Here is a 65,063-nt window from a genome sequence, read left to right as displayed (position 1 = left end):
CTAACAAGTACTGTAAACCACACAAGTATCCTTACACGCACCCTAACATGTATCCTCAATGTTCCCTAACACATAGCCTAATATGTGCTATAGTCTTAACATGTACCTTCACCCTAATGAATCCCCTGTGAAGTATGCTAACTCTAATACATACCATAATATGTGCCCTAACACACACTCTAACATGTACCGTAACCCTAACAAATCCCCTATCAAGTACCCTAACTCTAACACATACCCTAACATGGACTCAAACACATACCCCAATATGTGCTATTACTTTAACATGTATGTTAAACCTAACAGATTCCCAATATACTGTAATACACTAAACATGCTCTGGACATGAACCCATATGGTAACAAGTACCATTCGCATACTCTATAAACCATACATATACGCTGAATGTCCCTAACAAACTACAACTTAACATGTACCCTAAACGTAGCACATACCCTAATAAATACTCTAAATTCTAATACATTGTCCAAACCATACAAAGAACCTTATGTGTACCCCAAATGTGTAACCTGACACAGGCCCTAGTCCTGACACATACATGTACCCTAAAATGTTCCCTAACATATACCCCATCACACACCTTAACTCTTGCCCATACTCACACCCTAACATGTACCCTGACTGAAATCCATACCCCAGCATGTACCCTAACTCTTAACACCCTATGTACCTCAACCCTAAAATTTTTGGTAAACATTAACATGTACCCTAACAAGTACCCTAACGTGTACTCTAAGTGAGCCTTACATGCACCTTAACATGTACCCAAAATGCTCCAGTGCTCTGCTCTTCCACAAGCCCTGCCCCTGGGCTGCGCACTTCCCTGCTCCAGGCAGAAGGACATTGGGTGCAATAAGGGCTGCTTCCCACCAGAGGGCGCTCTAGGTATGCACACTGTCCTCCTCACCACCAGGGGGTGCAGTGACCACTGCTTCCCACCAGAGGGCACTCTAGCTGTGTGCACCGTCCTCCTCAGGACCCTTGGGCCTCCCACAAGCTCTGCCCCTGGCCTGCTCACTTCTCCTTTGCCACACCCTCCTGTGCTCTGCCTCCCCACAAGCCCAGCCTCTGGACTCGTTCTTGCCCCACCCCTATCACTCTCTGCCCCTCCACAAGCCCCACCCCTGGACAGCTCACGTCCATGCTCTGCTCCTCCCACCAAACTAGAGGGTGCAGTGAGCACTGATTCCCACCAGAGGGCGCTCTAGGCTTGCACACTGCCCTTCTCCTCTCAAGACCTGGAGTACATTAAGGGATAATTCCCACCAGAGGGTGCACTAGGCTGGTGAGCTTCTTGTTGCTCTTCTCAGGACCCAGGATGCGGTGAGAGCTGATTTCCCCCAGAGGGTGATCTAGGCAGGTTCATCGTTCTCTTCTCCTCAAGACTGGGGGTGAGGGGGGTGGGGTGCAGTGAGGCTGCTTCCCACCAGAGGGCGCTCTGGGTGTGTGCACTGTCCCTCTCAGGACCAGAGAGTGCAGTGAACACTGATTCCCACCAGAGGGCGCTCTAGGTGTGCACTGTCCTTCTCAGGACCAGAGGGTGCAGTGAACACTGATTCCCACCAGAGGGCGCTCTGGGTGTGTGCACCGTCCTTCTCAGGTCCAGAGGGTGCAGTGAACACTGATTCCCACCAGAGGGCGCTCTGGGTGTGTGCACTGTCCTCCTCTTCTCAGGTCCAGGGGGTGCAGTGACCACTGATTCTCACCACATGGTGCTCTAGGTGTGCACACCATCCTCCTAGGACCCCAGGGCCTCCCACTAGCTCCTCCCCTAGACCCCTCACTTCTGCTCCCTTGCCACACCCCTCCTGTGCTCTGCTCTTCCACAAGCCCCACCCTTGGACCGCTCACTTCCAAGCTCTTGCCCCTCCCTTCTCGTGCTCTGTCCCTCCACAAGCCCCCATTGATCTGCTCTTTTGCACGCTTGCCCCATCCCTCTCAAGCTTTGACCCTCCACAAGCTCTGCCTCACTTCCAGGCTCTTGCCCCTCCCTTCTAGTGCTCTGCCAGTCCACAAGCCCCGCCCCTGGCTGCTCACTTCGGGACTCTTGCCCACCTCTCTCGTGCTCTGCTCCGCCCACAAAACCTGAGGGTGCAGTGAGCACTGATTCTGACCAGAGGGCGCTCTAGGTGTGCACACTGTGTTCCACTTCTCCGGGCCAGTGATCACTAATTCCCACCGGATGGTGCTCTAGGTGTGCATACTGTCCTCCTCAGGACTCCAGGTCCTCCCACAAGCTCACCCCTGCACTGCTCAATTCCTCGCTCTTGCTCCACTCTCGTGTGCTCTGCTCTTCCACAAGCCCCACCCCGGCACTTCTCACTTCTTGCTCTGCTCCGCCCACAAAACCAGAGGATGCAGTGAGCACTGATTCCCGCCAGAGGGTGCTCTAGGCTTGGGCATTGTCCTCCTCTCCTCAGGACCTGGGGTAGAGTGATGGCTGATTCCCACAGGAGGGCGCGCTAGACAGGTGAGCACATTGCTGCTCTTCTCAGGACCAGGGGTGCAATGAGGGCTGCTTCCCACCAGAGGGTGCTCTAGGCATGCTCACCGTCCTCCTTTCCTCAAGACCAAGGGGTGCAGTGAGGCTGATTCCCACCAGATGGTGCTCTAGGTGTGTGCACTGTGTTCTGCTCAGGTCCAGGGGTTGCAGTAACCACTGATTGCCACCAGATGGTGCTCTAGCTTTGTGAACGATCCTCCTCGTCTCAGGACCAAAGGGGTACAGTGACCACTCATTCCCACCAGATGGTGCTCTAGGTGTGCACTGTCCTCCTCAGGACCCTGGGTCCTCCTACAAGCTCTACCCCTGGACCACTTACTTCTACTCCCTTGCCACACCCCTCCTGTGCTCTGCTCTTCCACAAGTCCTGCCCCTGTACCTCTCACTTCCTGCTCCTGCCCCACCCCTGCAGGGCTCCATTCCTCCTCCTAGCCTGTAGCTGCAACTACTTCTACCCAGGACACCAGAAAACTTGAAGCCCTGAGGAAGTGTCCCAAAGCCCCAGTGCCTCTGGTCCTGCTCCAAACTTCAGTACCCTGGAACCCCAGAGCAATCTCATCCCAGTGTTATGGGGTAAAGAGTCCACCACTCAGCCTCACATAAAAAGATGACTTTACTGGAGAAGTGGAGAGCTAACCAGCCAGGGATGCAACACAGACTCAGGAGCTGAAACTGTGACCCCGAACAACCCACAAGCTAGGGTTTTTAAAGGCAACATTCACGTGGCCCAGCCTGGCCATGCGCAGGTGGCCAACAGGATTGTAACACAGACATAAGGATTGCATGTTTATGTCCATGGCCAATGGGTAACAGTCTGTCTCCTAGGAACTGTTTGAACTAACCTATCCTTTTGGCTTACATTGGCATACAAATTTGGGGTCCTCACATAAAGCAGGCAGATATTCTTACTCTTGGGGTTTGTATATTCCAGGAACATAATGTCATATACCCCTGCATCCTTGAAGCTGGGGGTTGTTACAAAGACAGCTACAGGAGATTTATTACAAAGATAGCTACAGGAGGATACACAATGTGCACAGTGAGGCATCGGCTCCCTTGAAGCAGGAGGCAATCGATCACCGGGTGGGATGCACAACGTTGCATGGCAGGCACCGTTATAATTGGACAGAGTATGAGATAGGGCGTAAGTCTGTGTGAAATATGTTTTAAGGTCTCCCTTCATGGCCTCTCTTTGTTTTTAGTAAAGGGTCAACTTCTCGGCTTAGTTTTCCTCACACAGTCTGGGACCTTCACAGTCTAGAAGACCCTTCCCCCTACACCAGCTCTCACTGAATTCTCACAGTGTCAGCTCAGGCCCAGCAGTCACGGCCAGCAGTGATCTGCTGGGTGCAGGAAGGAGATGGGGCCCCAGAGGAGCCACGAGGTCCATAGGGAGGTAGAGGCTGCTGGCAGAGGCAGGAACATTGTAATGGATTGTGATCCCAAAGTTCATACATGGACGCTCTCATCACCCGGTACCTGTGAATGTGACCTTACATGGAAGTGGGCTCTGGGAAGATCAACTCCAGTTCCTGTTGTTACTGTGCCCCTAAAAGGGGTAAATGGGGTCCCAGAAATGCACCCAGGGATGATACTCTGTAGAGATGTCACTCTGCTCTCACAGGTTTAGAAGCTGAGAGAAGACCTAGAACTCACTGCCTTGTACCTCCTGAGGGAATGCGGCCCAGAAGACACTGATTCCATGCTGCCGGACTTCAGAGCTGTGAACACAGATCTCTAAACCACCCAGTCTCCAGTGGTGTGTCCGAGCCACACTAGGGAAATAACACACAAGTGTTCCACTCTTTCCACACGCTCTCCAGACCACAGTGCCTCCCCCAAGTTCACACAAAGGGTTTTATGGAAAGCAGGGCCCTTCACAGGACATAGCCATGGCCAGATGGTCACTTGCGTCTGTCGGATCCCTGACCTCAGCTCTCTACCTCCTGGGACCAGTGGGGAAATTAGGACACGAAACAGAGGTATGGCATTCTGAAGCTGGTGAGCCTCTACGCTGCTGATGCTGGATCGCAGGATCCCAGCGCTTGGGTCACCTGTGCTTGGAACAGCCAAGACGTCCCTTGTGAACTCAGTGGGGAAAGTGACTCAGGAAGGTTCCTGAAGAGGCTGTTCCAGCTGGTCATGGTGTTTCACCTGTGTCCACCGAGCCCAGGCTGGCCCTTTACAGGGGCAGGGTGGAACAGGCTGTGTATCCACATCCTGCTTCTCAGAGAGGCCTGGGGCGAAACCACAAGGAGAGAAGAGAAGAAAAAGCCGGGTGTCAGGATGCTAAGGTTAGGAACTCCTCCCCACAGGAGTGAGGACTGACCAGGGGTCTCCTGCGCCATCCACATGAGGGCCTCTGACCAGTGTGGGGTGACCCTTCTCAGGAGGCCCAGGCCCAGCAACAGCCAGGAACGGGCTTTCATCCACTTTTCTCAATGTGCACATGAAGCAGTTGGCCAAGTCAGCATTCTAGAACTTTCAAAACAGCTTGCTGTTTGCCCAGAATGGGGGAGAGCCAAATGCCCTGAGAGTGCTCAGTCCTCTGACTGTGGCCAGCTTCCTCACAAGCAGCCCTCTGCAGGGTGTCTGGGCTCTGCTGGGCACAGACCTGGAAGGAGCTGAGGTTCTGCGTGTTTCTGGGGACAGAGGGGGACGGCACCCCACAGCCGCCTAAAGCACACAGTCACTGCTGCCTCCCTCTATCTCTGGAGGAGCAGCCTGGCGGGAGAAAGGGATCCAGCCCTCCTGGGGCAAGCAGACAGAGAACTGTCCACCCTGACGCCTGCCTCAACATGTCCTCAGCTCAGGAACCCCAGGAGCCAGGCCCAGTGCCTTCCTCCTCATGTAGGCCTGAGGACTGTCGGGTGCACTGTCCACAGCTGAGCAGTGTGACGTCCTCCCAGGTCCCTGAAGACTGTCAGGTGCACTGACCACAGGTGAGCAGTGTGACGTCCTCCCAGGTCCCTGAAGACTGTCAGGTGCACTGACCACAGGTGAGCAGTGTGACGTCCTCCCAGGTCCCTGAGGACTGTCAGGTGCACTGTCCACAGCTGAGCAGTGTGACGTCCTCCCAGGTCCCTGAGGACTGTCAGGTGCACTGGGCACAGGTGGGCAGTGAGATGTCTTCCCAGGTTCCTGAGGACTGTCAGGTGCACTGGGCACAGGTGGGCAGTGAGATGTCTCCCCTGACGGAGGTTGCCCACAGCCCTCCAGCAGCAGCAGCAGCAGCAGCAAGTGGATAACTGTTGCACTATGCACAGGGCACAGGAAACCAAGTCGGGGGCCTCCTGTGGGGCGTTTGGCCCCACTACTCCCTGGGGGAGAGTAGTGCCTGCAACAAACATCATTCACACACCACCCCTCGGTGTTCACACACCACCCCTCGGTGTTCACACACCACCCCTCGGTGTTCACACACCACCCATCGGTGATCGCACACCACCCCTCGGTGTTCACACACCACCCCTCGGTGCTGTTCACACACCACCCCTCGGTGCTGTTCACACACCACCCCTCAGTGTTGGCACACCACACCACCCCTCGGTGTTCACACACCACCCCTCGGTGTTCGCACACCACCCCTCGGTGTTCGCACACCACCCCTCGGTGCTGTTCACACACCACCCCTCGGTGCTGTTCACACACCACCCCTCGGTGTTCACACACCACCCCTCGGTGCTGTTCACACACCACCCCTCGGTGTTCACACACCACCCCTTGGTGCTGTTCACACACCACCCCTCGGTGCTGTTCACACACCACCCCTCGATGTTCACACACCACCCCTCGGTGTTCACACACCACCCCTCGGTGTTCACACACCACCCCTCGGTGCTGGCACACCACCCCTCGGTGTTCACACACCACCCCTCGGTGTTCCGCACACCACCCCTCGGTGTTCACACACCACCCCTCGGTGTTCCGTACACCACCCCTCGGTGTTCACACACCACCCCTCGGTGTTCCGCACACCACCCCTCGGTGTTGGCACACCACCCCTCGGTGTTCCGCACACCACCCCTCGGTGATCACACACCACCCCTCGGTGATCACACACCACCCCTCGGTGATCACACACCACCCCTCGGAGTTCACACACCACCCCTCGGTGTTGTTCGCACACCACCCCTCGGTGTGGTTCGCACACCACCCCTCGGTGTTCACACACCACCCCTCGGTGTTCGCACACCACCCCTCGGTGTTCACACACCACCCATCGGTGCTGTTCACACACCACCCCTCGGTGATCACACACCACCCCTCGGTGTTCACACACCACCCTTCGGTGTTCACACACCACCCCTCGGTGTGGTTCGCACACCACCCCTCGGTGTGGTTCGCACACCACCCCTCGGTGTTCACACACCACCCCTCGGTGTTCGCACACCACCCCTCGGTGTTCACACACCACCCATCGGTGCTGTTCACACACCACCCCTCGGTGATCACACACCACCCCTCGGTGTTCACACACCACCCCTCGGTGTTCACACACCACCCCTCGGTGTGGTTCGCACACCACCCCTCGGTGTGGTTCGCACACCACCCCTCGGTGTTCACACACCACCCCTCGGTGTTCACACACCACCCCTCGGTGTTCCGTACACCACCCCTCAGGGTTCGCACACCACCCCTTGGTGTTGTTCGCACACCACCCCTCGGTGTTCCGTACACCACCCCTCGGTGTTCGCACACCACCCCTCAGTGTTCACACACCACCCCTCGGTGTTCACACACCACCCCTCAGTGTTCACACACCACCCCTCGGTGTTCCGCACACCACCCCTCGGTCATGCGCGGCTCTTGAGGACTGAGCCACACAGAAACAGACCATTAAGGTTCGGGGCACCCCAGCAGGTTCCGTGCTCCTGCAGGAGAGGACGGGCCCTTTAAATAGGAGGATCCCATCCATGGCAATCACAGTACCACCCGGCTTCATCCTCACCTACCTAGCTTCTTCACAGGCGCTTCTGCTGCCTTGAGAGTAGTGATGGATGTTGTCCAAATATAGCACCCTTGCCTTAAGCTTTAAACTGCTTAGACAACAGTCTTCAATACGCTCTTTAAGCTGGGTGCCGGTGGCTCACGCCTGTCATCCTAGCTACTGGGGAGATTGAGATCAGAGGATCCCGGTTCAAAGCCAGTCTGGGCAGTAAAGTCCGTGAGATTCTTTTTTTTTTTTTTTTTTTTTTTTTTGTCGGTCGTGGGGCTTGAACTCTGGGCCTGGGCGCTGTCCCTCAGCTCTTCAGCTCAAGGCGAGTGCTCTACCACTTGAGCCACAGAGCCACTTCCGGTTTTCTGGTGGTTTATTGGAGATAGGAGTCTCATGGTCTTTCTTGCCCGGGCTGGCTTTGAACCGCGATCCTCAGATCTCAGCCTCCTGAGTAGCTAGGATTACAGGCGTGAGCCACCAGCGCCCGGCTGTCCGTGAGATTCTTATCTTCAATTAACCGCCAGAAAACCGGAAGTGGTGCTGTGGCTCAGGTGGTAGAGCGCTCACCTTGAGCAAAAGAAGCCTAAGAACAGTGCCCAGGCCCTGAGTTCAAGACCCAGGACCCAGAAAACAACAAACAAGGCTTTCTAGTGAGAGAAATGGACTTTTCTGAATAAGTTTCAGACAGAGTATGAGGAGAACATCCCTGCCCATAGGGGGAAGACAAACCCTGGGACACCAGAAAGGAGAGTGTGGGAAAGAGCAGGACTAGAGAACCAAAACCCTATATGACCACTCACAAACCCTAAGTCCTACCCCATACCAAAACACATGCCCTAACACCAAGCAAAAGCACCCCCTAACCATAACACATCGTCACCAGAGCTCATACCGCAACCCGATCCCATGCCCTAACATGGACCTCTATTATGCACCCTCACCTGTTCTGTGACCTGTTTCACAAACCACTCCCATAACCCTCACCCATCCCACAAGGTCCTCCCTCATTTGTTCTCTAGCCTTCAACGTTTCCTAAACTCTTACCTTAAAACCTTTCCTAACAGAATCTCCAACCTCACACTGTCTACCACAACCCCTAGCCCACTCCCTGGGCCTGACCCATTCTATAACCCTAATCCTCCCCATTCCCTTACCAGATTTCACTGTCTTTCCACAACACTGACCTTAATCCTCACTTATCCCTTAACACGAACAAGCTCTGTGAAGCTAATGGGAAACCCAACACCTGCTCCAACCTGTTTCTGAACCATACATAAACACTTAATTCTAAGCCGGGCACCGATGGCTTATGCCTGTCATCCTAGCTACTCAGGAGGCTGAGATCTTAGGATCGAGGTTCAAAGCCAGCCCAATCTCCTGGACATTCTTGTCCATGAGATTGTTATCTGCAATAAACCACCAGAAAACCAGAAGTGGCACTTTGGCTCAAGTGGTACAGTGCTTGCTCACCTTGAGCTGAAGAGCTGAGGGACAGCACCCAGGCTAAGTCAAAGCCCCATGACCCACAAAAACAATAGAGAGAGAGAGAGAGAAAGAGAGAGAGAGAGAGAGAGGGAATGAGGGAGGGAATGAGGGAGGGAGTGAGGGAGGAAGGAAGGCAGGCAGGCAGGCAGGCAGGCAGGCAGGCAGACAGACAGACTAGTGTGGAGGGCAATCAGTCACAATTGTAAGGTTTTAGGTGAGGAAAGAACACACAGGAGGAGGTAAAGGTGAAGAAAGAAAAGTCTATTAGGGTACGCTAATGGGTGAAGTCCCTGGTCTGGACCAGAGAGGTCCCATAGAGTCTGGTTGTGGCAGGGTTTATATGGCCGGGGTCACTCGGCTGCCTGGGATCTGCAGCGGCCTGTCAACCATCACTCCATTTTGCCTCTGAGTGGGAATGGCCAAGTACCTATGAAACCCTGTTTGGGAATACTGCCATTGAAGTTTCTCGGTTACAGCATGATCCTTGTGTCATTTTCTCTGCGGTGCTGAGTGAGCCTGAGGGCCTCGACCGGCCACTGAACCACACCCAGGCCTGGATGCGTTCAAGACCTTGTCTTTTAGTGGGATTTGTCTGTTTGTGCGCCTTGGGGCGGGAAGGGTGGTGGGCGTTTTTCTGAGATGACCTTTTCTCTCCCCACGTGAAGGGACACCCTAACTCTCCCGCTGCCCAGCTGGGGGGGCGGTCTCTCTTCAGGGGCTCCTCTGCCTTTGTCCTTGTGTGCCTCTGCAGAGCACCGGCCGCTGGCACATCCCCAGGCTCCGCGTCCCCTCCGCGCAGCCCTGAGCCGGCTGGGCATCAAGCTGACCACCTACCTACGTCTCCTGAGCCTCAGTTTATCTGTCTCTGAGAAAAGTTGAGACCAGCTCCTACTCAGACATCAAATGTCCAAATCAAAAGATCCCTCCTGAGCTGGGAAGGTGGCTCAGTGGTAGAGTGCATGAAGCCCTGGGTTCGATTCCTCAGTGCCACACGCACAGAAAGAGCAGAGAGTGGCTCAAGTGGTAGCCAAGGGGCTGGAGAGGGATGGGCGGGGCGTGGGCGGGGCTGGATGTGGGCGTGGTCGCTGCCTGGAGATGGGTGGGCGTGGCTGGATGTGGGCGTGGCCACGGGGCTGGAGAGGGGTGAGCGGGGCGAGGGCGGGGCTGAGTGTGGGCGTGGCCACGGGCTGGAGAGGGATGGGGAGGTGGGGTGAGGGCGGCGGCTGGGCGTGGCGGCGGGGACTGGAGACGCGCGAGGGCGGGACGGCGCGTGCGCAGTAGGTTGCGGCGGGAAGCCGAAAATGCGCAGGCGGCCGCGCAGCGGGGACATGGACGCCGCGACCCGCCTGGCTCTGCGGCTGCGGGCGGCGCTGCGGGAGGAGGAGCCAAGGTGAGGGCGGGGACGGGGGCGGGGACGGGGCGCGGGCGGGGGTCGGGTCCCCGCTGACCCCTCTCCGCAGGGCCGTGGAGGACCTGCTGCGCCGCGGCGCGAACCCCAACTTGGTGCTGGCGGACGGCGTGGCGGCCGTGCACCTGGCGGCGGGCGCCCGGCGCGCGCGCGGCCTGCGCTGCCTTGGGGCGCTGCTGCGCGGCGGCGGAGACCCCGACACTCGGTGAGGAGCCCGGAGCGCCCGCGGGCGAGGCCCGGGAGCGGCGGGGGAACCGGGCTGGAAGCTCGGGGGTCCGGGCGCACGGCAGAGGGCCCGGGAGGCCGGGGCTGGGCCGCAACAGCGCGGGTGGAGGAGTCTGCTGACTAGATCCGCCCCGCCCGGCCCCGGGGCCTTCCCTGCGACCCCGACCCGACCCACCCCGGGGCCTCCCCTCCGACCCCTATCCGACCCGAACCGGGGCCTCCCCTCCGACCCCGATCCACCCCGGCGCCTCGCCTCCCACCCCGCCCCGCCCCGGGGCCTCCCCTCCGACCCCGACCCGACCCCACCCGGGGCCTCCCCTCCGACCCCGATCCACCCCGGGGCCTCCCCTCCCGCCCCGATCCGACCCCACCCGGGGCCTCCCCTCCCGCCCCGATCCGACCCCACCCGGGGCCTCCCCTCCCGCCCCGATCCGACCCCACCCGGGGCCTCCCCTCCCGCCCCAGATCCGCGGAGGCGCTGACCCCGGTGCACGTGGCCGCGGCCTGGGGCTGCCGCGGGGCCCTGGAGCTCCTGCTGAGCCGAGGCGCCGACCCCGAGCTGCGCGACCAGGTCCGACCCGGGGCCGGGGTGGGCGCGCGGGCTGAGGGCGGGCGGAGCGCGGGCCCCGCCGACCGGCCCCGACCCGACCCGGCCCTCCCCTCGCAGGACGGACTCCGCGCCCTGGACCTGGCGGAGCGGCTGGGGCAGGCGGACTGCGCGCGCATCTTGCGGGAGCGAGGCCTGCGGGAGCCGGAGCCGGAGCCTGAGCGTGAGTGGACCCTGAGCTCGGGGAGCGCGGGACTGCCCCTCCTGTCTCCAGCCGGCCTCCCGGCTTCTGTGACCCGGATCCTGGGCCCTGTGTTTCCCCGCTCCTTCCCCCTCCTCCCCCTGCCCCGCTCCACCCCGCACCGCCCCTCAGGCCCGCGTCTCTCAGGCCCTGCAGCGCTGGTCTCCGCAGCTCTCCGGACCCCCCTGGGCCAGGCGCGCAGCCCGGACACCTCGCCCGTGGGCTGGGACTGCAGCTCCGATGCCTCTTTTGTCACCGCAGTGGAGGACCCAGACCAAGACAGAACTGCCCGTGGGGCCGGGTCACTGACCCAGACCTCGCAGGGGGCGCCGGGTGTGCCTCCTCCTCAGGGGGACACAGACTCTGCAGGTCGCCCACTGTGGTCGGCCAGACAGGAGACAGAGCTGGGTGCCCATCTCCAGGCTCTGACCCTCACCTCCCCAGAGGATGCGACCGGCCAGCCTCCCCTCTGCTCTCCAGCCCTGTCTGATGGGAGCCCAGTACACAGCCCCCCTCAAGGACCACTGCCTGGCTCCCCCCACTTCCAGACATCCTTTGATAATGACGTGGCGGCCCTGTGGCTGACAGAAGATGAGGAGGGGGCCTCTGGGGCCGGGGATTCTGTCCTCTCGTTCCAGTCTCAGCCAGTCTCTGCCATGTCAGACCTGGAGCTGCTGCGGGCACTCCGAGCCCTGGGCACCAGTCCTGGCCCCATCACACCCTTCACCCGGACACACTATCTCCGCCGTCTGGAAGAAGCCTACGCTGCTTCTGGTTCGTTCCTTTTGGGTATCCTGGGAACCCCCAGGATCCCCAGACACACACATGTATACACACACACATACATGCACACACCCTCCAGGATTCCCAGATACACACACACACACAGACACACACACACACTTGCATGCACACGCACACACGCCCTCTAGCCCTCAGTCCGCCTTTCTCGTGCATCACAGTTGACTGTCTCCCTCCCAGGCCCAGATTTCTCAGGACACAGCCCAGAGCTGGCTGAGGCCCTACGAACAGGCTGTGTCCCAGACTCCCAGGCAGATGAAGACTGCCTTGCCCAGCAATTTGCACGGCCTAATCCCACAAAGAGGTGGCGGGAGGGGACTGCGAAGTCCAGCTTCATATATCTGCTGCTGGACCCCAGGTATTGGGAGCAAGGGGTGATAAAGTAAGAGGTAGAAAATTTGGAGCTTGGGGTGTGCCTAAGGTCCTGAAATTCACCTGCAGTACCACAGGAAAAACTGGACCCAGCTCAAAAGACTGAGTATTCTTGCGGAGAACCTCCATTCTGTGGTTACAAAATAGGGTCATGGAGCCAGGCACCTGTGGCTCACACCTGTCATCCTAGCTACTCAGGAGGCTGAGATCTGAGGACCAAAGTTCAAAGCCAGCCAGGGCAGAAAAGTCTGTGAGACTCTTATCTCCAAAAAAACACCAGAAAATCAGAAGTGGTGCTGTGGCTCAAGTGGTAAAGTGTTCGCCTTGAGCTGAAGAGCTGAGGGACATTGCCCAGGCCCCAAGTTCAAGCTCCATGACGGACAAAAAAAAAAAAAAATAGGGTGATGGCATGTGTGGATTTGGGTTGCTGACTTAGGGGACCCGTCACTTTCTGCTCTCTGACTTGCCCCTTTGTTCCCAAGGGAAACACAAGACCTACCAGCTCGAGCCTTCTCACTGACCCCGGCTGAGCGCCTTCAGACTTTTGTCCGAGCCATTTTCTATGTGGGCAAGGGGACACGCACCCGGCCAGATGTTCACCTCTGGGAGGCCCTTGGATATCGAGGGCGGCCAAGAAAACAAGTGAGGAGAAGGATGAGGGTCTTGCTCAGGCAGCCAGGCTTGGGCAGGCTTTAGGCAACCAACCTGTGACCCTGCCCCGGCCCCTAGGCTTGCCCCAAGGTGAGGCAGATCCTGGACATCTGGGAGGGTGGCCGCGGTGTCGTCTCCCTGCACTGCTTCCAGCACGTGGTGGCTGTGGAGGCATACACGAGAGAGGCCTGTCTCCTGGATGCCCTAGGTGGGTGCCTGGCCTGTGGGGTGGAGCTCACAGGAAGAGCATTTCGTGTGCCCTTCCCTCACCCCTTCCCCTGTCAGGGCTGTGAGTTGCTCATCTACACAGTCAGTAAAGCAGTCACTGAGCACCAGCAATGTGCCTGCGCCTCCACGTAAGCCGCTCCCTGTTTATCTTCACTTAAAGGCATCCACAGTATGTTTCCTGTCACATTTTTTTGCTGGTAGAGACCCCCAGGTGACCCCTGTGACCCCACTCCCCATGTCTCCAGGAATCCAGAGGCTGACCAACCAGAAACAAGGGCACTACTATGGAGTGGTGGCAAGCTGGCCACTTTCTCGGCGCCGGCGCCTGGGGGTTCACCTGCTGCATCGTGCCCTCCTGGTCTTCCTTGCTGAAGGGGAGCGAGAGCTGCGGCCTCCAGACATCCAGGCCTACGGCTAACCCTACACCCTTGGCAGTCCAGAGGAGAGTGGGCGTGCAGACGTCTGGGGCCAAGGACATCCCACCCCACCACACACAGGCCAACACGTGGTCCTGAGTTCCCCGTCGTGGGAGGAACTGGAAGGAGCACTCACTGCGTGTCTTCCTGGATGGCCTGCTGTCACCTCCCAGGCACAGGCGGAGGTCACTCAGGTCCTGTTTGGGACTGAGCCAGTGTGGGCTGTGTGTGGGCCCCAGCAGGGGTCCTTCAGGGGACTCAATAAAGACATGGTGAAGTGATCAGCTGGTGATGCAGGCGGAAGGGGAGCTGGTGGGCTCTGGAGGGTCTGAGTGGTAGGACAGTGTGAAATGCAGTGACCAGGCCCTATCACCTGCCCTGACCCTCACCCTCCAGAGAGTATAGCACAGCAGACCTGACCTTCTGAACAGGTATCACAGCATCATGAAGACTGCAAAAGGAGGCCAAGCATAGAGTGCATTTGCTGCAACCAAATGCTGGTTAAAATGCAGAGCTGAATGGAAGTACAGCTAAGGCCAGCACTGGTGGCTCATGCCTGTTATCCTAGCTACTCCGGAGACTCACTGTTCATAGCCACTCAGTCTGAGATACGGACTCGTGTCCAGTCAACCAGCAGGGAGCTAAAAGTAGCAGCAAGGTTCAAGTGATAGAGCACCAGATGAGTGAAAAAGACAAGGGACAGCAAGAGGCCCTGAGTTCAAGCGCTAGCACCTGGACACACCCACCAAGGACTGTTGTGACCTGATGGGGGTGTGGCCCCTGTGGCATGGATACTGAAACTTGTACTTGTTCCTGAAAGGGTTAGTGGTTGACAGGGTTGATTCTCCACACTCCAAGATCCTGCCAGGACCAAAGGAAATGGCAGATGAAATCTTTCCATTCCAAACATTACATGCGTGCTTCACACCTCTACACGTCCTGTCCATCTCAGCCCAGGCATTGGGCCGGAATTTCCAGAGGTTCCTGCAGAGAACATGCACAAGACAGGCCAGCAATGAAGCAAAAAAAAAAAAAAAAAACATCAAAATCAATGTTCCTTGGCCCAAGACTGATAGAAACATTGCATTCCTGGGTGGCCTGAGTAGATCTTTACAAAGCAACTTCAACCACACTCCGGGGCGCCTTCCTGAGCCTTCATGGTCCCATCTAACTTAGCTGCACTTCTTCCAAAACAACATCTTGCCATTTGCGGAGGAAGGACTCACTATAAGCTAGATAGAGATGTCTAGACGTAGCTTAGGGGTGAACCCTGGCACTGCCCAGTATTCCAATATCTCACATTCTCTCACTAATAGTTGCACTTAAAACTAGCAATAAAAGCACCATTGGAAACAGCTCTTCCAGGAGTAAGATGCCCAGTGGAAATCTTGCTGTGTGGTGCATTCACCATCAAGGTTCAGACACCATGGTACTCCCAAATACAAAGCACCCAGTGGTGTTGGTGATTCACTCATCTTCATCTTCAAACACTCAAGTGGTGCCAGGGCCAGTGTCTCATGCCTGTCATCCTAGCTACTCAGGAGGCTGAGATCTGAGGATCACAGTTCAAAGCCAGCCCAGGCAGGAAAGTCCATGAGACTTTTTTTTTTTGGGGGGGGGGTGTCCAGTAGTGGGCCTGAACTATGGGCCTGGACGCTGTCTCTCAGCTCTTCAGCTCAAGGCTAGCGCTCTACCACCTGAGCCACAGCACCACTTCCAGCTTTTTCCTTTTTGCTTATGTGGTGCTGGGGAATTGAATCCAGGGCCTCATGCATGCAAGGCATGCATGCAAGCCACCTTCCCAGCCCTCAGTGAGACTCTTATCTCCAATAAACCACCAGAAAACCAGAAGTGGCGCTGTAGCTCAAGCGGTAGAGCGCTAACCTTAAGCTGAAGAGCTGAGGGACAGTGCTCAGGCCCAGAGTTTAAGCCCCATGACCGACAAAAAAAAAAAAAAAAAAAACAGAAGTGGAGCTGTGACTCAAATGGTCAAGTGCTAGTCTTGGACACAAAGAGGCTCAGGGATAATGCCCTGGCCCTGAGTTCCAGGACTAGCCAAAAAGTAAAACTCTGTTTACAGACATCTCCATTGTTGATATGTTGAAAGCTTACTGATTCTTACATCTTGCTGAGAAACATGGAAACCCAAGTGGATTTGTAAGACTGGGGAAAAGAGTAAAAAAGACTGGGGAGGGTGGGCAGAGAGATGGCATGGACACTGGGAGGGGTGGGAGGAGGGTTGCAGGAGCAGGGATAGAGAGTGAAACTCCAGAAACCAGAAGGGAAGAGAAACAGGGAGATACAAGTAGAGAGCATGAAGAGGGGGAAGGAGCTGGGCAAGTTGCTTGTTTTGTTTGGGGACTTGGGTGAGCCTGCCTCAAGCGGTGTTCCTCCTTCCTCCTCACCCTCTTCAGATCTCAGGGAACCAGAGGTGGGCTGTGCCCAGGTAGCATGTGGAGAGAGTGGCTGGTCTGGTGATCAGGGTGCAGGTAGGATGTGGAGAGTGGTGGTCTGGTGATCAGGATGCAGGTAGGATGTGGAGAGTGGTGGCCTGGTGATCAGGGGTGCAGACTCTGGACTGGGCCTGGGCTGGCTGCCGGTCTTGCTGAGCCTCCAGGGCCTGGTGTGTGCAACAGGACAAAGCTCCTCATCTCTGGTGCATCCCCTGAGCAAGGGCCGGGAAGCACACCCTGGACACAGGAACCCTGCCCAGGCCAGGCCAGCTGAGGGGAGGGAGCAGACAGCCCAGGCTGCAGAAGGGAAGAGAATGCTGGAGGCGGGGGGGGGGGGGGGGGGGGGGGGGGGGGGTGAAGACCCTTTCCTGAGGTCACCCAGCACAGGCCTAGAGGCTCCGATTGTCACTTCTTTTTATTGAGTTACAACTTGAGATGTGCAGGTTCGGTGGTGCCAGACCCTTCCCCAGGGCCCCCCAGGATAACAACAGTTCCCAGCGCCAAGGAATCGGGGGCGAGTGGGGTCGCAGGCAATGGGAGGAGACCCCAAGGGTGACACCAAAGACAGCGTGGGGTGGGCCGTGGGGAGGGGGTGCGGGGGGGTTCTGTACAAGGCTGTCCTTCCCAGAGGTCTTGGCTGACCCCAGCTCCCAGAGGCCCCACCCTGCCGGGCTGGGGGCGTGGCCGGGCTGGCTCCGCCTACCTGCGGGTTTGCCCCTGGCGTGGCCACACCCATGGGGGTGTGGTCTGATCTGTGGGCCTGTCCCCAGCCACTGAGGGGAATGTCTGCCTGGGGCGTGTCCCTGCCTGGCCCCGCCCACCCGGGTGCCGGCCGGCCCGCGCTGCGGCTGCAGACCCGGCTCGGCCGGCCGGGGTCCGCCGGGTCCGCCGGGTCCGCCGGGTCCGCCGGGCCAGGCTCTGCTCACCGAGATGCCCCGCTGGCCCCGGGCTACTTCTCCTGGGCGGGCTCGGGCGGCGGCTCGGCCAGCGCCCTGGGCGAGGGCTCCGGCTCCCACAGCAGGAACTCGTGCAGCAGCGTGTTGACCGTGTCCGGGCACTCCAGCATCACCATGTGGCTGCCTTCGTCGATCAGCTTCAGGAAGGCCAGGAGCAGGATCTGCGCAGGCGCAGGCAGGGCTCAGGGTGGCGGGTCCGCCCGCCGGCAGCTGAGGCCGCCCCCAGGAGGGGGAGAAGGCGGGGGAGGAAGGGAGGGGAAGGGGGGAGGAAGGGAGGGGAGGAGGAGGAGGGGAGGGGGAGGAGGAAGGGAAGGGGAGGGGAGGGGGAGGTAGGGGGAAGAGGGAGGAAGAGGATGGAGGGGGAGGAGGGAGGAGGAGGAGGACGATGGGAGGAGGAGGAGGGAGGGGAGGAGGGGGGCTAGAGAGGAGGAAGGGAAGAGGAGGGGGGAGGCCCCACACCGTGCAGAAGCCCACAGGTACACCTGCACTCTGCCTTTGCCCACAGGAGGATTTCTCCGACTCAGCCTGTCTCAACTTCTGGGTGGGATCTGTCCTGTGCACTGCAGGAGGGTTCACAGCACCCTGGCCTTGGCCCACTAGATGTCAGTAGCTAATCAACCCCCCCCCCCAAAAAAAAAACACATTGCCACGTGTCCCAGAGAGCAAAGTCACCCACTGGTGGGAAGCTCAGACTGACAGACAAGCTTGTCATGCTGAGGACACAGAAACTTGGGGATGGGTCGCTGAGGCGGGGCATCCTGGGCGTTGTGAGGTGCAGAGACACCAGGAAATGTCTCCTGGCTAGCAGAACCACTTACAAGCAGACATCTGGGATGCTAAGAATCCCTGAAGCTCTTGTGGCCCGCCTCTCTCAGAGCTAGAGGTGTTACTTAGTCCTTTCTATAAATGCTCAGCTGTGAAATCTGCTCCCCTGAGCTGGGACAGTGTACAGCTATTCACATCTGACCAGGGAAGCACCGCTTTCTTGATTGTACCTTTGACTCTGGATCTTACGCCTCCCAAGACTACAGAGTTCAAACTATAGCCATACAGATGGACCTAGCCCACCCAGAAACAGTCTAGAGATCAACCCCAGCCATAAACCACAGAACTTCCGGGCCACCCCCACGCTGAAGCCCTCTGGGTACAGGAACCACACATATCTGGAGGCCAAGCCCTAGGGCCTGAGAGGGGAGGCCCAGTGGCTCCTCCTACCTCAGCCATGCGCTGGTCTTCCTCCACCGGCACGAACTTGTCATGCATGCCGTGGACTAGCAGGACGGGGACTGTGAGCTCAGCATGGTAGACTTCATCACCCTCAGGCCAGTACTGGCCACTCATCATGGCCCGCAGGACAAAGGATGAAACGTTGAATGCATTTCCCTCTTTCAGTAGCTGCTTCTCTTTGGCCCCTTGGCGGGCAAAACCAGCCCTGGCGATGGAAAGATACTGCTGAAGCCGCTTATGCCAGGCAGGCCACCCCAAGATGTCCCCCTACACTACCACCAGCCGCAGTGCCACCAACCACAACACCCCCCCCCACACACACACACCGACACGCACAGAGCTCGGGGGACTGCTCAGTCCTGAACTCAGTCCTTGGACGGCAGTGGAGTACTCACTTGAGGAAGCTCCAAGCCAGGCAGGGTGACAGGCAGTGCAGCACGCAGCTGGGCATGTTGAAGATGGAGCAGATGCTGGGCTCCAGGGCCGTGGGGCCCCCGCCATTGATCATGATCACTTTGTGTACCAGATCTGGGTACTCATGAGCCAGGAATGTGCAGAAAGAGACGCTGCCCAGGGACACAAGGTCAGGGTGAGGGGGGAAAGGAGGCGGTCAGACACTCACAGGTGATGCTGGACCAATGCATTCCCCTCCCCTCCAACAGGCCCTTGGAGCTAAAAACTCCTCCCTCTGGGTCGCAAGCATCTGATGGGCTGAGGGTGGGGTGTCTTCTGACTGCCCACAACTGTGGTCTTACAGGTTGGGTTTCATTGTGAGACAGGGTCTTCCTTATTTTGTATGGGTACTAGGGCTTGAATTCAGGGCCTTAAGCTCCCGTCTGGGTTTTTCCTAACTAGCTCTTCACCACTTGACCCACACCTCCAGTCAGGGTTTGCTGGTGAATTAGAGGCAAGAGACCTTTTGACTTTTCTGTCAGGCTGGCTTCAAATCTTGGCCCTCAGATCTCAATCCCCTGTAACAGGACCACAGGCCAGAGCCATCAACACCTGGCTGACACAAGATCTGCCGACGTGGCCCAGGCTGTCTTTGAACAAGCCTGCGGCCTCAGCCTTCCAGAACTGGGGTGAAAGTCAAGCATCATCCAGCCAGCTCCCAGCCCAGACTCCTAACGTTACCATATGTTGGGTGGCCCAACACACTCCCTGCCCCTTCTCTCACAAAGGGTAAGAATTTTTTTATTATCACAGGTTTGGAGAACAACTTGGTTAGACAAACATGCTGGGGCTGAGATGGTGCTCAGTGGTGAAGCCATTGCCCAGCAAATGCAAAGACCTGAGTTCTGTGCCCAGCAGAATGGCAGAGGGAAGGGAAGGAGGGCAGGGAGTGAGGGGAGGGGTGGGGGATAGCTGACCCTTATGGTAAAGGCAGACACGGGCAAAACCCAGCTAACATGATTGTGTCTCGGACTTGCTGTGAGCCCTCATACAGTTGCTGAACCTCTGAACTTGTCTCCTCATCCAGGATGTGTAACTGTACTCACTTCAAGGTCTTCAACGCTCCCTGGGCCATACTCACAAAAAAAAAAGGCTGAGATCTGGGGATTGAAGTTCTGAGCCAGCTGGACAGAAAAGTTTGTGACATTCTTTTTTTTCTTTTTGGTTGGTCGTGGGGCTTGAACTCTGAGCTAGGGTGCTGCTCTGCACTCTTCAGCTCCAGGAGAGTGCTATAACACTTGAACCACAGCACCACTTCCGGTTTTCTAGTGGTTTATTGGAGATGAGTCTCACGGACTTTCCTGCCTGGGCTGGCTTTGAACCAAGATCCTCAGATCTCAGCCTCCTGAGTAGCTAGGAGGCATGAGCCACCAGCACCTGGCGTCTGTGACATTCTTTTTTTTGGGGGGGGGTCTGGTTATGAGGCCTGAACTCTGGGCCTGGGCGCTGTCCCTCAGCTCTTCAGCTCAAGGCTAGCGCTCTACCACTTGAGCCACAGCACCACTTCCGGCTTTTTTCTTTTTGCTGATGTGGTGCTGAGGAATCGAACCCAGGGCCTCATGCATGCAAGGCAAGTGCTCTACCGCTGAGCCACCTTCCCAGCCCGGTCTGTGACATTCTTATCTCTAATGAACCATCAAAAAGCCAGAAGAGGAGCTGTGGCTCAAGTAGTAGCATGACAGCCTTGAGTGCAAACGCTCAGGGAAAGACTCTTGAGTTCAAGCCCTAGTACCCAGGCCAAAAGGAAGTGAGTTAGATCATAGTGAATGCTGCCGTGAATTCTCTACAGAACAGAATGGTGGGGTGACAGTAAGTCACAACTATGCAGCTGTGTGTGCACATAAGTACATACTTTGGTTTTTAAAGAGACAAGCTTTTACTGTGCTGCTCAGGCTGGCCAAGAATCTATCCCACACTGGCCATCTGAGAAACTGGGACTACAAGAAGAACTGGAAGGGGTGAAATGTTTATGACCCCGACTTAATCAGGACCCACTATACACATGCATCGAACTATCACCCTGCACCCCAAAATACGTTGAAGGGTATAGTGACAGTCTGGGCCACACAGCAAAAAATAATTATAAATAATATTACTAACTGGGGCAATAGTCACTATTGCAGGATTCCTTGTCTGCTTGTAGATTTCAATTGGAAAAGTAATTTTTATTTATTTATTTATTTATTTTTGGCTAGGTTGTAGCTTGGGTAGCAGAGCCTTTCTAGAAAGCACAAAGCCTTGGGACTAGCAGACAGAAAAAGAAAGAGAACCCTTTTCAGGGCTGGACACACGGTACTCCGCCGCTGAATCACGGCAGGCCACCGGCCCAATGAAGGTTTTCAGGAATATCACAGGCAGTCAGTCTCAGCCCCCGCCCACTGGGGTCCTGGGCCCGGGTCTTACCCGTAGGAATGCCCGATGAGCACGTTCCGCTTCTTGGCATAGCGCTTGAAGATCGCGCGCATGTCCTCGGCCAGGGCGTAGAACGTGTAGGCCGCGGCCACCTGGGGCGCAGAGCTGGCTCCGTGGCCAGCCAGGTCAGGTGCCACCACCTCGTAGCCCAGGCGCACAAAAAAGTCCAGCTGTTCCTTCCAGATGGCCAGGGAGCCACCGACACCATGAATGAAGAACAGCACCACGTCGGCTTGTGTGCCCTTGCAGCTGGTGATGCGCTTCTCGCAGTCAATGTGGATGGTCCTCTTGGGGCGCCTCGCCCGCCGCCGCCGCCCGCCGCTGCCCGTGCTGCCAGGGTTGGAGCGGCCATCGCTGCCGGCCGGGTCGGCCAGCTCTACCTCCAGGGCAGCCGGCGGCTCCCCGGAGCCGTTCTGCCCGTGAAGGAGGTCAGCCCTGGGTGCCCGGCCCAGGTTCTCCACAACCAGCCGCCCGTTGCGGTACACGGTGATGCGGCGCTGGCAGCGGACCAAGCCGGACCTGTCCCCATGGGCCCCCTCCAGGGCTGCTGGTGGTGGTGTGGGGGCCTGCGCGGGCCCAGCATGCTTCACCCGCAGCACACGACCAGGCTTGACCTCCACAAAGGTGTAGCCATCGCTGGACTCCACGCTGTCCAGCGGCCCCACGGCATTGGTGGGCGCGCCCAGCAGGCAGCAGAAGAAACCATCGGTCACCCCCGTCAGCATGTTGTGTCCTGTGAGCAGGGGCAGAGACCAGCTCGAGGGAGTGGACATGTCAGTTCTCCACCTGCAGCACCCGCTCCCTCAACCTGGGTCCAATAAGGGGATGTTCCTTCCAGGCCACAGGCAGCCAGCTGAGGCACTGGGGACCGTCTATCTGGGCAGTACCTGCTGGTGGTGGGCCGATCACAGGGAGTATGTGAAGATGGCGTGAGGCAGGGAGGCTTCGGTGCCAGATGTGGCCGGGCCCTGGAGACAGCTACACGGCTGGGCTGGGCCTCCTAACCCCTTCTTCCATGCACACACAGCCCAGGGCCTCCAGGGCATTTTAATGGGGACAAGTCCTGTCAGCCCCTGCTCCCGGCATCTGTCACCCTGACTGCTGAGGCTGAGGCTCTGGAAAGAGGGCTGAGGACAGGGCTGCAGAAGGCCTAACCCACCTGCCTGGCCGGCGTCCCTCACCCAGGGGCTGAACGAGGCCCAGAACCTCCCTGAGGACGCTACCTTCCGCACCACCACCCCTTAGCGGCCTCGGTTATGAGCGGCTGGGGGGGAGATGGAGGCAGGCCTTGGCTGTCCTGGGGGAGGGGGAGCATCCATTCCCTGACCTCCCCCACCGTGTCCATAGCAACCCCAGGCGGTTACATAACTCAGGGGGGATAGGTAGCACACCCCCATTGTCTCAGACCTGGGGATTATGCCCGTCTCATTCTCCCTCCCGCCATGGATTGTGCCCGCTAAAGCCCCGGCTGTTGCAGGGGCCGAGGGCGCCCGGGTGGAGGCCCGGCGGGCCGGGGAGGAGGCCCGCTGCGGAGGAGGCGGCCGGGCCCCACCTGGTGTCTCCCCAGTGCCCGGGCCGACCCCGGCCTCCGAACGCCTGAGAGCCCGCGATGAGGATGGGCACTGGGGCTCCGTGGCTTCCTAGGAGTCCGACGCGGGCTTTGTGGGCTGACCCGGCCTGAGGCTGGGGCCCGGGAGCCCCGACGTTCCGGTTCCCCGGCCCGCTCCCGCTCACCTACCTCATGGAGGGGCCCGGGCCCGGGGCAGGGCGCAGGGGACCCGCGCGGAGAGGCGTCGGCCGGCGGGCACCGCTTACATGGTGGCGGGGGTCGGACGGGGCGAGCGCGGACACCGAGCCGTCAGCGCGGCGCCATCCCGCAGCGTCGGAGCCAGCAGCCCTTTAAGTCCCTCCCGAGGGGCGGGGCCGCGGCCTGACAGACGGACATTTCAGCCTATCACAGCTGAGAACTGGCTTGCCCTAGATAGCTGTCCAGCCAGAATCCGAGCTCGGGGACGAGGGCGGGCTCTGCGGGCCCCAGCCCCGCCCTCTCGGAGGCTGAGGGAGATGGGGGTGGGGACCGGCCTGGGCTGCGCCGCGGCCTCCAGCCCGCCCTGTCCCCTCAGATGGAGCCTTGCACCCCTTTCCACTGTAAGAAACACAGGCCAGACCTTTGCGAGTTCAGGTAGGAAAACTGAAGCTCACCGCGATGAGGCAAGGTGAGGACTTGAGCCCAAAGCGGCCGAGTCCAGGGGATTGTTATTCAAATAGAAAGTCCTGGAAATGCGGTGATACGAACCGCCATTCACAAGCGGACTCCCTCCACCCTCCAGGGAGAGCAGAGCCGGCTCTGCCCAGACCTCGGCCAAACCTCTTCCCAAAACGGCCCTGGGAGTCGCCGCGCACTGTCCCGCTCAGGGCACGCGTGGAGTCGCCGCACTGTCCCGCTCAGGGCACGCGTGGAGTCGCCGCACTGTCCCGCTCAGGGCACGCGCGGAGTCGCCGCACTGTGTCACGCACTGTCCCGCTCAGGGCACGCGCGGAGTCGCCACACTGTCCCGCTCAGGGCACGCGCGGAGTCGCAGCACTGTCCCGCTCAGGGCACGCGCGGAGTCGCAGCACTGTCCCGCTCAGGGCACGCGCGGAGTCGCCGCACTGTGTCACGCACTGTCCCGCCCAGGGCACGCGTGGAGTCGCCGCACTGTCCCGCTCAGGGCACGCGTGGAGTCGCCGCACTGTGTCACGCACTGTCCCGCTCAGGGCACGCGCGGAGTCGCCGCACTGTGTCACGCACTGTCCCGCTCAGGGCACGCGCGGAGTCGCTGTGTTGGTGGCTGACTGCTCAGTGGGCATCAATGGACAAGAGAAGAATAGCTCTTGCTGCCTGCCTATTCTCATTGCCTGACCTTTGCTGCTAAAGCTGGATTCCATCCAAGCAGCCACCATTTGCTGAATCTGTAGCCTCCTGGGGCACCGAGTGGGCCAGAGGGTGGCGGGTTGTACTCAGGGTGCTCCGCACACTCGGCGAGTGTTCCCAGGGCTCCTAGGCCAGCCCCACACTAAGATGTGACAGGGACGCCCAGCTCCCAGCCTGGTCTTTGCCCCCCATCTGGAATTGCCCCGCCCCAAGCTGTCTGGAAGTCTGAAGGGAGGCCCACACTGCGGTCAGCCCAGGGAGGAGCAGGGTTGGGAGGGGGTTCTAAAGGGCGGTGGAGACTGGGTGGTGAGGAGAGGGTGGCTGACATTTAGAACACTTAGTTCTGCGTACTTGCGGAGGAACTCTGAAAAACTCCTCTAGGGCTCGACTGGGAGACAAAATAGCCCAGAGCAAGCTGCATCTGTAAGTTTTACAGACTTACAAATGAACACCTGTAATCCTGGCGACTCCGGAGACTGGGCTCGGGGGATCCTGGTTCAGAGTTCGCCTGGGCAGGAAAGCCCATGAGACAAAGGGACACTGAAAGCCGTTAGTGGAGGTGTGGCGCGGGGATCGGGGACAGCACCCAGGCCTTGATTTCCAGCCCCAGCAAAGGAAGAAGAAAAAAGAAGGAAAAGAAGGGAGGAGGACGAGGGGGGAGGGGGGAGGGAGGGAGAGGAAAGGAGGGGAGGAAGGGGAGGGGGAAAGAGAGGGGTAGGAGGGGGAGGGGGAGGGAAGGAGGAGGGGAGGAGGAAGGAAGAGAAAAGGGGGAAAGGACTTGGACTCCCTCAAGGACACCCCACCAGCTCCAACCTCCGGCCTCCTGGTGGCCGGCCAAGAGGAGGAGACCTGGCCGTGTCTGCAGCCCGGCCGCCCGGCAGCCGCGAGCCAGCTGCCCGGCTGCGGCTGGCTGGCGTGAAGCCACTTCCGGTGACTGCCGCCAGCCGCGCCGCCGCCACCCTGAGCCTCCCACGGCGGTCGACCGAAGGGACTACAACTCCCAGCCGCCGCGGGACACGTCGCTGCCCACGCACGCGCAGGCTGCGGCGAATAGGCGCCACTCACCCGCCGCCCCCTGCTGGTCGCCAGGAGAACTGCAGTCCATGGAGGGCACTACGCGCGAGCTGTGACGGAGGGAATGGGCAGCTGTGGAACTTCAGCTCCCAGATTGCCCGGCGGCAATCCTGGAAGGTGAAACTACATCTCCCAGAAGGCTTTGTCCCGGAACTGTGCCGGCCTCGGGCCCTGAGGGGCCCGCGTGACCCGCCGTTTGCCATGGCTCTCTGGAGTGGATCCATTCTGGGCTCCTTCCGTAGGTCTGCGGCGCTGCTGGGGGGCAGGTAAGGCCCACGCGGAAGGCCCGGCCGTTCCTGCGCCCTTTGCCAGGCGGGCGGGGGGGGGCGGAGGCCGCGGCGCGGGCGGCGGACCCCAGCCCGCCCCGGCCGCGAGCCCCCGCGCCCCGGTGACCGCCTCGCGTTCCTCTGCGTCCGCAGATGGCTGCAGCCAGCCCGGGGCAAGGCGCGCGGGAACGAGTACCAGCCGAGCAACACCAAACGCAAGCACAAGCACGGCTGGGCGCGGCGCCTGCGCACCGCGGCCGGCGTCCAGGTCATCCTTCGCCGCATGCTCAAGGGCCGCAAGTCCCTGAGCCACTGAGGACGCCCGGCCCTTCCCCGCGCGGACCGCAGAGAGACGCCGCCTGACTCCGCCCAACGGTGGGGTGGACTGTGGAGACCGGAGGTGCGAGCACGCTGTCGGGCCCTCCAAATCCCCACCTCGCTTTTGAGGAGTTTTGAATGTAGACACTAGGCCTCCGGGTAGCATAACGACCTTGTCCCCCAGGGACTTGCCATCTTGACCACTCGAAACTCCTACCTCCTACTCCCCCAACGGTAACAGTAACTTCAGAATATCACTAAACGGCTAATAATCAGACTTCCACTCGTGCTGTTTTGGAAAATTAAGGCTTTCAGGTTGTCCACATGCAAGACCTTGGGCAAGGCCTTGGCCCTTGGGTCCTATAAAAAAGTGATTGTGTGCTTCTCCTTTGCTGTTATTGAATGATAGTAATGGTGCCCATTAGCCATTTGCTGAGCAGCTGATCTGCAGAAGCCCTTGGGGAAGAGAGTGGAGTCCACACCTGGACTTAAACAGGGGGCGGAGGCACTCGACGTGGCGCTGACTGGAGCGCCTTCACTCCAGTGGAGGCAGCGTCAGTGTCTGGGAGGAAGGATTGAATAGGGACCAATGTGGTGGAGACTGGAGGGCCAAGGTAAGCTTGGGAGCTAAAGTTTGTATTACCTGTGCAAAGGTAATTCAGTCAGTTTTTTCAGGAGCCATCTAGATATGCTGAAAACAACGGTTGAGACTGTTACATTGGAAAAGAAAAAGCACATGGGTGCAGCAGTGGCACACACACATAACCCTAACTACTAAGGAAGTCGAGATCCAAGGATCCCAGCCAGGAAAGTCTAAGACTCTTACCTCCAATTATACAACCAAAAAGCCGGGGGGGGGGGGGGGGTGGGGGGGGCAGCACAGGGATCATGCCCAAGACCTGAGTTCAAGTCCTAGGACTGACACAGACACATGAAAGATAAGATATGGTTCAATGTCAGGGCAGGTTTTTTGTTTGTTTACTAAGTCTTTTATTGTGAAGATACTGTACAGAGGGGTTACAATTACATGGGCAAGGTAATGAGTAAATTTTTTTCTTTTTGGTCGGTTGTGGGGCCTGGGCGCTGTCCCTCAGCTCTTCAGCTCAAGGTGAGTGCTCTACCACTTGAGCCACAGCGCCGCTTCCAGCTTTTTTGCTTATGTGGCGCTGAGAAATCGAACCCAGGGCCTCATGCATGCATGCAAGGCAAGCGCTCTACCACTGAGCCACCTTCCCAGCCCAGTGAGTACATTTCTTATCAAGTATTGGTGCTTCCTCTTGTTTTTCCCCTACCATCCCTTCCCTCCCATCTCCACAACTACACTCCACCCTCCCACCCCCGCCCAGGTTTTATTTGGGAGAGAAAACCCACGAAGGAGGTCTTCTGCAGAAGCTAGAGCCCACGACTTACACCTTTGTGGATGTGCCTGTATGCGCATGCGCACATGCAGGTAGTACAACAGCTTGAACTCGACTCACTCTCTGGGCTTGAACTCTAGGCCCGGGCGCTGTCCCTCAGCTCTTCAGATCAAGGCGAGCGCTCTACCACTTGAGCCACAGCGCCACTTCCGGCTTTTTTCTTTTTGCTTATGTGGTGCTGAGGAATCGAACCCAGGGCCTCATGCATGCAAGGCAAGCGCTCTACCACTGAGCCACCTTCCCAGCCCTCTCTGGGCTTTTTTACTCAAGGCTGGCACTTTGATCACTCTACCCACAACTCCACCTCAACACGGGAGGTTTTTAGGTGGATCAACGACACGTTCTGGAAAGGCTGCTTGGGCCGGGAAGATGTCTCTCGGGTTGCTTCAGAGAGGCTGCTAGGGGCTGTTGAATCTCTCTGGGCCAGGCCAGGTCGCAGGAAGCAGATAGGGGCCGTGCCGGTTAAAGGAGGAAAAGTTCAGAGTGGTGGCTTTGAGTCCCCCGTCTTCCAGGATTACCGGGAGAACTTGGCTGGACACTATGGGAAGAGGCTCGCGAAGCCTTCAGGCAGGCGTGGTGAACTACAGTTCCCAAGTGTCTTCGCGGTCCAAGCCTCCGTCCACTTCCGGATCTCATTCCCAGCGCTTCCAAATCTCGGGCGGGGTTTTGCTCCTTCAACCGAGCTTGGCTATGAAGGAGGAGGCGCGGCGGCCAATAGCCGCGCAAGTTTGCCGGCTCTGTCCAATGAAGTCAGGCAGGAGCTCCGCACCGCGAGGGTGGGGCCAGCGCGTGGGCCAATGACGGAGGGGCGGCGGCGCCATCAGCGTGAGCTGCGCGGTGGCTGGAAGTTGCTGTGCGGCGGCAGCTGAGGCGCCTGTGGCGGCGGCGGCGGCGGCGGCGGCGGCGGTGGCTGCTGCAGCCGAGGCGACGGCGGCGGACACAGAAGATGGTAAGGGCGGCCGCCGGACCCGACTCCCCTTCCGCTTAGCGAAATGGGCCGCGCCCGTCTCGGACCCCGCGCGGCTCCCCGCCGCCCTTCCCGGCCCCCAGCCCTCGCCCCGCCCCTCACGCTACCGGGGACTCTCGGTCCCCGCCAGCGGTGCGCTTCCTGCTGACCCCGCCCCCTCCTCGACCCCTGACCCCTGTGGGCCCCAGGCCCTGACAACTCATTGATTTCCGGGTCGCGATTCTCCTTCCCGCCCCCTCCCCGGAAATTTCCGTAGACCCCCGCCAGCTCCGCCGGGTGCGGTGGGTGGGTGGGCCTGAGCCTGTCGAGTTCTGGAAGATTCGGGAGGCCGGGCGGGGGAGGGGGCCGGACCCCGCGCCGTGCGGGGCTTTGTCGCGGGAGGAAGTGCGACATCACAGGCTGCCGCGATTCCTCGGGAGTCGCCCACCCCCGGGGCCTCCCCGGGAGGAAAGCGGCGTGCGGGGCCCCCGGGACGGCGGGGCCGGGGCCACCCCCGCCGCCGGGCTCGCCCCCACCCCCTGACTGTGCACCGACCGGAGGCCGAGTCAGGCCAGGGCCCACCGTCCCCAGCCCCGTCCGGGGCACGCCGTGGGCGTGGAAGGGGGCTTGGCCTCTCCGGGAGGAAGATGTCGCGATGCGCGCCTGGTGTGTGGGTCCCTGAGCCTACGTGCCATCCTTGGCTGGCCACTGCCACCTCCCTCCCCGAGCTGTCTCCACAGCCCTGGCCAGGCGTCGCCCCCTCCCGGGCAGGTGGGCCCCAAGCTGCTCTCCTGGACCCCACCCCTCTGGTGAACCTCCTCCATCCAAGCCAGGAGTTTTTAAAGATGTGAATCAGATGGTAGTGCTTTCCAGCTGTCAAACCACAGCTGCCAGGGTGACCCAGCTCCTGGCCTCCACCCAAGACCCTGACCCCCCTCTGTGACCTCATCTAAACACACCCTCTTCAAGCCCCAGCCACTGGCCTTGTACCTCCTCACACCCACGGTCCTGCTTCCTCGGGACCATTGTACTCAGCAGTCCTCCGCTGTGATGTTCTTTCTTCCTCCTGTGAGCATGGCTTCCTCAGCATGTTGTTGTTCATATCTTGCTTAGTGGGGTCACTGGTGGGTCACCCCTACAGGCATGGGAACACAGGAGTTCTGGAGTGTTTGCTGAGGCAGTGGATGGCTTAGGTAAGATTTTTCTCCCCTTTGAGTGGGGGGTCAGGACCTCTGCTGACCACTGCTTCCAGCAAGTCTCTTCCCTCACATCCCTTAGCCAGCAGGGCTGGGTAAGGACTGGGTCCAGGAGTCCGGGGCTCTGCACTTCTTGGTGTTTGGCCACTCAGGTCCCTGTAAGCCATGCAAGGGGCTCAGGGTTGAGTCTTCCCACCCTACCCGCACCCTCTTGGAGATGCCAGTCTGGCAAGTGAGGGAACATGGACAAAGACAGATGACCTTACAGGGGCATGAGCAGCTGGGGGGCAGATGAGGAGTGGGAATGGTTTAAACCAGGGGGGTGGGGGTTGGTGGATTTGTTCCAGGCAGAGACATGGATGACTGTGTGTAGCAGGAAGCCACAGGGTGCTTGCTATCCTAGGCCAGGGCTGTGCAAGGACTTGCAGAACAGGGCCCTGAGCCCCTTCTCCATCACGGCCTCTGGGCGTCCAGCCCCAGGCTCCCAAACTCCCAAAGGCCTCTGTCCTTCATGTCCTAGGACTCGGAGGTACCCTCCAGAAACCATGACTTCATAACTGCTTCCCATGCATTGTGCAGGTCTCCTGGAACCACCTGTGGACCAGGCTGGGGCTTAGCCCAGGGAGCTGCTGCATGGTCGGGCCAAGGGCAGCCCTGCCAAGCAGGGGGGTGGGGGGGTAGGCCTTATGAGCTGGCTGGGCTAAGGCGGGCTCCTGGGGGGAGGGGACTGGCTCCCAAGTAGTAAATCACAGGCACAGCAGAGCTGTCTCCTGGAGGGGAAGTGGAGGCCTACTGGCCAAGCCCTAGGGGAGCTGAGACACAGTTCTCCCCCACTTGAGAGTGGGGAGGAAGTTGTTTGGACCGCAGTTCCCCAGAAGCTCTGGGCCTCAGGGATAGACGACTGCCCAAGAGTTGTGGCTTCTTGCAGCCCACGGGGCTCTGAGCTTTTGGCTTTCAGGGATGTCACACAACAGCAAGGACTTGGCCTCCGGGTTGGGCAAGTCTGGGACTAGGTGACTGCAGATGAGTCACAGATGGCCTCTCCCTCGGTATCCTGTGTTTATGATGGGGACACATGATGACATCTTTCTTAGGAACCCTCTGGCCCACAGCAGCACTTGTGGGGAGCCCATGCAGACCCAGCCTTTGTCCACTATCCCACCCCTCCCACCCCAGGCCTGACCAGCAGGACTAGATTGAACTGGACTTTTGAGGACCTCTTGGGTTATATTGCTGGACCCCTGGAACCACAGGGGCTGTGAACACTGCTGGCCAAGCACTGGCCGGTATGAGGCAGAGGGGCAGCAAGGCCAGCACCTGCTCTGGACCATCCCTGCCCTGATGATAACATGTTCAAACTGGGGTTGGATTTCTGGTCATTCTTGACCGTGAGGAGTTTTGACACACCCAGTTGGCTGGGTTCCTTCTCCATAAGCCCTGTTTCCTCTCCTGGTCCATGTAGCTTCTCAGATGTTTCTGTGTCCTCAGAGGGGGGTTTCCGGGAACAGCCAGAGGCCCTGTACCCAAACCGAGCATAAGCACCCCTTGGCCTGGGCTGCTCGGGGGCCGGCGGGCGGCGCTTCTCCCTGCTGCATACTTGATGTAGTAGAAAGTTAGACCAATGGTCTATTCTCTCTGTGCCTCCACATGGCTGTTAATGGGTGCTTGTGGCAGGGACGCAATTACAGGTACCTTCTAGAAAGCTTGTGTGGCGAAGAGACCGGAGAGCATGGCCCAATGCTGCCTTGCAGCTAAGTACTACTTTCTCACACCCTGTCTCCCTGTCTTCCAGGCAGATTTCTTAAAAGGATTGCCTGTGTACAACAAAAGCAATTTTAGCCGATTTCATGCCGACTCCGTGTGCAAAGCTTCGGTAAGTATGTGTTCTGGGGCAGGACATCGTCAGTGAGCTGTGAGGCCTGGGGCTGGCCTCCGAGATCATGGCAGGGACTGAGACCCCTCCTTTTCCACACCTTCCACAGAACCGGCGCCCCTCAGTCTACCTACCCACTCGGGAGTACCCATCTGAGCAGAGTAAGTACCGTCTGATGGTTCCCCAGCCCAGGGGCCAAGCTCACCTTTCTGGTTTAGTTTCCTTTCCCGGGCCTGATGGGGAGGCACCCAAAGAGGTGGAATCTGAAGATGGTGGTTAACACCAAAAAGCTGGTGGAGCTATGACTGAAGTGGCAGAGCACTATCCTGGAGCAAAAAAGCTCAGGGACAGCACCCAGGCCCAAAGTTTAAGCCCTAGGACCAACACACACACAGAAAAAGGCCCATCAGTGCAAAGGAGGGGAGGGGTAAGTGATTCCCTCCCAGGAGTCTGAGCTGGAGGTCAGGCTACCTGCACCTCTTCTGCCACTTTCTCTGTCTTTTCTCTGTAGTCATTGTAACAGAAAAGACAAACATCCTCCTGCGCTACCTGCATCAGCAATGGGACAAAAAGGTAAGGCACGCAGAAAGCCATAGCTGCTGGCAGCTGCAGGCTCTGAGTGGAGGAGGCAGGACAGGTTGGGAGGTGGGGTGTTAGAGCGTGGGGCCTTGAAGAGGGTTCAATAAGAAGCTGTAGCTGGTGGCTCAGGCCTGTCATCCCAGCTACTCAGGAGACTGAGGTCTGAGGATCATGGTTCAAAGCCATTTGGATCAGGAAAGTCCATGTGGCTCGTTTCTCCAGTTAACTATGAGAACACCAGAAATGGAGCTGAGGCCCGAATGTTGTAGAGTGCTATCCTTGAGCAAAACATCTTGGGGACAGCGCCCAGGCCCTGAGTTCAAGCCCCACGGGGATTTTTTTAAAAAGGAAATAAAGACGCAAGCAGTTTGGGAGGGGATGAACGCCTCGGTGCGGGGAGGACTTGCTCTGGGCACAGGGCCCCAGGGCCCCAGGGCTCGGGAGCTCAGAGGACCGATCCCAGGACCGAACAACAGAATCCAGCCCTGCACCCAACTGAGATCTGAGGACATGGCAGGGCTGTCCCCAGGGGCCCCAAGTGCTCCTTCACTCTGGCCAGATGTTGGCTCCTCGGTTTTGGGGCAAAAGACCATGTGTTGGTCGTGGAAGCTATGTTAGTTCTGCTTACAGCGCCTGGTCACCTGACGCAGGTCCAAGGTGACACTGGACAGGGCTTGATGGGGGAGGCCCTGAGCCAGCGCGGCCTTGGGTCCCAGTGCTCTGCTCCAGGACCAGCGCTAAGATACTGCCACAGGAGCCTGGCTGGGACCTATACCTGGGATCTCAGCCCAGTGGAGGCTCACAGCCCTATCCTTCCCCGCCCCAGAACGCTGCCAAGAAGAGAGACCAGGAGCAGGTGGAAGGGGAGGGGGAGAGCTCGGCGCCCCCTCGCAAGGTGGCTCGGACCGACAGCCCGGACATGCACGAGGACACCTAGGACCCCCGCTCCCCCGGGGGTCCTCCCAGGCCAGCTCCTGCCACCTGCCCACCCACCCCCCGCCCGTAAGCCTCCTGCCCGCCTTCCGGGGCCCCCACACCTCGCCGTCCACAGCGTGTTCAACCTCATAGGAGCCGACGTATTTATTTTCCTTAGTTTTTATTTATGCTGTGACATGTGTCAAGCGGTGGTTAAAGGGGACCTTAGAAGTGTGATGTCATTAGACGCTTTGTCAACATACATTGGTCTACACACATACACACACACACACCTGCCCAGGTCCCCCATCCCGAGAGCAGGAGTGTGTCCTCGAGCGCCCAGGGCCAGGGATCCTGCTACAGCCAGGTGGCAGGGGTGGGGCCAGGCCTCGTGGTCTGGTCTCCCTGGACAGCTGAGCGGCCTTTTCCCTCACACCGGACCGGTCCAGCCTCAGACTCCGCCTAGTCTTGAGGTCCTCCAAGATCTATTCCGTACCCAGGCCTCACTGAGAGGCAGGGGAGAAGCTGGCCCTTCTGGATATTCCTCTTAAGTCATTTATCATGGACTAGTGCGTGCTCCATGTCTACCCCAATAAAGGATCTTTCCTACTCAACCTCGAGTCTTTGCTCCGCACATCTCAGCCCTGGAGGACAGTCCCTGAAAATCATCAGCGTCACTGAGAGGAGTGGAAAGGTCCCTTCCCACTGGGGCCCTGGGACCAGCTGGATTCTCTCCCGAACTTGCTGTGGCCATCATGCTCAAGGCCAAGACCTGCTAAGACTAGCCCTCTGCCCCCCCCCCCCCCGTGCAGGTGTGCGTGAGGACCAGGTCACCCCGAGACAGTCTGGTGCCAAGTGTGCAACTGGGGTCATCTAGGATACTACCAAGTGGGGCTGGGTTGCTGTCAGATACCGAACGTGGCGCAGCTACGCCCAGAGGCCCAAGGCTTTTGGTGACAGCAGAGCTAACTGGCAGATGTGGCCAGCACTGGTGGGCTATCCCTGCACAAGCCCAGCTCATCTAAGAGCCAGACCAACTGGTGGCCTGTGATTCAGCATGGGTGTTGGGAGATGGCTGGGGAGGGGCGCCTCCTCCTCCACCTTGGGCCTGCTCCTGCTCACTTTGCCTCCCAGGTGCCCTCAGTCTGCACAGTAAGGTGGGCTCCCCAAGTCGCAGACGTGGACCTTGCTTGTGCAGCACGGATTGAGATGGGTTGGCTGAGCTCCCTGGGGCCCCAGAGCTGGGCTGGTCCTGGGCGGGCTCACGGTGTTGCTGCATTGATGGATGGTGGGACCCCAAAGGCCGGGGTGGGGTGAGGGGGCACAGGTAGCACCCAGGGCTGGCCCAGAGTGTCCACTTCCCTGTGGGGGTGCGCTCCTGTCTCCTCCCTCAGCGGGCAGTCCCCGCCTGAGTCTCTCCCCAGCATCTGTGTCTCCTGTGCCATCACCCCGGGCACCCAGTACCCCACGCTTGCTCTGCTAGCTACCTGGTGTCCCCAAACCGTCTTTCCCGTCGCCGGCCCTGTGCATACTGCTGCTGGCCTCCGGCCTCCCCAGCAACCTGCAGCTGGCCCCACACCGGAGGACAAACACGAGGCCTGGCGGGCCCTGCTCCTGCCCCCCGCGGGGCGCCGCAGCCTCCCCGGCCTCCCGGAGCGGAGGGAGGGCCGGCCTGCGCGGGCGGGCCTCGTTCACCCCGGCGGGAGCTCCCCCCACCACCACTCCGGCCTCTGACCCTTGAAATATACTTTTTATTGCATTTCTGCCGTTTTACAAAAATATGACAAAATAAATTAAAAACAAATAAATAGTCGCCTATCCGTGTTTCTATCGGCTCGGGGTTTGCGCCCCACCCCGGCGGGAAGGGAAACGGCAGATGGGTAGGGAAGGCGGGCCGCGGGGCCGCGGGGCCGGGCGGGCGAAGCGCGCGTTCCGCCGGGCTGGGCCGGCGGGGCCGAGGCGCTAGTGCCAGGCGCCGGGCCAGCACGCGGCCTGCGGGCTGGGGCTGGGGCTGGGGGCCGGGCCGGGGCCGGGGCCCGGCGGGGGCGCGGGCGGGCCGGGCGCCGCCGCGGGCGGGAGGCTGTAGAAGCTGGCGTCGGCGGGCAGGGGCTGCGGGGCGGGCGCGGGCCCGGCCAGGGCGCAGGGCGGACACTCGGTGGCCGGCGGGGCCGGGCGCGGACCGGCGCCCTCGGCCCCGCAGCCCCACGGCGCGTCCCACTGCCAGCAGCCGGGGGGCGGCGTCGGGGGCCGCGGCGGCGGCGGCGCGGGGCTCCGGCTGCGGCGGGTGCTGGCGGCCGCTGGGGCCCGCGCCGTCCCTGCGAAGGCGAGAGGGGCCGTTCCGGGGGCCGCGCTGCCCCGCGGGCCCCGCGCCGGACCCCCGCGCCCTCCCGGCCTCCGGGCACGCCGAGGGCCTTATTGCTTCTCCCTGGGGCGTCTAGGGGCGCCCTGCCTCTGGGAACGGCCCCTCCCCAGCGGGGGAAGGACCTCTGACCCATGACCCCTGAACTGCAGCTGCGGCCTCTGGCGCCCCCCGGGAAGGGGCGCCCCGGGAAGGGGCGGGGCGGCGGCCCCCAAGGCCTCCCTGAAAGGATTGCATAGCGGCCCGGGGGCGCGGCCCCGCGAGGCGGGCAGGTGGCAGAGGGCTCCCTCACCTGTCCTGGCACCTTAGTGGGTGGGCGCCCCAAGGGCGCCGGTCCCTCCCCGGGGGGCTGGGGAGGGTCAGGCACAGGGCCGGGGGGGGGGCGGAGACCGAGCCCCGGCGCCGCCGGGCCCCCGCTTCCCCAGGCCCGGCCCGCGGCGCCCCCGCCCCCGAGTTAAAGCCTGTGACCTGGGCCTTCCTCGTCGGCCCGGGGGGCGTCGGGCTCCTCCGCCGAGGCCTCGTCCGGGGCGCCGCTCCTCGGGACCCGGCCGCCGCCGCCGCCGGGGGCCGCGTCCGGCCGCGCCGGGCCGCCCGCCCCGTTGGGCTCGGCGGCGCGGGGCGCGAACGGGAAGAGCTTGGCGGCGTGGAAGGCCTTGGGCGGGGAGTGGCTGCGCTCCTCGCGCCGCGCCTCGGGGGCCTTGAGGAAGCGGAAGCTGAGGAAGCCGGGCAGGCGCGTGTCGCCGCCGCCGCCCGGGGGCGACTGCGCGGGGGGCGGCCTGGCGCCGGGCCCCGGCCCCGGCCCCGCGCCCGCCAGCGCCGCGGGCCCCGCCGACAGGAACCGGCCCTGCAGCGGGATGATCTGCTTCAGCTTCAGGACGTTGTTGGGCGCCAGCAGCGACCCCGGGCGCTTGGGCCGCTCGGACCCCGCGCCGCCCGCGCCGCCGCCCTTGGCCTTGGCCGCACCCCGGTCCGCGGCCGCCTCGGGCCCCGTGCCCTCAGCCCGCGCCTCCTCGCGGCCCCCGGCCTCGCGCTCCCGCCGGGCGTGGTGCTCCGCGTGCCGCTGGCGCTCCTCCTCCTCCCGCCGCCGCCGCTGCTGCTGCTGGAAATGGTGCTGGGCCTGGCGCTCGTGCCGCTGTGGGGAGGGGGGCGTCAGGGGCGGGGCCGCGGCCGCGGGAGGGGGCGGGGCGGGGCCGAGGAGGGGCGGGGCCGCGGGAGGGTGGCGGGGCGGGGCCACGGGGGGCGTGGCCGCGGAGGGGCGTCAGGGGCGTGGCCGAGGAGGGGCGGGGCCGCGGGAGGGTGGCGGGGCGGGGCCGCGGAGGGGCGTCAGGGGCGGGGCCGCGGCCGCGGAAGGGTGGCGGGGCAGGGCCGAGGAGGGGCGGGGCCGCGGGAGGGTGGCGGGGCGTGGCCGCGGAAGGGTGGCGGGGCGTGGCCGCGGAAGGGCGGGGCCGCGGAGGGAGCGGGGCCGCGCGGGGCGGGTGTCAGGGCGGGGTGGGGCTTGGAGGGGCGGGGCCTCGGAGGGGGTGTCAGGGCGGGGTTGGGGAAGGGTGTTGGGGCAGGGCAATGTGAGGGGGCGGGGCGAGGCCTGGGAGGGGACAGGGGAGGGGCCAAGTGGGGCGGAGCGTATGGGGCGGGGCCTTGTGTTTGGGCAGGAGAGGGGACTGAGTGGGAAGGGGGCGGTGTGAGGGGAGGGGCGGGGGCGGGGTTCAGGTGTGGGCTATGGGAGTGGGGGTCCCTAGGCAGGGGATGGGGTGGGGCTCCCCTGCGGAGGTGGGGCCGCCATACACGGGGTTGGGGGCTCTGCACCCTGTGGCTGGGGCCAGCCTGAGCCCCACAGCTGAGCCTGGGACTCTCCTGCACAACAAGGGGTTGGGGGGACCCTGGGCGATCCCCAGAAGGTTAGAATCTGTATAGACTCTCTGGACCCAAGGCACTGCTCTCTGGGAACTGAGAGCAAACAAATACTCAGGGGCCATACCTCTGTCCCAGGTGGCAGAGATGGGGTCCCAGGCGCTGGGAGACAGGAGCCCCCACCCCACCCTAAGGGCTGGGCAGCAGGTTCTACCACCCCAACCCCCAGACAGGTGGCCTAGTCAGGGTAATTCATTCGTATTTTCCCTGTCTGTCAGTCAGTCAGTCAGTCTGTCTGTCTGTCTCTTTCTCTCTCTCCACCCCTTCTTTCTACCTACCTTTTTTCTTGTTTGTGCTTGCCTTGTTTTACACTTATTTCGTATTTATTTTTTGAGATAGTGTCTGGTCCCATAGCCAGGCAGGCCGGGGCCTCCTGAGTGCTAACCTAGCCTGTCCCTCCACACCACCTTCACCATACCACGCCTGAGAACATAAATGTAAATCCATTAAAATTAGGATTTGGGTTGGAGGGGGTGGTGAAGGCAAAGGATAGCCCTGAGCTCAAACACCAAAGCCCCCACAAAAAATGGAAACACACTGGGGGGCTGGAGGTGCAGCTCAGTCCAGAGTGCTTACCAGCATGAGGACACAGGTTCACCCTCAGCACCAAAAAAAGGAAAAAGATTTTTTAAAAAAGCAAGTTTCAGTCACACCAGCTCCATTTCTTTTTCATCTTTTTTTTTTCTTTTTGCCGGTCGTGGGGCCTGAACTCGGCCTGGGTGCTGTCCCTCAGCTCTTCAGCTTAAGGCCAGCGCTCTACCACTTTGAGCCACAGCCCCACTTCCAGCCTTTTCTGCTTATGTGGTGGTGCTGAGGAATCAAACCCAGGGCCTCAAGCAAGCAAGGCAAGCACTCTACCACTGAGCCACCTTCCCAGCCCGACCAGCTCCGTTTCAAAGTGCTGATTTGCCAGTTAGGGACTCCATGGACAGCGTACACACACACACACACGGAACATTCCAGAATGTTCCACCCTACAGGGAGCTCCATGGCTGCTCATGTGATTCTGGAAGGGATGTGGATTGAGTCTCTCCTGGGAAGCATCACTGTGCCCCAATCAGGCAGAATGCCAAAACACAAATGTTCTGGGCCCTTCTATAAGATGATGTGGTGCCTGCAAAGACTTTCCAGACATCACTACAGGACTGAGATTATGTGAACACAATGGAAGCACAAGGCTATTACACTGTATTGCCTATAGAAAAAAGGACAACATCCTCCTGGGCACTGTGGCACATGCCTCTAGTCCCAGCTACTTGGGAGGCTGAAAGAGGAGGATTATTTGGAACCAGCATGGGCAACATAACGAGGCTTCCATCACCCCAAAAAGAAGAGAAGCTGGGCCGGGAGCCAGAGGCTCACGCCTGTCATCCTAACTACTCAGGAGGATAAGATCTGAGGATCGAGGTTCAAAGCCAGCCCAGACAGGAAAAGTCTGTGAGACTCTAATCTCCAATAAACCAACAGAAAACCGGAAGTGGCGCTGTGGCTCAAGCCACAGAGTGCTTGCCTTGAGCTGAAGAGCTGAGGGACAGCGCCCAGGCCCAGAGTTCAAGCTCCATGACCAACAGAAAGAAAAAAAAAAGAAAGAAAGAAAAGAAAAGCTGGGTGCGGTGTTTTGTGACTGCAATCTTAGTTACTTAGGAGGCGAAAATCTGAAGGATTGTGGTTTGAAGCCAGCCCCAAACAAAAAAAGCCCATGAGTCTCCATCTCCAAAATAACCAGCAAAAAGTCAGAGTGTAGGCATGGCTCAAATGGTATGATGCTAGCTGAGAAGCACAGGCTCTCAGCTCAAACCCTGGTGTGATGCCACACATTTCTAAGCCCAGCTACTCCGGAGGTGGAAGCAGGGGAGCACAAGTTCAAAGCCCACCTGGGCAGCGTTAGGAAGACTCTATCTCAGAAACAAAATACAAAGACATAAAGGGCTGGCGTGTGGCTCGAGCAATGGCTTTCTTACCCCGTTGGAGACCCTGAGCTCCCTCCCTAGCAGCAGGAATGAATAAGTAAATTTTGTGCATGCTCAGAACAGACCCGGTTTGTTTTGAATGCATTCAGTCTGCGGTTACTTGATCTCTTGGATACTGAGCCCATGGTTGCCATGCTCAGTGCTGCCCATGGTTCCCCTCCCACCAGGGATTCTATCACCCGTGTCTGAGACCAGGCCCCGCTAGCCAAGTGAGAGCTCACTAGTCGGCCGGCTCCGTACCTTGAAGGCCTCCCGCCGCTGGTATTCGAGCTTGGCCATCTCTTCAGCCACCCAGCCTGGGATGTCAGGGATAGCCACGTGGATGAGGTACTTGAGGAGCAGAGCGAAGTGCTACAGAGGGCAGAGAGGAGGCTGTGGGCTTCTGGACAACGCCCCCCCCCCGTCCTCTCCCCCACCCCCACCCCACCCCACCCCCCGTCCTGTGCTCAGTTCCCGCCACCGGCTGCCATTCCCACCTCGAGCACCACCACGGACACAATGGCCGCCTCCGGGCTCAGCCAGGGGAAGAGGCGCTGCAGCTGACCACACTGGCCGATGAGGTAGCAGTTCACCACGATGGCCAGCACGCCCATGGCCTCCATCACCTTCTGCAGGGGGGCAGGGGGCTTAGAAGGCCTCTGGCCCTGTGGGCCTCAGCTCCCAGCTCCCTCTGGGCTTCAGCCTCCTGCTGCTGCCCCCACCTGCCACTGGCCGATGCTCTCCACCCGCTGGCCGAAGGGCCGCTGCAGGCCTGTGCAGAGCTTGAAGGCATCGCTTCGGATCTCAATGAGGTTGTTAACCAGGGCGCACAGCGCAGCCAGCGGGAAGGCTGAGGAGAAGAGCACGACGTAGCCGAACTGCACAAACATCTCCTGGTAGTCCTGAAATGTGTCCTGCGGGCAGGTGGCTGGCCGTCAGACCGACACACCTCCCTCAGACCGCCTTCCTCCTCCCACCACACTGGGCTCCCTGGGATCTGACTCAGCAATGCAGAGGCCTCTGGTCCCACCTCGGGCCTCCACCCTCGCTCGGGCTGGGTGCCTGCCTCACCTCGTACTTCCTCATGCAGCTCTCCAGCTCGGCCTGGGTGAGCTGGGGTGAGTGCTCTTCTTCGGGAGGGTCAATCCATGAAGACCGGTTCTGCTTCCTGGGCCTCCCGGCAGAGTCCCCAGAGCCAGGCTCCAGGTCTGGGCCCCCGTCTGGCCCCTGATCCCGGCCCTCGCCCCCAGCCCGGCGAAGCAGGATGGTCGGGGGATCTCGGTCAGGGCTGCCAGGAGGCCCCTCAGTCTCGTCATCTTCCTCTGCCAGTGTAAACACCCCTGGCTCCAGCCCCTTCTCCACCATGGTGGGGCTCCCCTCCTCCAGGGCTTCTGGGCTTGGGCCAGGCCGATGGCGGCCAGCCCCACGCTCAGCAAAGCTGACCTTCTTCAGCCGGAGTCCGCAGTCTAGGAGGCCCCCCTCCTCACCCTCGTCTTCATCCTCCTCCTCCTCCTCTTCCTCTTCGTCGTCCTCCTCCTCCTCTTCCTTGCCACCTCCAGGCCCATCCCTGGCCTCCCCACCTTCTCCCACTGGCCTCCGCTCTATGACCGCCTCTTCCTCCTCCTCCGGCGCCCCGCAGCCCCCACTGAGACACCTGCGGCCCCCGCCACCGCCCTCTTCGGCTTGGGGCTCTAGGCGGTGGTGTGCTGGGCGCCGGAGGCTCAGGAGGCCAAGCACAGCTCGGAGGAGCTCCCAGACAGCCCTGAGTCCCAGCTCGCCACAGCCCAGCCGGCGGTAGAGGTGCGGCTGCAGGACCTCACGCACGTTCTGGAGGAACTGGCGGGTGATCAGCAGTGTGGCCAGCATCTGAGCAGGAAGGGTGTGGAGAGCCTCCGTGGGCACCAGGGCAGATCACCCACTCTCTGAGGACAGCACCCAATGCTAGCACCGCCCCCCCTTCGGATGCCCTAGTATGCAGCCTGGCACCCACAGCACAGGAAGACAGTCTCTTGGCTGACCAGAAGCCAGGGCTCAAAACCTCATGGACCCCTTCTGCCTGCGTGGGTTCTGGGCCCAGCCCCTCCACGCATGCGCCATCAGCTCCATGTGCCCACCCCAAGCGCAGCCACTGCCCACCCGTACTTGGGCCCGGGCGGTGAGCAGGAGAACCCGGAGGGACAGGAGGAGCAGGTGTAACCTCAGGGCCACGAGCGGGACCAGCACAGCCCGCAGCTGCCGCTCAAGGCTCTGGGACAGGGACAGGACGAGCAGGAGCTGTGGATGGACCGACGGACAGGTGGACGGACAGATGGGGGGGCAACAGGCAGAGAGAGGACGCACGGACGGACAGAGAGGAGAGAAGGATGGAGGAGGGGGGGAGGGGCTGCAGAGCCCTAGACCCCTTGCACGGCCGGGCCCTCGGCGCCAGGCGGGCACTGGGGCGGGGCAGGCGGGAGTCTCACCTCTTTCAGGCGCTCCATGTCCTTGAGGTAGAAGCCGATGTAGAAGAGGCTCAGGTAGGAGTTGACAAACTGGAACTGCAGGAGGCAGTCTCCCATGGTCTCCCTGGTGGTGGCGGCCACCCCTGCCTCCCTGCCGCCCCTGCCCTGTGGCGGCCACTCACCAGGACAACCTTGATGATGAGATGCTTCTCGTAGGCACTCTCTAGCCGGTAATTCTCTGGGGGCAGAGGAGGCACGTGAAGGGGGTCACCCTGGTCCCCAGCCCTAGCAGGCGCCCCCCAGGGTAGGAAGTCAGGCCCTGCAGGAAGGGCGTACCCATGTCGTTGAGCCAGATGGCCAGCTTCTTGTAACCCTCGGCACTCACACTGACCAGCAGGGCCAACACGACCTTGGGCAGGAATCGGGCAAGGCGGGGCAGCCCCTTCATGCTCAGCACCAGCTCCTACAGGGCAAGGTGTGCAGCCTCAGCTGGGGGGGGGGGGGCTGAGGCGTCGGGCCAAGGCCAGGGCTGGGGACACGGGGTCACCTGCAGCTGGAAGCATCCGAGCATGAGCAGGAAGACGCAGGCCAGGCAGGCCAGGCACAAGGGGAGGCTCACGAGCAGCTGGAAGAGCAGCCGCTTCCAGGGTGGGTAGTAGAACTCCTCTGCCCGCGTCACGGGGCTGATGCGGCGCACACCCTGGCAGAAAGCAGGGGCCAGGCCGGCCTGAGGCCAGGGACCTGCCACTGCCTGGGCGTCCTCCCAACCCTCCTGTCTGCGTCCCTCTGCCAGACCTCTGCTCTTGGGGGGCCTCCACCTTCCCCCAGAACTCCTCTGCAGCCTTATTCCACACCTACCCGGCCTCACCCCACTCGGCACAGCCTCTCTTAGCCTGGACCCAGCCCCACACTGACCCTGAACTGGGGACGAGGCTCCTCCACAGCTTCTCCAGGCGAGTCTAGCGTCCCCCACTTGTAGGCCAGCTCCGCTCCCCTCCGTTTCCACTCCTCCAAGAACAGTGTTGACCAGATCACGTTGAAGAGAGCAAAGACCACACAGGACACATCCCGGCTTGTCTGCGAGTGGCAGAGAGCAGGGCCATTAGGCGAGCTGGCCCAGGGAGGAGGAGGCCCCCAACCTGTGCCCAGTCCCCCCCAGGTACCTGGTCGGCCTCTGTAAACGTGTACAAGACAGAGCCAAAGACCGCCGGGTACACCATTGCTGAAGTGTAGAAGCCCAGCCACGCAAAATACATGGCAATCTTCACACCAAAGTAATCACAGATATCATCTGCCAGGAATGGGGGGGGGGGGGTAACCAGTCACTTTTACCTGCCTCCTGGGACCACTGCCCCTCCCCCAACCCACCTACTAGCTTGAGGCCACACCTAAAGGCTGGTTTTCACACACAGCCTGCACCCATGACTTCATGAGGCGGTTCAGGATGCGCTGCTCATGGACAGGGAAGACCTGCTGGATGATCCCACGGGCAGCCAGCTCCGGGACTGTGGGGACAGGCACACAGTGAGCCCCTGGCCCTCTCCCAGGCTGCTGTCCTGGCCAATTCCCCCCCACACACCCCAACAAAGGAGGAGGCACAGTCTGTGACCTGGCTCTTCCCAGCAGGGACATCCTGGATGGACACAAATATCCAACTCTCCTTAGAAACCAGGAGGAGCAGGGAACAGTACAGAAGACCTTCTCTTCTTTTGTTTTTGACAGGGCCTTGTGCAGCCCAAGCTGGCCTGAAATAGTGTATGCAGCCTAGGCTACACACTTGCTATTCCTTGTTTTGTTTTGGTCAGTCATGGGGCTTGAACTCAGGGTCTGGGTGCTGTTCCTGAGCTCTTTGGCTCAAGGCTATAACTCTACCAATTGGAGCCACAGCTCCACTTCCAATTTTCTAGTGGTTAATTGGAGAAAAGAGTCTTGTGGATTTTCCTGCCCGGGCTGTCTTTGAACTGTGATCCTCAGATCTCAGCCTCCGGTGTAGCTAGGATGACAGAAGGGAGCGACTAGCGCCCGGGTCAGTCGTCCTCTTCATCTTCCTCAGCCGTGGAATTACAGGCATGTGCCAACCACCATATGCAGCCACCGTGTTTATGAAACACTGGCCTGAGTGTAGCCTGAATGTCTAAGGAGTGGAAGGAGGCTGGCATGGAAAGGTAAATTTGGGACGGCTGGGTTCCTACAGGGGAAACCAAGGCCCCAGGTTGCCGCAGCACAGGCCATGGAGTGCTGCTGTCCATGGTCCTGTCCCCAGCCAGGGCGGACTCCGTAAAGAGGCTGAGCCAGCAGCTGCCCCGGGTTAAGCCCCACCCAGTACAAGCCACGCCCACCCACTCATTGGTCGGCCTGCCCCGCCCCTGAGGGGGCCAAGCCCCTGCCCCTGATTGGCGGGCATGCTAAGCCCCGACTGGTTGGACCTAAGCCACGCCTCCCCGCCTGTTAGTATCTCTAAAAGGCCTGCCCAACTTGTAGCCCAGGATTGGAGGGCAGGCCCCGCCTTGCTCACTGATTGGCTGGTCCTCCAGGAAGCGCACGTTGTGCAACGCCTCGCCTTGCTTGGCTCGCAGGTTCTGCAGCCAGAAGCGGATGATGCTCTGGCGTTCCTGCGGTGGAGAGGATGGTGGAGTGGAGCGGGTGCGAGCCGGGGCAGCCCACAGGGCGGGCCACGTGCGGAGGGGACGGGCGGCTCACCTGGGAGGTGAAGAAGCGCAGCTCACTCTCCACGTTCTCATAAATGAAGTCCTCGTCGCAGGAGAAGCCCCGCGTGCCTCCTCCGAACTCGGCCTTGACGGCCTTCCGCAGGCCCAGCTCATCGGCGCCTCGGAGCAGGCTGCAGGGAGGGCAAGGGAGGTGGGCTCGCGGGGTGGGCCCGGCTCACCGTCCCGGAGCCTCCCGGGACGAAGGCCGGGTGGCTGGCCGCGGAAGGAGGGGCCGCCAGAGGCAGGGACTCGCCTCTCGTAGGTGGCGGTGACGAAGAAGGCGTAGGCACGCGTGTGGCGGTGGTGGCGGACTTGCACGATGAGCTCGGGGATGCCCACGCGGATGTGGTTCAGCAGCCAGAGCAGCGTGTGGTCGTCGGTGGAGTCTGCGAGGGCACAGGGCGGGGCGTGGGCGCGGGCCGGCCCGCCCTCCTCACGCGGCCCGGGCGGCCCTGGGCGCCCCGGTACCTGGGAAGGTCATCAGCACGTCGCAGTTCTCCGTGGGCACCGTCTTCATCCAGGCTTTGTGGGACACCAGGTAGCGCCCCGCCTGCAGAAGCCGCTTCCCGAACAGCTTATCTGGGGGCAGTGAAGGCCGGGCTCAGGGCCGCGCCCCGGCCGCTCCGCACCCCAGCCCCCACCGGGGCTCCCGGCGCGGCGTCCTGCCGGGCTGGGTCCGTCTCCGTCTGGCTTGTTCTCCGGTCTCAACGTCCTTGAGGAGCCCGGAGCTTCCCCGGGAACAGCCCCCCCCCCCCGGCTCCCTGCGAGTCTCACTCGGTCTCTACTCGGCCTCCGAAGCCACCGCAGACCGGCCACGCGTCCGCGCCGCAGCCGCGGGCTGGGTGCGGGTCTCACTCACTCCCACCACGCAGGCACTGAGGCCCCGAGCACTGAAGTCACGGGCCCAAGGTCACCCAGAGGATCCGGGCTTCGAACCCAGGGCCGTGTGGTCCCGAACGCATCCCTGTCCCCCGCGATCACGAAGCCCCGGGGCGTCGGAGCCAGGCCCGGGCGCCGGGCTCTCCGGGGCGCGTCCCCGCCCCCAGCTCGCCCCGGCCGGGCGCAGCCGCGGAGCCGGGCCGGCCCGGGCCCGGGCGAGCCTCCCCGCCGGCGGGCGGCGCACCTGGGCACCCGCGAGCCCTCCGGGTCCAGCCGCCGCACACGTACCCAACACTCCAGACGCGGGGGTTGCGGGCTCGCCCTCGGGCGGCGGCCGCTTGCCTCGCTCGGCTTCCAGCGACGAGCCCCCGGCGCCCGAGGCTGATTCGGCCATGGTGAGGACGGGCAAAGGTTAGGGGCTGCGGGCGGCCCGGGCGCCGGGGATCGGCGGGCGCATGAAGCCGGGGCGGCCGCCGAGCGCGCGGGAGGAGGAGACAAAGGCCGCGCCCGCCCGCCCGCGGTCCCCGGGAGCCCGAGCGCCGCAGCTGCTCGTCCCCGCCCGAGCCGAATCTCTGGGCTCCGTCGTCCTCCGCGCGGAAGGCTGGTCCTAATCCGACCCGCCCGCCGCGCTCTCCGGTTCCCGTCCCCGCCCGCGCGGTTCTCTCGGCCCGTTCCCGCGGGTCCACGTCGGCCTCCGGGGTGGATTCTCCCGCCTGACCCCTCCCGTGTCACGGCCGGCCGCTGGTCCCGCGAGATCCCACTTCCTCGCAGGGACCCACTACAGGTGTCCACTGCGGCAGGCACCGGTTCCCAGCCGGGCGCCGGGGCTCACGCCCGTCACCCGCCACGCGGGAGGCTGAGGTCAGAGCCAGCCCGGCCGGGAACGTCCGCGAGGCTCTCATCGCCCACGAACCGCAAGACGACAACTGCGAAGCTGCGCTCCAGTGGGCGCCAGCCTTAAGCAATCAGCGCAGGGACAGCGCCCAGGCCCTGAGTTCAAGCCCAGGACGGACTAAAAACGCTTTTCTCAATTCCAGGTGGATGACCCTTGCTGGACTTAGTTAGACGAAGAGCGGCTCCTCCCTTCATTGAAATTCGTGTTGAACTGAAGGAAGCCCCTAAGGCGGCGGGGCGGGCGCTGGGAGGAGCCAAGCGAGGGGCGAGGCCTCGGTTGCCAGGCACACCCAGGCTCCCCGACCCTCGACCCTGCGCCCGTCTGGTTCCCAGTGCCCGGGACACAGCGGATGTAGCTCGCTTCTTCGCGGATGGAACCCGCGGAGACGGGGTTTGTCACGCTGATGGTTCCCCAAGAGTTGGTGCGCCGCCCGCCCGCGTGCCGCCGAGGCCCAGAACCAGAGAGACGCCGGCGCCCGAAGCCCCGCCCGCCCGCCCGGAAGGCCGCGCTGGGCTCGGCGCCCGACTCCGCGGCGCCCGGCGAGGCCCGGGCGGGGGCGGGGGGGCCGAGGCCGGCCAGATCCTCGCCGCCCAGGGGCTGGACGGCGGGCCCGAGGGCGCGCTGGGGCTGCGCTCCTCCCCGGGCCGGGGCGCGGGCCTCTCGGAGCGCGGCCCCGTTCTTCGGAGTGGACAGGCGGAGCCCGCGGGCGCCCAGCCCTCACCCACGGCCACTTCCCCCACCCGCGACGAGCTCGGGCCGCCGCAGGCCCAGACGGTAAAAACTCCGTCTAATGTTGTCCTCGCGTCGCTCCCACCCCGCCGAGCCGCCGTCTTCCGGTACAGCCAATAGAAACAAAGGTCTCCGACCGGTGGGCGGGATCTCTCCGAGTAGCCAATAGCAGCCGAGAATCTTTTTAGCCCTCCACCAATTACGCGGAGAGGCGGGCGGAGCCAGACCCGAAGCTTCCCGGGGAAGCGGGGCCGGCGCGCGGCGCGTCGTGAACCCATGTGGCGGCGGCTGTGGGCCCCGGCGGCCCGGGCGGCCCGCGGGCCCGTCAGGTGAGGCGGCCTCGCGGACGGGGGCCGGGGGCCGGGGCCCGAGGGCGGCCCGCGGCCCCACCCCACGCCTCGGGCTCTGCGGCCCGGCTCGTCCGGGCCGCTGCTCTGGGTCCCCCGCCCCGGGCACTGCGGGCCGCCTCCTAGTCCCCAACCCGTGCCGCCCGCAGCCGCAGAGCCCCCGCCCCGGGACGCGCCGGGCTGCGCGCCGCGGCCCCGTCCTCCGGCGCCACCATCTTCGCGCTGAGCTCCGGCCAGGGCCGCTGCGGCGTCGCCGTGATCCGGACCAGCGGCCCGGCCAGCGGCCTCGCCCTGCGCAGCCTCGCGGCGCCCCGGGCCCTGCCCCCGGCCCGGAGCGCCCGGCTGCGCCGCCTCCGCGACCCGCGCTCCGGGGAGCCGCTGGACCGCGCGCTCGTGCTCTGGTTCCCCGGTGAGGCCCCGACCTCGGCCCCGGCCCCCGCGGCCCCCGCGCCCGCCTCGGCCCCCGCCCGGGACCCCGCGCCCGCCTCAGGCCCCGCCCGGGACCCCGCGCCCGCCTCCGCCCCGACCTCTTCTCCTTGTCACTCGAGGTCCCCACAGCTTCACCGGCGAAGACTGCGCGGAGTTCCACGTGCACGGCGGCCCGGCCGTGGTGAGCGGCGTCCTGCAGGCCCTGGGTGAGTACCCGGCTGGGTTCGAGGCCCGGCTCTCCCCGTGGGCCTGGGCGGGGGTCTCAGGACCTGCGGCCTTCCCTCAGGCAGCATCCCCGGGCTGCGGCCGGCCGAGGCCGGGGAGTTCACCCGCCGCGCCTTTGCCCACGGGAAGCTGAGCCTGACGGAGGTGGAGGGGCTGGCGGATCTGATCCACGCAGAAACCGAGGCGCAGCGGCGACAAGCCCTGAGACAGCTGGACGGGGAGCTGGGCGAGCTCTGCCGCCGCTGGGCAGACACTGTCACCAAGGCAAGCCCCCCAAGACTCCACTTCCCCATTCCCCACCCTGGGGTTGCGGGAGCCCTGGACCAGGCGGTGCCAGTCCTCCCTGTGGTGTACCTGGGCCGGGGGCACATGAGAGACAGTGTGGGGGCTCCTGAGCTGTCCTGGTGCCCCCCCTAGGCTCTGGCCCACGTCGAGGCCTACATCGACTTTGGGGAGGATGACAACCTGGAGGAGGGTGTGCTGGAGCAAGGTGTGTTTGGCGTGTCCTGGGGAGGTGGCAGTGGCTGACACTTCAGCTCCCAAGGACCCTTCTGACCCCCTTCCCCACACTCAGCGGACAGTGAACTGCAGGCACTGGAGGCAGCACTGGGTGCCCATCTGCAAGATGCCAGGCGTGGGCAGAGGCTGCGCTCAGGGGCTCATGTGGTGGTTGCTGGACCTCCCAACGCGGGCAAGAGCAGCCTGGTCAACCTGCTCAGTATGTCAGAGGTGGGGCGGGGCCTGGGCCTGGGCCTGGGTCTGGGTGAGGCCAGGACGTGGAGACTGAGCTGTTCGGGTGTGGGGAAGGGACCTGAGCTATCCAAAGGTCTGTCTGGAAGAGGAGCTCTAGGGATTACCCTGTCCCCTTCCTTCCTCAGGCCAGAAGCCTGTGTCCATCGTGTCCTCAGAGCCGGGAACTACTCGAGACGTGCTAGAGACTGCAGTGGACCTGGCTGGATTCCCTGCGTTGCTGAGCGACACGGCAGGGTTGCGGGAAGGCGTGGGACCTGTGGAGCAGGAGGGTGTCAGACGTGCTCGGGAGAGGTGGGTAGGCAGGGCTGTGGGAGTGGTGCAGGCCTTTCCTCTACCTTTTATTCTTTTTTGGAGGGGGGGGGGTCTGGTCGTGGGGCCTGAACTCTGGGCCTGGGCGCTGTCCCTCAGCTCTTCAGCTCAAGGCTAGCGCTCTGCCACTTGAGCTACAGTGCCACTTCCGGCTTTTTTCTTTTTTCTTTTCTTTTTTTTGCTTATGTAGTGCTGAGGTATCGAACCCAGGGCCTCATGCATGCAAGACAAGCGCTCTACCACTGAGCCACCTTCCCAGCCCTCCTCTATCTTTTCTCTCAGTGCATTTTTCATCTTTCCTAAGTCAGAAAATGCTATTAGGTTCTCTGAAGTAAGAACCTCAGTGATGTGGTTCTGATTAAAGCTGTGCTAGGTGCCTGTGGCTCATGTCTATAATCCCAGCTACTAAGGTGGCTGAGATATGATGATCGTGGTTCAAAGCCAGCCTGGGCAGGAAAGTCCATGAGACTCTTTTATCTCTAATTAACCACCAAAAAGTGGGAATTGAAACTGTAACTCAGGTGGTAGAATGCTACCCCTGAGCAAAAGAGCTCAGGGATAATGCCTAGGCCTTGAGTTCAAGCCTTAGGACTGGCACACACACAATATATTAATATCCTCTGTGTGTGTGTGTGTGTGTGTGTGTGTGTGTGTGTGTGTCCGTGCGTGTGTGCGTGCGTGCATGCGTGTGCATGCGTGCGTGTGTGCGTGCGCGCGAGCACGCGCGCATGCGGCGTGCCTGCCTGCGTGAGCATGCACCATCCTCAGGGCTTGAACTCGGGCCCTGGGTACTGTCCCTTAGTTTTCTCACTCAAGGTTGGTGCTGTACCACTTGAGCCACACCTCTACTTTGGCTTTCTGGTAGTTAATTAGAAATAAGAGTCTCACGGAGTTTCCTGCTCAGGCTGGCTTTGAACCCGGATCCTCAGATCTCAGCCTCTGCGTAGCCACCACCCTGGGGCAAATGTCTCATCCTTCCTCACTGCCCCTTGCCTCCCCTTCCAACCACAGGCCTGGCCCTGATTACCTGTGCCACGCCCCTGAGCTCTGCCCAGGCCTTTAACTCTGAGTGCACCACTGTGCTCCCCCTCCTCTCCCCCCAGGTTAGAGCAGGCTGACCTCATCGTGGCGGTGCTGGACGTCTCTGACCTAGCTTCTCCCCAGAGTCGCGATTTTCTGGACAGCATCATCGCCCCCCACGGAGCTCAGGGCCTCACTGGTAGCGGCCAGCGCCTCCTGCTGGTCCTGAACAAATCTGACCTGCTGCCCCCTGAGAGTCGGGGTTCCCATCCGTCCCTGCCTCCCTGTCTCCTGCTGTCCTGCCGCACTGGAGAGGGTCTGGGCTGCCTCCTGGAAGCCCTGAAGAGGGAGCTGGCTTCAGTGTGAGTCTCCCGAGTCACCAATGGGGGGTGCTGCCTGGCCCAGAGCCTCAGTTTCCTTACCTGTAAAGAAGCTACAGGCGCTCCTCTTCGATAAGGGCTAAGGGAGATCGCGGGTCTTGTCTCTGCAGGTGTGGGGACCCAGCCACGGGCCCACCGCTGCTCACACGAGCCAGGCACCACTACCACCTGCAGGGCTGCCTGAAGGCCCTGGGCCACTACAAGCAGGCTGGAGACTTGGCTCTGGCGGCCGAGGCCCTGCGCGTGGCCCGGAAGCACCTCACCCACCTCACCGGTGGGGGGGGCACAGAGGAGATCCTGGATGTCATCTTCAGGGACTTCTGCGTGGGCAAGTGAAGCCTCATCAAGGCCCGCTGCAGTCCTCATGCCCCTCAGGCTGTGAGCTCCCTTCGGGCCCTTGCGGGCATTGCGGGTGTGGTGCTGGGGTCCCCAGGATTGTGCATGCTCCGCACATGTTCCCCTCTGAGCAGTGCCCCAGCTGTGTGTGCCCGTGCGTTGGGTATTTGTAACATGGGTGGGGAGGGAATTCTGCCCCAGTCTCAGGAGAGCAGTGAGACGCCGAGTGGAGGCCCACGGGACACAGGTCTGCCGTGGGCTCCTGACCAGGCTCTGCCCAGGGTCCCCCCTGCAGTGGACACCATGAAGGACCAACACCAGACACCCAGCAGCCTGGCCTGCCCCTCCTCAGAGGCCCTCCACCCCGAAAGGAAGGTGTTTGGGGCCTGAGGTAGCAGCGAGCAGCCAGCAGAGGGCACCCCATCCGCACTGGAGGCACCCGGCCTGCCGTGAATGGAGAACTCCCGCGCGGAGGTTCCTGCAGTCTGCATGCAGAGGGGTGCTCCAGCCACAGCGGGGCGTCTTGGCGGTGCTCATTCGTCTGGCAAATAAACTGACACCAGAGAAGGAGGGCTTGGCTGCGTCCTGGGCCGGGTACGGTGCCATGGTGAACACAGCCTGGTGCAATGGGGCCCTCGGTTCCGACCCAAGGCAGAAAAATAGGATGTAGTGGGCTGCAGGGGGGGCGGGGGGGAGCTGCAGTGCACACAGCTGGACCCAGGGCCCGGTTTCCAAGAAGGCCCGGTGGCTTGTGGGAAGCAGCAGGGGATATTTATAGAGGTCACAGGAAATCCCCGCAGCAGCGTGGGGTCAGGAATCTGCCAGTGTCTCCTGGCTGACTCCTCAGCCCTCCACCAGCCCGCAGAGGGCACCAGCCTGCACCACAGCTGCAGGGCACTGCCCAGCCGGCCAGCAGGGCTGCCTGGAAGAGGGGTCCCTGGCAGTCTCCACCTAGACTAAGGGCGTCTGAGTGGCCGAACCTCTAACTCTGCCCTGAAGAGGCAGGAGCAGCTGTTGTAGAGCCCACAGGTCCTGTGTTCCAGACGTGTCCAGACTCAAATCTCGGCACAGACTGGATAAAGCAGATTTGAGTCTGCTGGGATCGTCCACACGGACAGTCCAGTGGGAGAGCCACGTGGACGCCTATGCAAGGGGTGGGGCACGGGTGACGGAGCCGTGGAGGGGTGGGCAAAGGAGCTGTGCCGCAGAGAAGAGGTGCCAGGACTGGGCCTTGGGGTCTGGCAGAGGGCTGCCAGGCCCTGGGATGCTCTGGGTGACAGACGGGTTATGGGGCTGACACAGCTGTGGGGGGACCTTCGGGATGGCGTCTCCCTCGGGCTGTGGTGAGCCTCCAGCTTTAGGGTCACCAACACATTTCTTGGATGAGAAGCTAGGCTGCTTGGCTGAGCCCAGACTCAAACCTCGGATGTGTAACTCCAGGGCCCATAACCAGCCTGGCCAGCATCCCAGGGCCGTCTGGGCCTCCGGCCCAGGGTCAGAGACGCCCTCATTTCCCTGGGGCCTCTGGCGGCTGCGGGAGGTGAGGCCTGGCCCGGCCGAGCCCCAGCCAAGTGCTTCCTGCAGGACGTCTGGCAGTTTCCGTACACCGGAAATAGCGCCTGGTCCCCCCAAGATGGGCCTGGCCTGGGCTGGGGCTGCTCCAGAGCCCATCCTGGCCCTGTGGGGCCCAGGGAGTGGATCGCACCATGATCTGCCCCCTTTATAGAGCCTCTCTCCATACAGCCATTGGCTTTGTCTCCTGCGGTTTTTACTTCTCAGGGATAGAGATCCCAGACGTTGGGTCGCTTGGCCTAACACTACTTTGTGACAGCCTCACTCTGCGGCCCACGTGGGTCTGAAACTTGGGATCCCCGGCCTCAGGCCCCTGTGACCACAGGTGTGGCCAACGCCTATCAGGGCCACAAAGGGCAGACAGCCTCTGGTGAGCCGGGTTTCTTCAGGACCCGGGCGCTGTCTCTGTCCACTCAAGGCTGGTGTTCTACCATGTGAGCCACAGCTCCACTTCAAGATGAACAGTCTCATGAATTTTAATGCCTATTGTGACTATGAATACATTTCTGATTTTTCTTTTTTTTGCCAGTCCTGGGGCTTGAACTCAGGGCCTGGGCACTGTCCCTGAGCTGCTTTTTTTTTTTTTGGTGGGTTGTGGGGCCTGAACTCTGGGCCTGGGTGCTGTCCCTCAGCTTTTCAGCTCAAGGTGAGCGCTCTACTTGAACCACAGCGCCACTTCTGGGTTTTTCTGCTTATGTGGTGCTGAGGAATTGAACCCAGGGCTTCATGCATGCAAGGCAAGCACTCTACCACTGAGCCACCTTCCCAGCCCCTGTCCCTGAGCTTCTTTGACTCAAAGCTAACGTGCTACCACTTGAGCCACAGCACCACTTCTGCATCTGTGTATGTGGTACTGCGGAGTTGAACCCAGGGCTTCACGCATGGGAGGCCAGCATTCTACCACTGAGCCACCTTCCCAGCCCCACATTCCTGCTTCTTGTAAGAAATGCACGGTCGGGCATGGCAGCCACTCCTGTGACCCCAGTGGCCAGGGCAGAGGCAGACTGGCCTGCGGCCACAGCCTCTCTCTGGCACTTGCTGACTGGGGCTTGACTCAGTTCCCCTGCACCTGTCCAGGTGCTTGCAAGTTGGGGGTCATGAGCGTTGCCCCAGTTTCCTGGTTCGCTTCCCTCCTGTGCTGTGGCCTTCAGAGCAGAAGTTACCACATAGTAAGGGATTTGCTACTGTTTATTAAGTACTGGGAAGAGGGAGGTTCCTCAGGGCTCCTCGGAGACCCTCATGCCAGACCAGACCCTCCTGGCAAGGGGTTCTGGAAACTCTCGAAGGGGAGCCTGGAAACCTTCAAGAAGGGCCTGGAAACTGGAGGAGGTGGAAGCCAATGGCTTCCTGTTCTCACCTCCCCACCAGGCCCGGGAGATAAGGAAGCTGGGGGTGGGGCAGGGCTGTGCTGCAGGGGTGGGGTGAGGTACGTGTGAGAGCGCATCGCGGAGGCTGTGTCTGCTGCTGACGTCATGGCCATCTGCGATGTGGTGGTCACGGGATCGGATCCAGGGAGGGCAGCCCTGGCCCCGCGGGGTTCCTCAGCCACTGAGGCAGAGAGAAGCGATGCGGCTTGTCAGGACTGACCTCCCCAGCCCATCCTCCCAACGAGACCCCGCAGCCTCGGCAGGGGCTCCGGAAGTCTCCATTGACCCCCCCCAGACCCTCCGGCCTGGGTGGGGGGCCCCAGAACTCACAACTTGCCCTTTGCGGGCACAGACAACAGGGTTGGCTCGTTCCCAGTTCCTAGCGGGCATGCCCAGCTGCTGCGCCCCCTAGGGATCCCAGAGCCCTCAGAAAAGGGGGGGACTGGCACATGAGGTCCTCCCAGCCAGGGAGTCACCGTCCCATCCCGGAGCCCCCCGTCTCCGTGTGGGTTCAGCTTCCGTCCGCCCCTGAGGCCTGGCACGAGCCTCCTCCTCCCCCCAGAGGAGCTGGGACTGCTTCCTGGTGGGGGAGGAGGGCCGAGGGGCCAGGTCCTGCTTCCGTGCCCCCTCCCTTCCTTCCCTGCTGGTCCCTAGGGCCCCCCCGGGCCTCACGTTCCATCGAGAGCTGGCAGAGCTCCCCTCCCTGGCTCCGAGCCCATGCTCCTGAAACCCGGCCTGTGCCCACCATAGCAGGCTGCCCTGGCACGCAGCTCTGCTCGGCCAGGCCTACCCTCATGTGCCCTAGTTTGTGCTTGGCCATCGGAGGGAGCCCGGGACCAGCCTACGACTGGCGCTATGTCCTGGCCTCCCGTGCACTGGAGTTACAGGACGGCCACCAATTCTGTGGGGTGTTTTTAACTTTAAAGTGTGTGTCCAAACTGCAGCCACTCTATATATTACTCCTTTTCTTTGTCGGTCATGGGGCTTGAACTCTGGGCCTGGGCGCTGTCCCTCAGCTCTTCAGCTCAAGGCCACACTCTAACATTTGAGCCACAGCACCACTTCCAATTTTCTAGTGGTTTATTGGAGATAAGAATCTCACAGACTTTCCTGCCTTGGCTGGCTTCGAACCGCGATCCTCAGATCTCAGCCTCCTGAGTAGCTAGGATGACAGGCGTGAGCCACCAGTGCCCACCTATACTACCTTTATATATATATATATATATATATTTTTTTTTTTTTTTGGCAGGGGGGGTTAGTTGTGGGGCTTGAACAAAGGGCCTGGGCACTGTCCCTGAGCCTCTCTGTACTCAAAGCTAGCACTCTACAACTTGAGCCACAGTGCCGCTTCTGGTTTTGGAGTGGTTAATTGGAGAGAAGAGTCTCATGGGAGCCGTGACTCTCATCCTATCTACTAAGGAGGCTAAGATCTGAGGATCACAGTTCAAAGTCTGCCTGGGCAGGAAAGGCCATGAGACTCTATCCAATAAACCATCTGAAAAACAGAAGTGGTGCTGTGGCTCAAGTGGTAGAGTGCTTACCTTGAGCTGAAGAGCTGAGGGACAGCATCCAGGCCCAGAGTTCAAGCCCTATGACTGACTAAAACAAAAAGTCTCACGGGAACTTTCCTGCCCAGGCTGGCTTTGAGCTGTGATCAGCTTTGAGGCTGTCTCAGCCTCCCGAGTAGCTAGGATGATAGGCGTTAGCCACCAGCGCTCAGCTATAATAATGAATTTTAAGCTGTCTACGGGACACAGCTCCAGCAGGTAACGTGGTGTGTGCCAGTCACAGCAGAGGATGTCTCCATGTCCAGGGAGGTGGTGCCGAGGCCCAGACCCCTGATCCTGCTCAGCAGGGGGCAGAGGCCAGAGGACAACATTCCAGACCACCCCCCCACACACACACACATCCAAGACCTGTACCAAAACACAGCTGACATCACAAAAAGGCTGGCAGAAGCCTTGACTTCAAAGCCCAATGCTACAAAACTGCCCAACGAGGAAGAGCCCCAGGTCAGATGGTGGAAAAGCACGGTTGGGGGGGCGGGGGGAGCTGGGAGCTGGGGACTCCTCCCAGCTCAGACTTGTGAAGGAGTGCTGGGCTGGGACCTGGCCCTGCGGTGAGCCATCAGGAGTTGAGGTGTTTAGTTGGGTTCTGGGGCACAGCTGCTCTGGAGGCTGAGGCTAGAGACCCCAGGAACCCAGGAGTTCAGAAGTTATCGCGGGCCACACAAGTGGGGCCTGGTAAACTGGGCACTGAGCTTGGGCGGCTAGGGCTGGTCCCCTTGTTGCCCAGCAAGCCAGCTGTGCGGTCCTGACCCTGGGCCTCTCCCGCCCCTCCCTGGAGTCAAAGGCCAGACTGGGCCCTTCCTGCCACCCTGAAGGGAGACACAGGAGAGGCCCGGGACTAAGTGAGCATTGTTTTCTGGGCAAGGGACGTCATTCGGGGTAAACAATGTCAAGAGCTTCCCCGGTTCTCAGCAGGGACTGGGCAGGCCTGGGCTGGGAGCCCTGCCCTGTGCCTGACCCTTGGGGCCTCAGTTCCCAGCTCTGAGAAATGGGGCTAATAATAGAAGCTCTTCCTTGCCACAGGGCCCCGCACGCCAAGCAGGAACGGGAAGCCATCCTCATCACTCACTCTCCTCCCTGCCGCCTCCCAGCCCCCGGAGGGGCCCTGGGCAGCGCAAAGGGGCGAGGGGCAGTTCTGTGCAGGCCAGAGGGTCAGGGGCCACTCTTAGCACAAGGGGGGCTGAGGCAGGAGCAGGGGTGAAGCGCTAGCAGAGGCCACAGCCTCTCCCTGGAATGCGGGTCAGCAACCCCTGAGCTGGTTAGCTGGTGAGTGTGGAGCTGAACAGGAGCCGGGACCTGGGGGGGCACAGGGTGACCTCGGGCAGTGGCCTGAGTCACCCACTCTGTGACGTACAAGCCGTGCCCAGCGGACGGCCCATTGGCCGGAGATGAGGTGGTGTGGATGCCGGTGCTGGAGGGGCACGCCCTTCAGACACACCCAGGCCCTGGGCCTTTCTTAGGCCAGGCCTCACCTCACAGCCTGGCAGGTCTGGAACTTTGACCCTCTCTTTCTCCCTTCCCAACGTCTGGCACAGCCGGCCACGACTCCCATTTGTGTGGAGATGAAAAGCCAGCCTCAGTGGCCAGATGTCGCACTGGGCTCTGGCTGCCTCCCTGCTCCTCCCAGGCTCCGGGTCTTTGTCCTGGCTGTTTCTGTAGCCCAGAGGACTGTCCCCCAGTTCTTAGAGGGGGTGCAAAGCCAGCTGGCCATGCCGCTCGCAAGGCTGAGGCAGGAGGAAGGCTGGTCCTGGCTGGCCTGGGCTACACAGTAAAACCTCCTTAAAAAAGAAAAGAAAGAGCCGGCGCTGGTGGCTCACGCCTGTCATCCTAGCTACTCAGGAGGCTGAGATCTGAGGATCGCGGTTCAAAGCCAGCCGGGCAGGAAAGACCGTGAGACTCCTATCTCCAATAAAACCACCAGAAAACCGGAAGTGGCACTGTAGCTCAAGTGGTAGAGCGCTCACCTTGAGCTGAAGAGCTGAGGGACAGCGCCCAGGCCTAGAGTTCAAGCCCCACGGCCGACCAAAAAAAAAAAAAGAAAGAAAAGCCGGGTGCCGAGGGTCATGGTTCAAAGCCAGCAGGGGCAGGAAAGACCATGAGACTCATCTCCAATAAGCCACTCAGAAAATAGGAACTGGTGCTGTGGCTCAAGTGGTAGAGGGCTAGCCTTGAGCTGAAGAGCTGAGGGTCAGCGCCCTGGCCGAGTTCAAGCCCCACGACAAACAAAAGAAAAGAAAAGAAGCCACCACCGGAGGCTCACGCCTGTCATCCCAGCTACTCAGGACACTGAGATCTACGAGGACTGACAATCAAAGACAGCCCAGGCAGAAAAATCCACACCAGATTATCACCAGCTAATCAGCAAAAAAAAGTCCAGACTGGAGGTGCGGCTCATGTGGTAGAGCACCAACGAAGAGCAGAAGAGCCGAGTGAGAGCAGGAGGCGCAGTACCAGTGCACATGCCCAAAAGCAAAGCAACCATGCAGTTCATGGCAGATGCCTGATCCGCGGGGGCTCGAAGCTTGCCTGACCAGCCTTGCTCACGGCTGGGCCTGCTGGGTGTGCCCTGGGCAGAGCTGGACATGCCCACAACAGCAACTAGACCTCCTACGCCCTGCACAAGCCCTGGCAGACAGGAGATGCTCAGGAAGGAAGCAGTCACTCTGAGAGCTGCCTCTCTTGGGCTTTCTCTCGTCTGCGGCCTGAGAGCAAACACTTCAGCCTCCATGGGCCTCACCTGACCGGGGCTGCAGGAGGCCGGTAGGACTGCAGGACCTTCTTCCTGAAGTCTTCCAGGCTGGCTGGGTCTGTATGGGCAGAAATGAAGCTCGGCTCCCTCCAGTGGCACCCGTGGCTCTGGGCGGGAGGGCCCCCTGTCCTGACCCTCCCCGGGCACTCACCGATGGGTCGCGGCTGGGGGGCAGGGGCTACGGGTCTTGGCAGGACCACGGGCGGGGTCTGTGGAAGGGGGAGAAGTGTTGGAGCCACATTGGGGGGTGTCTTCCCCTTGGTGCCCCTGGGAGACCAGTTGTCCTGTTTCCCCCCAGCGCCCTAATAACTCCAAGCCAGGGGACGCACAGGGAGCCTGAGCTGCAGAAACAACTGTGGGATTGAGGGGGGTCAACAACAGGTCACCCCAGCCTCCATTCTCCGGACCCTCAGGGCCTCCACTCAACTCCACCCCAAAAGGTCTGTTCTCTGCTCCAGTCCCGGCCTCCCCCCGCCCCCCGGCCGAGGCCTGCGGCCCACCTTGGCCTTGAGGCAGGTGTCCAGGGCGTCCACCCGGAAGGCCACCTGCATCTTCAGCTGGTCCACCTCGCGCCTGCGCGCCTCCAGCTCGCGGGCCAGGCGGTCGCGCTCGCCCTGCAGCGCCGCCTTCTCCTCCAGGGCGCGCTGGGCGCGCTGCGCGCACTCCTCCCGCAGCCGGGCCTCGCGGGCCTGCGCCTCCTTGTCCGCCTTCGCCCGGGCCTCGAGGCCGGCCCGCAGGTCCTGCTCGGCCGCCAGCTTCTGGCGCTCCAGCTCCGCGTTCTCGCGGGCCACGCGCTCGATGCCCGCGCGCAGGCCCCGCGCCAGCTCGTCCACCTTGCTGGCCATGAGGCCGGGCAGGAGGTCGCAGCTGCGGCGCACGGCGGCCAGCTCGGTGCCCAGCGGGTGGTACCCGAAGGCCAGGGTGTCCAGCGTGCGCGGGATGATGGAGTCCCGCCACAGGGCGCGGAGGTCGGCCTCGAACTTGTCCTTGTCCAGCGCCAGGCACAGGCCCTGCACGGTGCGCAGCCGCTCCTCGGCGCGCCGTGCCTCCTGCTGCAGCCGCTCGCGCGCGCCTGCGCACTGCGCCAGCTGCTCCGCGGCCGCGCGCTGCGCCTCCTCCAGCGCCGCGCGCTCCTGCGCGCCCGCCGAGCGCGCCCGCGCCAGCTCCGCCTCCAGCGCGCCTGCGCGGGCCTCCAGCTTGTGCCGCAGGGCTGGGGGGGGGGGAAGGGCAGGGGCCGAGGTGGGGCGGGGACCCCACTCTCTGCCCTCCCTGACCCCGCTCCCCTCCCCCCCGACCCTAACCCCCTCCCCATTCCTTCCTCCACCCCTCTCCCTACCCCTCCCCTGCAAGCCCTGACCCTAACCCCCTCTCCCCACCCCTCCCCTGCAAGCCCTGACCCTAACCCCCTCTCCCCACCCCTCCCCTGCACAGCCCTGACCCTAACCCCCTCTCCCCACCCCTCCCCTGCACAGCCCTGACCCTAACCCCCTCTCCCCACCCCTCCCCTGCACAGCCCTGACCCTAACCCTCTCTCCCCACCCTTCCCCTCCCTCCCTCTTTCCCTCCCTCCCTCCCACCGGTCCTTCCTGCAGCTCACCTTCGCAGCTCTTGTTCCCCTCCTTCAGCTCCTCCAGGCACCGCTGTTCACTCAGGACCACCGCAACCACAAACTCCTCGTTGTTTCTGTAGTTGACCTGCAAGGGGGGGCAAGGCCCCCGCTCAGCACTGACCCCAGAGGGAGACCAGGGGCCCTGAGTTCTAGACCAGCCTGGGCAGCACAGGGAGACCCTGGCTCAAAACGCCTGACTCTTTACTCTGGCCTTGGGCGCTGTCCCTCGCTTTTCCGCTCCACCACTTGAGCCACAGTTCCACTTCTGGCTCTTTTTTTGCTTTGTTTTGTTTTGGTAGTTTAGTGGAGATGGGAGTGTCGCAGCTTTTCCTGCCCAGGCTGGCCTCAAACCCCGATCCTCAGACCTCAGTGGGATGACAGGCGTGAGCCACCAGACTCTGATCTGCACTGCCTGTGTCTCAGGGGGGCGTCCTCTCCCTCCACCGCTTCCATCGCTGGGGAGCGAACGAAGGCGCCGCAGCACCACTCAGGAGCCCAGAGAGCAAAGGAACCAATGCCGGTGAGGGAAGAGACACAGCACCCCACTCAGCCGGGCTGCGGACGCCCCCGTGAGCCAGGGAGCACTCACGACGCTTCCTGCTTCTGCTCCCTGTCTCCATGGCATGGGGAGCGGGGGACACAGAGCCATGGCTGACATCTCAGAGGCTGCATTCAGAAATGCAGCTGCTTTTCCAGAAAACCCAGGGTGGGTGCAGCTTTGTGGTGACATCTGCCAAGTGTGCAGGAGAGCCTGGGGCCCAATGTCACCACCACCACCAGCACCAGCACCAGCACCAGCACCACCATCGGCATCATCATCACCACCACCACCACCACCATCGGCATCACTATCACCACCACCAGCACCAGCACCAGCACCACCATCGGCATCATCACCATCACCACCACCATCACCACCACCACCATCGGCATCACCACCACCATCATCACCACCACCACCATTGGCATCACCATCATCACCACCACCACCACCATCGGTATCACCATCACCACTACCACCACCATCACCACCACCACCACCATCATCACCACCACCACCATCAGCATCACCATCACCACCACCACCACCATCGGCATCACCATCATCACCACCATCACCACCATCACCACCACCATCGGTATCACCACCACCACCATCGGTATCACCACCACAACCACCACCATCGGTATCACCACCACCACCACCACCATCGGTATCACCACCACCACCACCACCACCATTGGTATCACCATCACCACACAAAGAAAGGGAGAAGGCAGGTGGGGGGGGAGACAGAAGGGAGACGTAGAAAAGCCAGTTTTCTTACCTCCAGGAGGACTTGGTGTTGGGACCAAGTTTCTCCCTAATACTGGGAGAGGGTGACTGCACCCCACAGAGCCTGTGGTCTCTGAAGGACACCTGAGGCCTCCCGGGACACCCAAAGGCCTCCCAGGACACCCCGAGACCTCCCAGGACACCCTGAGACCTCCCAGGACACCCCGAGGCCTCCCAGGGCACCCTGAGACCTCCCAGGGCACCCTGAGGTCTCCCAGAGCACCCCGAGGCCTCCCAGGGCACCCCGAGGCCTCTAAGCATCAGCAATCTGTCTTATCAACTCAGAGGAAAGAAATGGAGCCGGAATTTTCAGCTTCGCAGCTTCAGACCCGCGTAGTGTGGCGGAGGCTGAGGGGCTGCCCCACACCCCAGCACCAATAAATCAATATGGAAGATCAAACCCTGAAGGCTTGAAATCTGAGCGCAGGCTCGGGTGCGTGGGAAACCTAAGGCCCCAGAGCCCCACTGTGCCAACCTCTGGGGACAGCGAGGCCTGAGCGGCCGTCCCACCTGGGGGAAGGGGGTGGGGACACTGGAGGCAGGAGGCCCTGGGTTCCTCCAGGCCCAGCCGCCCGGGGATGGGCCTCCCGGGCCGGCATCTGCACCATGATGATTGTCCACACTGTCCTTGGGACGGCGGTCGGGGGCCGCCCCGCTGGCCTCCAACTTCAGGTCCTCTTGTCTGAGTGCCAGGATTACAGGCTTGAGCACAAGGCTCGGCAGAGAGTGGAGCTGGGGCAGGGCCCTGCAGTGTGTGTGTATGTGTGTGTGCGCGCGCGTGTGTGCCCTCCCGCCCTCACCCCCTCGCCCTGGCACTGGCATGTGCATGCCGTGTGCGTGCCGCACCCGCGCCCTCACCCCCTCGCCCTGGCACTGCCCTGTGTGTGCCCTGTGCATGCTGCGTCCGCGCCCTTACCACCTCGCTCTGGCACTGGCGGAAGCTGGCGTTGATGCGGTCCAGGTCGCGGCGGGCGCCCAGCAGCAGCTGCATGATGGCGTCGCGGGCCTGGGCAGTGAGGTTGAGCTGCAGGCTGAGGTTGGCGCGCAGGGCGCCCAGTTCCTGCACCTGCCCGTACAGCGCGTCGGCCCGGCCCTGCGTGGCCCGCAGGTTGGCCTCGGTGGCCGCGTGCGGGTTTCCGTACACCATGAAGAGCACCAGGCCCAGGATAACCAGCAGCTGCGTCAGCGAGGCGAAGAGGAAGAAGTAGCGCAGATAGAACCAGCAGCCGCGGGGCTCGAAGGGGCGCTCAGCCGCCAGCCCCATGCCGCCCTGCCCGGCCTCCGCTCCCCAAGCCCCAGAGCGCCACCCGCAGCCCGAGCTCCGAGCCGCCTGCAGTCCTGGCAGAGCAGCCTGTTGTTGGGACTCCCAGGCGGCAGCCTCTTAAATCCCGGCTCCCCCCCCCCCCCCCCGCCCCGCCCCGGCCCGGCCCGGCCCCTCCTTCCGGCCCACCGGCTGGGAGGGGAGGGCAGGGCAGGGCAGGGGAGGGCTTCGGCTGGACCTGACCCCACCTGGCCCCTGTCCCCATGGCAAACACCCTTTTGACACCTCACTGGCCGGGGCCTCGCTGGCGCTGCCTCAGTTTCTCTCCCTGGCTCATGAGTGTGCTCCGTCCAGCTGACTCTGCCTGGCGCGGCCTCATGACTCGTCCTCCGCAGGATGAGAAGTGGAGCCTCTGGGCCAGTGTTCAACACCGGCAGATGTGGGGGGCTGGGTCTCCCCATCTCCAGGAGAAGGCCCTGGGGGTGGGGTCCCCGGCTCCAGGGGGAGACTCCGGGTGCATTCTCTGCTTCCTGTGAGATGGTGGTGCCCGACCGGGTTCGGCCCGGCCACACTGGGGACCACGAGACCCCAGTCTGTCAGGGTCAAGCCGGCCGGAGGAGGCAGGGAACGCAGGCCACACCGGACGGTGGGACCCAGCGCTGCCCGCCTGGGGGGCGGTGAGCAGGGGGTGGACCGTCCCCTGGCGGGGCCTCGGGCTGTCAGCCAGGCGTGGAGGGCCCAGAAGGAGGAAGTTCCCAGGGGGGCAGGAAGCCCTGTCTGACCTTTGGCCTTTGCGGCCACCAGGCGATTCCTGGTTCCGGACCCTTCCCGGGCAGCAGGCTGGTGGAGGAAGAGGGTTGGGGGCTGTGGCCGGTGCCCAACCAGCCATGAGTCCAGGTTGGCCAGGCCCTCAGGGACCCCGGCGCCCGCCAGCACGCCGGGCAGGGCACACGCGGCGCGGGCGACCCAGGTGCCAAGGTTCTGGCCGTGCCACCTGCCAGCTGCCTGACCTGACTTCCTCTCCCAGTCTCACTTCTTCCTGTGCAGAGGGGCCGTAACCCTCGGGGTGGGATTCAAGGAGGGCGGGGTGGGCCGGGCTGTCTTCCTCGAAGACCACAGGAGTCGCTGCTCACAGGCGGCCTCCACCTGGGGTTCCATGGCGCACCATGTCTGAGCACCGCACAGGACAGGAGGGCGGCTCCCCTACGGTGGTCTTGGGGATTCTGGTGAGGGAGAGCCTAGACCCCCCCCCCCCGTGGCATTTGGTCAGAGCTTGAACCTGCGCCTTGGCCCCAGAGTGGGCTGCGGTGCGGGCTGGGCGGCGGCCTCTCTGGCACTGCTGCTCCCCTCCGCCCAGCCTGCCTCCCTCCCGCCCCAGACGCCAGCCCGGCCCACAGCTTCCTCACCACACTGCCTGCACGGGCCTTGAACTCACAATCCTCCAGGCGCTTGGGGACAGCACAGGTGTGAGACACCAGGCCGGCCTGGCTAGCGACCTCACACCTGTTACTATGGTGAGGGCGGATTTTCTGGGTTTGTTCTACAGTTAGTCTCGGAGATGTGTTGGCAATCTCCTCCTGTTCTTCTCCTCATCCCCCTCTTCCTCTTCCTCCTCTGTTTTCCCCTCCTCCTCCTCCCTCCCTCCTGGCAGGGCTGAATCTGGCTCTCAGGGCCTGAGGGTACAGCGCCCCTCCCAGCTCCCCTGATTGCTTTTGCGGGGGCTCACATGGCTGTGCCCGACATTGAGGCTGTAGCTAGGTTTTGTTTCAAGGAACAGAAGCTCTGATGTCAGGTCTTCACAAATGAAACCTGTGTCCGAGTGGTATAGGTACAGTGGCTACTTCAGGTAGTCTAGCTTTCCCCAGGCACCCTTCACAGAACCTGCCTTCCACCCGCTGGGCAGCCAGCAAATCCCTACAGAAGGGCTTGTGTGTGAAGGCTGGGGTGAGTATGAATACTAACATGGTGTGTACTGGCATAGCGTGCTACTGAATACTCACGTGGTGTGTTATTGCTATGGTAGGCTATTAAATAGAAATACATTGGGGCTGGGAAGGTGGCTCAGTGGTAGAGCGCTTGCCTTGCATGCCTGAGGCCCTGGGTTTGATTCCTCAGCACCACATAAAGCAAAATGAAAAAAGCCGGAAGTGGCGCTGTGGCTCAAGTGGTAGAGTGCTAGCCTTGAGCTGAAGAGCTGAGGGACAGCGCCCAGGCCCAGAGTTTAGGCCCCACGACCAGACTCCCCCCCCCCCAAAAAAAAGAAAAAAAATACATTGAATGTACTGTGTATGAAATAATAATATGAAATGTTAAAGTAGGAGTTAGAAGTCAGAAGCTAGAAGTATGGAGTGGGGAGATAAGAAGCCTCCCCCCCACCCCCCAACGCCCCCCTACCCTGAGCCTGCCAAGCTTACCGGCACCAAAACAACCAGCCCTCGGAGATCACCAGACCCACCAGAGGGAAGCTGTCACCAAAGATAACCCTGGTAATGAGACAGGGCCAGAGATGAGCATATGAACACCCAGGTTAGCCGAGACCCAGCCAGGCCACCTCCCCGGACCGACCCTCCACTGGAGCCTGCCCCAGCCAGCCGGCCAAAGCCCCGAGGACGCCCTTGACGGACCCCTCAACCCCCTCAACCTCAGGACCAAGGGAGGGCGGGGAGGGCACTCTCAGTAGGATCAGGCCTAGAGTTAGTTATTGGAATGGATGGTGTTTGAAGTGCTTAAATAAACTAAGTGAAACTATTACTCTAAGCGTGTGGCTATTGATACGCAAACTGGTCACACAGGCCAGTTGGTAATGGCTGTCACCAGTGTGGGAGGGTCTGCCGGACAGGCCCCCCCCAGGGACAGGCCCTGGGGACAGGGGCCCTCGGGCTCCAGGGCAGGATGGGCCCATCAGCCTGATGGGCCCCTGGTATTTTCCTGACAGCACTTTGTCAACCCACAGGAAGCTGTGGGGATCCGAGGTCGGCCTTCAACTCCCCGTCCTGTCTGAGGGAAACAATCCATTCTGCTGAGCTGTTTACCCACGGGGAGGGGTCAGTCCTGAGGAAACAGCCGGGGCCCTGGAAGAAGACAACGGGGCGTCCAA

At 61.5% G+C, this 65,063-nt stretch overlaps 7 protein-coding genes across 16 annotated transcripts; 4 read left to right on the top strand and 3 right to left on the bottom strand.

Moving 5' to 3' along the window:
* Window positions 1-10,276: 10,276 nt before the first annotated feature.
* Window positions 10,277-15,151, top strand: Ankle1 (ankyrin repeat and LEM domain containing 1). Its single transcript, XM_070008520.1, has 9 exons — window positions 10,277-10,338; window positions 10,409-10,561; window positions 11,047-11,152; window positions 11,249-11,351; window positions 11,517-12,143; window positions 12,351-12,528; window positions 13,025-13,184; window positions 13,272-13,401; window positions 13,667-15,151. The coding sequence occupies exons 1-9, from the start codon at window positions 10,277-10,279 to the stop codon at window positions 13,837-13,839; spliced, it is 1,692 nt and encodes a 563-aa protein (XP_069864621.1). The 3' UTR covers window positions 13,840-15,151.
* A 1,536-nt stretch (window positions 15,152-16,687) lies between these two features.
* Window positions 16,688-25,379, bottom strand: Abhd8 (abhydrolase domain containing 8). 3 transcript variants are annotated; one of them, XM_070008374.1, is made up of 5 exons: window positions 25,318-25,379; window positions 21,330-22,071; window positions 18,869-19,039; window positions 18,462-18,678; window positions 16,688-17,407 (listed from the first exon to the last, which is right to left on the bottom strand). In XM_070008374.1, the coding sequence occupies exons 1-5, from the start codon at window positions 25,355-25,357 to the stop codon at window positions 17,240-17,242; spliced, it is 1,338 nt and encodes a 445-aa protein (XP_069864475.1). In that variant the 5' UTR covers window positions 25,358-25,379; the 3' UTR covers window positions 16,688-17,239. The 3 variants fall into 3 exon arrangements, with proteins under 3 accessions (XP_069864475.1, XP_069864477.1, XP_069864478.1); XM_070008376.1 differs by lacking the exon at window positions 25,318-25,379 and adding an exon at window positions 23,077-23,260; XM_070008377.1 differs by lacking the exon at window positions 25,318-25,379 and adding an exon at window positions 22,226-22,799.
* A 46-nt stretch (window positions 25,380-25,425) lies between these two features.
* Mrpl34 (mitochondrial ribosomal protein L34) lies at window positions 25,426-26,294 on the top strand. Its single transcript, XM_070008378.1, has 2 exons — window positions 25,426-25,592; window positions 25,746-26,294. Exons 1-2 carry the CDS (start codon window positions 25,528-25,530, stop codon window positions 25,906-25,908), a joined length of 228 nt encoding a protein of 75 aa, XP_069864479.1. The 5' UTR covers window positions 25,426-25,527; the 3' UTR covers window positions 25,909-26,294.
* A 1,875-nt stretch (window positions 26,295-28,169) lies between these two features.
* On the top strand, window positions 28,170-32,957 carry Dda1 (DET1 and DDB1 associated 1). Of its 2 annotated transcripts, none has more exons than XM_070008207.1 (5): window positions 28,170-28,277; window positions 31,263-31,343; window positions 31,453-31,504; window positions 31,855-31,916; window positions 32,749-32,957. In XM_070008207.1, exons 1-5 carry the CDS (start codon window positions 28,275-28,277, stop codon window positions 32,857-32,859), a joined length of 309 nt encoding a protein of 102 aa, XP_069864308.1. In that variant the 5' UTR covers window positions 28,170-28,274; the 3' UTR covers window positions 32,860-32,957. The 2 variants fall into 2 exon arrangements, with proteins under 2 accessions (XP_069864308.1, XP_069864307.1); XM_070008206.1 differs by lacking the exon at window positions 28,170-28,277 and adding an exon at window positions 29,244-29,342.
* Window positions 32,958-34,568: 1,611 nt separating this feature from the next.
* On the bottom strand, window positions 34,569-46,138 carry Ano8 (anoctamin 8). 2 transcript variants are annotated; one of them, XM_070008199.1, is made up of 18 exons: window positions 45,370-46,138; window positions 44,671-44,781; window positions 44,456-44,588; window positions 44,195-44,333; window positions 44,010-44,106; window positions 42,883-42,999; window positions 42,658-42,785; window positions 42,410-42,571; window positions 42,042-42,194; window positions 41,831-41,957; window positions 41,677-41,732; window positions 41,516-41,590; window positions 40,125-40,919; window positions 39,776-39,967; window positions 39,551-39,682; window positions 39,315-39,425; window positions 35,665-36,328; window positions 34,569-35,152 (listed from the first exon to the last, which is right to left on the bottom strand). In XM_070008199.1, exons 1-18 carry the CDS (start codon window positions 45,473-45,475, stop codon window positions 34,800-34,802), a joined length of 3,651 nt encoding a protein of 1,216 aa, XP_069864300.1. In that variant the 5' UTR covers window positions 45,476-46,138; the 3' UTR covers window positions 34,569-34,799. The 2 variants fall into 2 exon arrangements, with proteins under 2 accessions (XP_069864300.1, XP_069864299.1); XM_070008198.1 differs by adding an exon at window positions 41,196-41,327 and having other exon boundaries at window positions 35,144-36,328.
* On the top strand, window positions 46,138-51,071 carry Gtpbp3 (GTP binding protein 3, mitochondrial). 5 transcript variants are annotated; one of them, XM_070008202.1, is made up of 10 exons: window positions 46,138-46,812; window positions 46,894-47,034; window positions 47,202-47,461; window positions 47,601-47,687; window positions 47,768-47,970; window positions 48,124-48,196; window positions 48,281-48,424; window positions 48,585-48,750; window positions 49,872-50,150; window positions 50,279-51,071. In XM_070008202.1, the coding sequence occupies exons 2-10, from the start codon at window positions 46,982-46,984 to the stop codon at window positions 50,502-50,504; spliced, it is 1,491 nt and encodes a 496-aa protein (XP_069864303.1). In that variant the 5' UTR covers window positions 46,138-46,812; window positions 46,894-46,981; the 3' UTR covers window positions 50,505-51,071. The 5 variants fall into 5 exon arrangements, with proteins under 5 accessions (XP_069864303.1, XP_069864302.1, XP_069864301.1 ...); XM_070008201.1 differs by having other exon boundaries at window positions 46,671-46,812; window positions 46,894-47,461; window positions 47,611-47,687; XM_070008200.1 differs by having other exon boundaries at window positions 46,671-46,812; window positions 46,894-47,461; window positions 47,772-47,970.
* Window positions 51,072-53,246: 2,175 nt separating this feature from the next.
* Window positions 53,247-62,671, bottom strand: Plvap (plasmalemma vesicle associated protein). 2 transcript variants are annotated; one of them, XM_070008554.1, is made up of 7 exons: window positions 62,252-62,671; window positions 61,622-61,882; window positions 59,358-59,454; window positions 58,261-58,970; window positions 57,912-57,969; window positions 57,749-57,818; window positions 53,247-53,624 (listed from the first exon to the last, which is right to left on the bottom strand). In XM_070008554.1, exons 2-7 carry the CDS (start codon window positions 61,850-61,852, stop codon window positions 53,618-53,620), a joined length of 1,173 nt encoding a protein of 390 aa, XP_069864655.1. In that variant the 5' UTR covers window positions 61,853-61,882; window positions 62,252-62,671; the 3' UTR covers window positions 53,247-53,617. The 2 variants fall into 2 exon arrangements, with proteins under 2 accessions (XP_069864655.1, XP_069864654.1); XM_070008553.1 differs by lacking the exon at window positions 62,252-62,671 and having other exon boundaries at window positions 61,622-62,075.
* Between the last annotated feature and the right edge of the window lie 2,392 nt (window positions 62,672-65,063).

This window comes from Dipodomys merriami, unplaced genomic scaffold (assembly GCF_024711535.1).
Source record: "Dipodomys merriami isolate MVZ:Mamm:240054 unplaced genomic scaffold, mDipMer1.0.p SCAF_70, whole genome shotgun sequence".
NCBI lineage: Eukaryota > Metazoa > Chordata > Mammalia > Rodentia > Heteromyidae > Dipodomys > Dipodomys merriami.
Note: the sequence above shows the minus strand (reverse complement) of the source record. Positions and strands in the feature narration are given on the sequence as shown.

Bases quoted from the DNA above. Each gene is read 5' to 3' on its own strand.
- Ankle1 (XM_070008520.1), top strand. From the start codon at position 10,277: ATGGACGCCGCGACCCGCCTGGCTCTGCGGCTGCGGGCGGCGCTGCGG. The intron at 12,529-13,024 runs GTATTGGGAGCA...TTTGTTCCCAAG, and splicing joins TATCTGCTGCTGGACCCCAG to GGAAACACAAGACCTACCAG. The intron at 13,185-13,271 runs GTGAGGAGAAGG...CCCGGCCCCTAG, and splicing joins GAGGGCGGCCAAGAAAACAA to GCTTGCCCCAAGGTGAGGCA.
- Abhd8 (XM_070008374.1), bottom strand. From the start codon at position 25,357: ATGGACTGCAGTTCTCCTGGCGACCAGCAGGGGGCGGCGG. The intron at 18,679-18,868 runs GTGAGTACTCCA...TTCCATCGCCAG, and splicing joins CTGGCTTGGAGCTTCCTCAA to GGCTGGTTTTGCCCGCCAAG. The intron at 17,408-18,461 runs GTAGGAGGAGCC...GCGCCTGCGCAG, and splicing joins AAGACCAGCGCATGGCTGAG to ATCCTGCTCCTGGCCTTCCT.
- Mrpl34 (XM_070008378.1), top strand. From the start codon at position 25,528: ATGGCTCTCTGGAGTGGATCCATTCTGGGCTCCTTCCGTAGGTCTGCG. The intron at 25,593-25,745 runs GTAAGGCCCACG...CTGCGTCCGCAG, and splicing joins GCGGCGCTGCTGGGGGGCAG to ATGGCTGCAGCCAGCCCGGG.
- Dda1 (XM_070008206.1), top strand. The intron at 31,344-31,452 runs GTAAGTATGTGT...CACCTTCCACAG, and splicing joins ACTCCGTGTGCAAAGCTTCG to AACCGGCGCCCCTCAGTCTA. The intron at 31,917-32,748 runs GTAAGGCACGCA...TCCCCGCCCCAG, and splicing joins ATCAGCAATGGGACAAAAAG to AACGCTGCCAAGAAGAGAGA.
- Ano8 (XM_070008199.1), bottom strand. From the start codon at position 45,475: ATGGCCGAATCAGCCTCGGGCGCCGGGGGCTCGTCGCTGGAAGCCGAG. The intron at 44,782-45,369 runs GTACGTGTGCGG...CACTGCCCCCAG, and splicing joins CCCCGCGTCTGGAGTGTTGG to ATAAGCTGTTCGGGAAGCGG. The intron at 35,153-35,664 runs GTCACAGGCTTT...TCGCCTTCGCAG, and splicing joins GGCCGACGAGGAAGGCCCAG to GGACGGCGCGGGCCCCAGCG.
- Gtpbp3 (XM_070008200.1), top strand. From the start codon at position 46,767: ATGTTGTCCTCGCGTCGCTCCCACCCCGCCGAGCCGCCGTCTTCCG. The intron at 48,425-48,584 runs GTATGTCAGAGG...TTCCTTCCTCAG, and splicing joins CAGCCTGGTCAACCTGCTCA to GCCAGAAGCCTGTGTCCATC. The intron at 48,751-49,871 runs GTGGGTAGGCAG...CTCTCCCCCCAG, and splicing joins GTCAGACGTGCTCGGGAGAG to GTTAGAGCAGGCTGACCTCA.
- Plvap (XM_070008553.1), bottom strand. From the start codon at position 61,969: ATGGGGCTGGCGGCTGAGCGCCCCTTCGAGCCCCGCGGCTGCTGGTTC. The intron at 59,455-61,621 runs GTAAGGGCGCGG...CCCCCCTTGCAG, and splicing joins GCCAGTGCCAGAGCGAGGTG to GTCAACTACAGAAACAACGA. The intron at 57,819-57,911 runs GTGAGTGCCCGG...CTGCCCATACAG, and splicing joins CCCCCAGCCGCGACCCATCG to ACCCAGCCAGCCTGGAAGAC.